Source organism: Mus musculus, chromosome X (assembly GCF_000001635.26).
Source record: "Mus musculus strain C57BL/6J chromosome X, GRCm38.p6 C57BL/6J".
NCBI lineage: Eukaryota > Metazoa > Chordata > Mammalia > Rodentia > Muridae > Mus > Mus musculus.
The window spans coordinates 82,657,616-82,729,704 of record NC_000086.7 but is presented as its reverse complement, the minus strand read 5'-3'; the positions used below and the strand labels follow the sequence as shown (position 1 = coordinate 82,729,704).

Genomic DNA, 72,089 nt, shown 5'->3' with positions numbered 1-72,089 from the left:
GAAAACTTATTACAACAAGAGAATGACTTCTCTGTTTTGTTGGAGCAGGTTTTTAAATTTATGGTCCAGTGGAACTAGAGATTTCTGATGTTAGAGGCACTACATACATTTCTGATTTCTTCTCATCTTGGACAACAAGATATAGATATAGATTCTAAATTCCATCAAAAATAGTTGAGATGGAAGACTTTGATTTTGTTACCAACACATAAAGTACCTTGTATGCTACTATGCCATCTATATTCCTGAAGCTCTTCTTTCCTGGTCCTTATGACTAGGTAATTTATAAAGGCAGGCATATTAGAATAATCTTGACTTCTCAATTGATACTCTGGTACAGATTGGCCTGGCCAAAAGTTCTACAAACTCTAAGAGTCCACAGATACCATCCCTGTCTTTGATTCCCAGTAAAACTCTTCAATCAATATGAAGAAATATATTACATGATAAAACCAAATGTTAAGCAATGTTATTTACAAATCTAGCCTACAGAAGGCACTAGAAGGAAAACCTCAAACCTAAAGAGGTTATTGACAGCCCAAAATTGCAAGGAATAGTTGATCCTAGACCAGCAAATCAGAAGAATTGAAACACACAGGCACACATGCGACCACCACAACCACCTCCACCACCACCATCACAACTACAACCATAAAAAAAGGAAAAAGAATTAAGAAATTTTGCTTATTGATATCTCTATTCATCAATGGCCTTAATTCCCCAATATGAAGATACAGGCTAAGAAATGAATCCAAAAACACTGTCCAAACTTCTGCTCCATCCAAGAATATCAAGGATGGAAAACACCTGGGATAAAAGGATCGCAAGTCATATTCCAAGCAAATGGACCGAAGAAAACAGGTGGTAGAGCCATATTAATATCTTACAAAATAGACTTCAACCAAAACGAATCAGAAGAAATAGGGAAGGAAACTAATACTCATCAAAGAAAAAATCTACCAAGAGTACATTTCAATTCTTAACAAAATACCCCAAAGACAAGGGTACCCAAGTTTGAAAAAGAAACACTAATACAGCTTAAATCACATATTGACCCTGACACAATGATAGTGGGAGAATCTAATAGCCCACTCTTGCCAACAGACAAAAAAATAAATAGGATAACAATTCAAGGAACTTCCTTCTTCTTGAGCTTCATGTATTGAGCTTTGCAATTTTATGAGGTTCATTTCTTGATTTTTGATATTAGAACCTGAACCATTGGTGTTCTGGCCATCCAAAGACTGCCCCACCTGAGGATCCATCCCTTATACAGTCACCAAACCCTGACACTATTGTGGATGCCAAGAAGTGCTTGCTAAGAGGAGCCTGATATAGCTGTCTCTTGAGAGTTTTTGCCGGAGCCTGACAAATACAGAGGCAGATGCTCACAGCCAATCATTGGACTAATCACAGGGTCACCAGTGGAGGAGTCAGAGAAAGGACTGAAGGAACTGAAAGGGTTGCAACCCCATAGGAAGAACAACAATATCAACCAGCCAGACCCACCTCATAGGTCCCAGGGTCTAAACCACCAACCAAAGAGTTCACATAGAGGGACCAATGGCTCTATTTGCATATGTAGCAGAGAATGGCCTTGCTAGACATTAGTGGGAGGAGAGGCCCTTCATCTTGTGAAGGCTTGATGCCTCAGTGTAGGGGAATGAAAGTGTGGGAAGGAGGGATGGGTTGGTGGGTGGGTGGGTGTACTGGCTAGTTTTGTGTCAACTTGACACAGTTGGAGTTATCACAGAGAAAGGAGCTTCAGTTGAGGAAATGCCTCCATGAGATCCAACTCTAAGGCATTTTCTCCATTAGTGATCAAGGGGTAAAGGCCCCTTGTGGGTGGGACCATCTCTGGGCTGGTAGTCTTGGTTCTATAAGAGAGCAGGCTGAGCAAGCCAGGGGAGGCAAGCCAGTAAACAACATCCCTCCATGGCTTCTGCATCAGCTCCTGCTGTTTGACCTCCTTGAGTTCCAGTCCTGACTCCCTTTGGTGATGAACAGCAGTACGGAAGTGTAAGCCAAATAAACCTTTTCCTCCCCAACTTGCTTCTTGGTCATGATGTTTGTGCAGGAATAGAAACTCTGACTAAGACAGTGGAGAAACACCCTCATAGAAGCAGGTGGGGGGGGGGGGGATGGGATAGGGACTTGGGGAAAAACCAGGAAAGGAAATAACATTGGAAATGTAAAGAAAATATCCAATAAAAAAAGAGATTAACTAGGAAGAAGAATTAGCAAAAATGAGAGAGGATCAATATGATCAATATGATCAAAATACAGTATGTACATGTATAAAATGTCTTAATGATACCAAACATTATAGACACACAGTATTTGTTAATACAAACAATATGAGAGAATTTTAGATTATTTTAAATAAAAGTAAAATTAAATGAACAACTAGATACACCACCAAAAAAAAAAAATTGAAAGAACTAACAATAGATTTCAAGGGTAGATTTCAAAGATAGAGTGGTGGCAGGAGGCATGGAAAAAAGAGGCATCATGTGGAGAAGGGAGGAATGGAGGGAGAGACTACTGGGAGAGTGAAGGGGAAATGGGGGCCATCCCGAGGGTGAGGTTAAAAACGCAGTGATATGGAAACTCTTTGAAATCGAGGGTGACTATGGTAGTATGAATATGCTTGACCCATGGGAAGTGGCACTATTAGGACTTGTGGCCTTGTTAGAGGAGGTGTGTCACTGTATAGGTGGGGTTTGAGGTCCTATGCTTAGGATCCACCCAGTGAGGAATGAAAGTCTCCTGGCTGCCCTGAGGACAGTCCAATGTCAAAATTAGATTTTTCCTTCTTGTAGTTCTCCTGAACATTCAGTATTATGGTGTGCATTCAATAAACTATTCTTGCTTAACTGTTGTTTGTATATGGTTTGTGTGGTAAACAAACTTCCAGACCCCAACAGACAGATCTCCCTAGAAAAGGGAAATACAATAGATTGTTATTGCTGGGTGTAGAGGTCTGGAACAGGATGATCAAGTAGAGAATGGATAGAAGAGGGAGGTGACAGAGGGAATATGGTGAAAGCTAAAATTAAGGGTTATGTTAAGAGCAATGGGAAACCTAATACAGGACAGGATTCTTAAAATACATACATACATATGCATAAATGAAATTGTCAAATAAAGAGGGTGTCAAAGCCACAATGAATATCTCTTGTCACAAAATAGAGCTTCTAGTAGTGGGATTGTGTTATATCTAATGGAGTTATTGACCAAAGTTTTTCCATGGGAATCCACAAACAACCAAAGCTGTTGTCAAAACTATAGATTGCTGCCTACAAACTGACATGACTCCACTGCTGAAGACAACATCTTCAAAACTCATTAAATCTGAAGTCAAATTGGTGTCGACATAGAGTTTTTACCCCATGTGCAGGCATTTTTTTGGTATAGGTTTCTACTTTGAATGCTACCAAAGGATAAAATTAAACACCAAATGAGCCACAAGTCTTTTGATCTACAATAGTGTCCTGCCTCCAAGATATGTTAGTGCCATGTTGACACAAACCTTTTGAGAGTAACCAGCCAATATCTAGTTTGACTTATAGCCCACTGCACTAGATGCAATCCATACCCAAAAGTGGCTGTGTGACCCACAACCTGAGATTATATAGCTCAGGAACCTAGAGAAAATCCATATACTACTTGTCTTAAAAAAAGAGAAAGAAAATAACTCCAAATGACATTCTGCTTTAGTCATAGATCATGCCAACATCAGAAAAGCTTCCTCCTGCAGCACATAAGAAAAAATATGAAAAATAAGAAAAAAACCCACTGTGAGACAGTAGGTTTCTACTATCTCAATAGAAAAGAATGAGAGACCTTGGAACCCTCACCCCTAAATGTGATTACTCCATCATTTCCCTCCTCTCAGGGATCAGGGCTCCCAGTGGAAGAGGAGACTGAAAGGCTGTAAGAGCCCAGGGGATGAAAGACACCAAGGAAAAGGCTCCCTAACTCAACAAGACTGATGCACATATGAACCAGAGATAATGAGGTAACAAGTCCAAGGTCTGTACCATTTGTGGGCCTAGACCTGAAAAGAGAAGTGAGACTCATACCCTAATCCCTAGCCCAGAAGCAATCTCTTATTGATAACTTGCAAATGAAAATTTTGTTTCCTTCAGGCAAATCTCTCTAAATATATGCTACATGCCTAACAGTAGACAGCTAAGAGACAACAAACTCATATCGCATTTTTGGAGGTTTCTTGTGTCATAATGTCATGTCAGGGCTTTAAATATTTTCATTGTATTATATTATTTTAATTTTATTTATTAATAAATAATTTTCTTCTCTATCTTTACCCTACATATTCTTTTCATATATATTATGTTTTTCAGTTTAGTGTTTTTATGGGAATCCTGTGTGTGTGTGAACTATTGGGTCTATTTCTTGTCCCTTCTCTTAGACTCTTAGACCATTTTTCTTCTGTTTTATCCTGTTCTGTCATGCTAGTTTTCATTTTATCTTATATTTTATTATGTTTTCTTATTATGCCTTACAAGCCTAATTGATTCTGTATGAAAGACAGAAAAGAGGTGGATCAGAAGGGAGGGGAGGTAGAAAGGAACTGGGAAGAGCAGAGGTAGAGAGTATTGTAATCAAGATGTTTTATGTAAGAAAAAAATAATCAATTTTCAATTAAAGTGGGGAAGAAAAAAGAAACACCATTGAACAAAAATAAGATGTTTGACAGTGTCTCTTAGAGATAGAATTGAATTTATCATGCTGGAAGAATTATCCTGTTTTTGGTTTTCCAATACAGTGGTCAGTCATCCTTGAAATCATATATACACAACAACAATAATGGAAAGAACAGAGTAATATATATTTGTGAACATATATATATACATATACATATATATATATATATATATTTATGTATTTATGTAACAATAATTGTCAAAGATGAAGAGTCTATCCACTTGCTTGTGTGGGGGTATCATGGGAAGGGTTTGAGGGAGTGTTAGGAGGGTCTGAAGGGAGGATATTGAGGTTGGAAAATAATTATATTCTATTTCAATTAAAAACAAAAGTAAAAATAAATTAGTCAAATTAGAAAGCTTTGATATGAGGTCATGTTTTTATTTTTCTGTAATATCGTTATATCTTTTTTCAATTCTTACATTTTTTGTATAAAACTTATTAGGCAAATGGATGACACTATGTATTTTATAAAATATAATTGTGATTGCTATTCCTGGTTCTCAACTTGACTGCATCTGGAAAGAACTATAAATCCAGAAGTGGGGGAAACATCTATGATCTAGATCTTGAAGCATAGTGGCCATGAAAAGTTTAGACCCAGGCAAGGTAGTATATGCTCTTAATCCCAGGAAACAAAAACAAGCAGAGATCCAAGTTTAAGGCCAGCCTCGAACACAGTTCCAAGTCTAGGCATGGTGGTAAATACCTTTAATCTGGGACATACCTTCTGATGGAGGCCTACAGAAGGACAATGAAAAAAGGAAGTGTTCATTCTTCTTCATCTGCTTACACTTACTTGCCAGCACATCTGTTGGAACCTACTTCTTCAGGATTCCAGCTTATAGAGAAAATCACCTGAAACACCCAGCCTTGAGGTAGTGAGCAACTACCAGATTGTTGGACTTCCCATTCACAGCTGCCCATTGTTGGGTGCATTGGACTGCAGACTGTATGTAAATTATTGACTGTGTATCAATAATTTCCTTTAATATATAGAGCCATTCCATACATTTTGTGACTCTTGAAAACTCTAATACAATAATGAACATTAAAAAAAAAATCACTATGGATATCTTGCTGACTCTTTAATATTTAGACCTGAAAATAGTTCCTAGAAACTCATGTGTCATTGAAAAATTATTGCCCCTTTCTTCTTTTTCTCACAGCAAAAGTCTTACAAAATAGCTAAGGATTCCTTCAGCTGCATTAGTTTTCTTTTCCTCCAAATTTGCTCTATTTTCTAAATGAGAAACACTTAGTTGCCATGACTACAAAAATTATATAAATAGGTCTGTTGAGCACCTGGTTTAATCTAGCATTTGTTAATAAGCATCAAATGAATAACAAAAGTAATAATAATCAGGAAGGTATACTGAAAAAATATTATATATATATGTGTGTGTGTGTGTGTATTGCAAAAGCTACACAAATTTATGATGTACTTCAAAAGCATATTTACATCATATTATCATTTGATCACTAAATCTATACCAGTGAAAGCTGTCTCATTTTTATCTGTTATATTTAGATTTTCATGAGGAAGAGTGATACGATTATCCTTGAAAGCAACTTAGGTTTCACATTTAAAGCCAAGAGTTTTGATTTTTTTTAGAGCAATAAGTCCATGAACTAATACAAAATAAACTATTATTATTATTTCATAAAACATGTACTGGATTTATCTTAAGACAAATTTTATTTTTAATTGAAAACTAAAACATAGTAAATTGCAAACTGTCATTGAAAAGAAATGAAATCCATTTCAGATCAGATCATTAATTAGCCTATAATTCAGCATCTCAAATTCTCTTAGTAACTTTAGTGTGATTAACATCAGGAACCATCAAAATCCCTATATAAGATATGGCATTTTGTCTTAGCTTTCATTTATCTATCTTAGGAAATTTCCAACCTATAAAGAGATAGATTGTTCAGTCCTATACACACTTTCCTAATACTTGTATCAACTGACAGATGGAGATATTGAAAATCTGCAGCCAATTAGATTCAGATCAAACTGATCCTATACTTCCAGAGGGCAGTTGAGGCCTAGTGTCTCTTCCTTTCTTTTTTGTATGGGAGGTCACTAGATCATCATGGAATTACAATCCTGTAATTAAAATCTGCTTTAGAATTGGGTTCTAATTAGAATTAGATAGATTTAACTGAACTAGAAAAATTATAACAACGAAGTTGCAGGAACAATTGCATCACTGTTAATGATAACTTATGAAGATAACAGAACATTTACAACTTTTTCACTTAGCATTGTGAAACATTAGATTATGACTATAGCTGAAAACCTCATCCTTGCAGACACATAAGACTCCAAGGCTTTTATGGATTTGAAAGCTTAAAAAAATGATTTTCTGCTTCTTCCTTTACCCTTACATGATGTGTTATAACCTTATATATCAAGAAAAACAACAACAAACCCCCCACTTCTTTTAGGATGCTTTTTCAAAAGAATTCAAGTGTTTAGTCACAGTGACAAGATGTAGCGATCACACGAAAATGGTACGGAAAAGTGAAGTCACTGATACTAAGACCAATTCATGTGGTTTATAGGCTTTGAAATTAGTTTATGGGAGAAATGTGGAATATATGGAATCATGGGCTTTGAAAACTTTAGAAAGCTGTAAGCAGAGCTTAACGTGCTTTTTTTTTGGGGGGGGGGGTACAGGTGCCATAGAGGGCCATTATTCTGAGAAATGTGTAAAGAGAGGAGAGCACATAAATTTTCAGACAGATTATGTGTCCTATTGGACTAAAGGCTGTTCATGTCATGTTCTGGCAAAGAATTCTACTCTGGCTCATGCTCTGAAAAACTGAGTAAGATTGAATTCAACAGTAATGGACCAATATATATTGTTGAGCATAATTCAAGATAGCATAATGACCAGGCTACAGCAAGCTTACTGTTTTCTGAGTGATTAGTTGTACAGTGACAAAAAAGCAGGCAGTAGAAAAAAAAAAAAGATATGAAGAACATACTGTTGTAGAGGAGGGGAGTGTGAATAGATAAAGTGGTAGACATGGCAGGCAAAGTACTGTCAAGGTTGCTGTAATTGTTACAGATTGATGCCATCATGGAGAAAATACATGGGATAGTGGTGACACACACTTATAGTCCCAGCATTTGAGAGGCTGAGGACTGAGAATTATCAGAATCCAAAAGCTGACTTGGTTTATCTAGTGAATACCAAGCCTGGTAGGACTACATATATAAAGATATATAACCCCCCGGAGCTCATGTCTCTAGCTGCATATGCATCAGAAGATGGCCTACTCGGCCATCAGTGGAAAGAGACCCATTGGTCTTGCAAACTTTATATGCCTCAGTACAGGGGAACGCCAGGGCCAAGAAGTGGGAGTGGGTGGGTAGGGGCGTCGAGGGGGGAGGGTATGGGGGACTTTTTGGATAGCATTGGAAATGTAAGTGAAGAAAATACCTAATAAAAAAGCCCTTCCCCCCAAAATAAGAACATACCTGATCGAAAGGAAAGGTCACATATCCTGCAGCCTGGAGAGTTTGAACAGGAAGACAGTGAATGTCTTTGGAAGTCCCAATATTTCCAATAAGCTGCAGATATGAGACCTGAAACTGCGGATTTGGGGTTTTGCCCTTTGGTTCAGTCTTGCATTGAGCCAATCTTTTCTTTCCATATCAATTTATTTATTTATTTTTTTTTTGTGGAATAGGAATTTTTATTCCCATTGAATGTGTGACTTTTTGTGGGGCAATGGGCTATGCACAGACGGCCTAGTCTCTAATCGAGTTGAAGTGTGGAACCCCAGGACCAGTGGTGATAATTCACCTACATGGGACAGTCGGCATTCTCTCATGTCCCCTGGAACCCTGGCTCCTGTCGAAGTTACTACTCCCACATCCCCCACAGGAGAAGCTGTGGCTAGTAGTCATGTACACAATATCCCAAGCTTCTGACCTTCAGGCTAAACTCCTCTCTCAGTTACCTAACAACACCAAGATAACAGCCCACCATAAGAGGGGCTGCTTGACCCCACCTCACTTCCTCCTCATCCTATCCTCTCACTCTTTCTCTTCCTCTTGCTCTCTCCCTCTTACTCTAGCCTTTCTTCTCTCTCTCCTTTTCCCCCTTCTCTCCTCTTGGCCATGACTGGTCTGTTTCTCTTTTTCTACCTTCTCTCTTTCACCCTGCCTTTCTACAATAAAGCTCTAAAACCATAGACTGTCTCTGTTCATCAAGGCATGCTGTGCATGGACGATGGGATATGCTTTCCTCTAATGAGCAGTTTCTAATCTCTGATGGACAGCCTTCCTATGCTCCAGCCATGGATCAGACTAAGGACTCTTGCCAGTGTGGGGCCCTCTCTCCCTCTACCCTCTCTCCCCTGTCCCTGGGACCAAGGGTGTCGCCCCGGGGCCCCTGGTATGGGGGCTACCCCTTGTCCACCCACTGTTGAGTGTGGTCAGTGGCTTAGATGCCCACCTGGGGCCGAGCCCTCCTGCATCTGCCTGCTCAGAGCACAGGAGCTGTGGCTGGATGCGGGCTCTCTCCCTCCCCCTCCTTCCCCTACACCACAGCCCCACAACTTTTAAATGTGCAAACCCAAGTTGGCAGGCTGCAATATTTTAAGATATGAGAGATTTTTGGGCTGCCTACACTGCTCATTCACCCTAAGCAGCCTAGAGTGGGATTCAAAGGTGTACTTCTTCTGATGTTAGTTGTATGTTTCTTTTCTTTTCATGTTTGTGGTGAGGGGAAACACCAAAGGGCTACTGAATGATTTTTATGATCAATCACGCCTTGAGCCACCTCCTGGGCAAAATATTCTATTAAAAGTTTTGATAATAATGTGACTTTTATTGTACCATTTAATTTCCTATTATTGAATAGCATGTGCTGTGATTAAATAAAAAAATTCTTCCAATGCCAGTGTAATGATTGCTTTCAGCAGGGGCTGGACATTGGCTCTCAAAATAATATATTGCTATAATGCATTATAGTAAGCAACTATTAAATTTTGTTTGTTACTTGTTACACAGAACGATTTTCGTCAACACATGATCACACTTACAAGACTAGAATTAAATTGACATCAGTGCAGATATGAAACTAATAAGAAATCTTACCACCTGCAATGCCACTACTTTGTCATTTTGTCCAAAAATCAAAACTCCAATTTCATGTAAATATAACATGAGTGGCACAAGTTAAACAATTTTTTTTACAATAACTATGAAAAATTATAGAATAACAATAATAAGAAAATTAAATATCACCTCAAATACCAAGATATCCTTATCTAGTAATACTAGAAGTTTGCCAGAAAAAAAACATTGCAACTTCTAGTAAGAAATGTATGTAGCTTCTAAAGACTTTTTTTTTCTTTTAGGAATTCAGTTAAAATGCAACCCATGGGACATCAGGACCTCTTCGTTTGAAGTTTACTCACTGATAGTCTTTCAAGTAACCATTGGAAATTCTTATACTTGTAATACTGAAGCACATATCTTTTCTTTCAACATCTTTAATGTTTGGATCAGTTCAGAGTTTTATGTTTAAAAACAGAGGTTAGATCTATGCAGGAATTCTAACAGGTTGAAATTGGGCTATGTTTATTGCCATTTGTGGCTTTTCTTACAGGAACCATCCTCATTGTCTTAATTGCTTATCTCTTTGGCAGAAACAGAAGTCAAGCCTGGCATCACACAATTTAGCATTCAAAATTACTTTATTACTCTCCACCACTGCAAATTAACAACAGTTTTAAGAAGTCTATAATCATTTTCTGCATGCTTAAAATGGTATGGAAGTAGAAATGCAATCATGTTTTATTTTAAGCCATTTTTGTCCAAGTTTAGTGAATAAAATATGGGGTGTATCTTGCAATAATTTCTGTTCATGGAATTGTGCATAGAATTAATGCATTAGTGATTATCTCAGAGTCACCAATAAGGTGCTGATTTCCTTTAAAGAAAGAAATCAAAACAATTCCCTTTGATGTCATTTAAGCAAGAGCAAGCCTAGATTTGAATTCTCTACTTTACTCACTATGTACCTGCATGAAGTCTGCTGTCTTGTGAATCTGTAGCTTTGTCTGTGCCTGTCCTTTTGTGTCTCTGTGAGTCTATGTCTGCCTATGTGAGACTCTATTTCTCTGCCTAACAAAAGGCTCTATCTTTTATTGAACAACACAGGAACAACCAAAAAGCAATGAGTGATTGTTATTTTATAGAAATATTTAACAGTTTTATGGCAGATTAAATCACTGACCCAGATAACTTAGCAGTAATATAAACATTTTTTTAAATTCAACCAATATCCATATGTTGCAGTAGACTGTTTTTAGCCTATTTGCTGTTTGCAGAAAATGATACACATACATTACCCTAAATCAGGGACATGGAAGAGTACATAATTTAAGATTACAGCTATATACCAGTTCACGTTGTAAAGAAATTATTACATAGAAATCCAAGACAAGTGAAGTTTGTTATTATACTGCTTTTTTAAAAAAAAGATTTATTTATTTATTTTATGCATGTGAGTATACTGTAGCTGTCTTCTGACCCACCAGGACAGAGCATCAGATTCCATTTCAGATGATTGTGACCCACCATGTGGTTGCTATAGTTGAACTCAGGACCTCTGGAAAAGAAGTCAGTGTGCTTAACCGCAGAGCCATCTCTCTAGCTCCTACATTTTTTCTTCAAAGACAGGGTAAACAAATAGAATGAATATGTAATTGGATATCAGCCTCATGTCTTAATTGATGGTAAGTTATATTATTGAGTCTGGCTGTGAGGCCCAGCAAAAGTTACAATTTCTCAGAACTAAAGATATTTTTATCATAATGCATTGGCACAGAACTATTACTACTGACATTGCACTATTATTTAACTCTCCAGATATCATTTACCAATCAGAACTCTAAGAGGGAGGATAGACTCCTTTTCTATATTGGGATTATCTTTCTAGTATTTAACATTTGGGGTTCTGCCATTTTCTTCATCCATCATTACGTTTTCAAAGAGCAAATAATGTCTCAACACTTAGAGTAAGGCTAGCTAATTAGCATAATGACCTGTTGGAGATCCAACATAATTACAAAAAGAAAAATGAAAACAATTAAAAAATAAACAATTTTAGATGGTTTTATTAAGTTTTAACAATTAGGGCAGATAAGATCCACACATGACACTCATGTATTGTGTTCTGCTATGTAGAAGCTTGTGTGCTTCAAATAGTAAAATCTACACCATTTTAATTTTTTTATAGTGTGCTTTCTCTTTGATGTTACAGCCATTCTAGTTCTGCCATTTTCTACAATATACTTTTTGGTCTTGACTTATTCACTTAAAACTTGTTAGAAGTATAAATGACCAATGCATGTTCAATGCAATTCCAATCAAATTTTGTCACACATACATAACAACACCAAACTGTAAGTATAATTTGTTAAAGGCATAGGCAGTACAGAGTGAAATTTGAATTCTATTAAAATTATTTTCCTAGATTTGTAATATATACCATATAACATTATAAAATAATAAAAGTAAGGGATACAGTTATATTAATACCAAATACATTAACCAGAGATTGAATTATGATCTTACTACATTTGGAATTTCAATGTATGATGTTTTGTGACTTTACACACTATTTATTCCCGTACCAGACTGAAAGTAATTAAGTAAATTTGTTTCAATTATTACACCTACTTATCCCTTGGGTAGGTGGATGGGGAAATTCCTATTGTCTTGACCTTCTGTAAAATTCAGAAAGTACACTATGCTCCCAATAACTTAAGTGCAGAAGAAATACCTCTTACCGCCTCACCTTTACTTACTTGACTCTTTCAATTGTGCAGTCCTTCTCTGTCATATATGCCTTGTCCCATCATAATTTATCGTCCATTTTTGTAGTATTTTCCTATGAAATCTAGACATTCTATATCTTATTGTCATGATTTACTGTATATTTCACCTTTCAGCTCTTGCCAATATATTTTATTTTCATTAATATAACTGGACTTCTGTAACAGAAATCACCCAAGGGTTATAATATTTTCAGTGTGAAAACTTGTAAAGTCTGCAAACACATGCAATGTTTTTTCTCGAGGGGTTTTTACAATAAAATGATCATGGCTTTATTTTAATTAGCTTATTTTATTTACTTATTGAAGTGTAATCATCTTAAAATAGTGCTGGCTGAACACATATAAAGTTTATGTTTCTATTCTAATGGAGAATTAGATATTAAATTTTATTTAAATTATATTAATAATACAGACACCACTTTTGTGATTTCAGCCTAAAAATATCTATCAGTCATCTACTTCCTTTGAATAGTTGGGTTAAGCACAATTGGGACAAATATATTGAAATGATCAAAGGGGTATTTCTAGTAATAATGGGTTATGCTACTGAAAGACAGATAACATGGTTTATTATGGCCCTATTACATTTATAATGGTCATAGTGGAAAATAATGTTGCTAATTAGCACAGTAGCTTATGACTACCTATAATTTCCATACCCAGGTGGCAGAGACTATAAGAGTTACAGATGGGTCTGGGCTACATACTGCGAACCAGTAAACAAACAAACAAACAAACAAACAAAACAGTAAACTGAAAAGGAAGTATAGAAAGAATGAAGGAAGGAAGAAATATTAATAATCATATGTTTGAGAGGATAAAATTTCTTTATTTGAAAGTGGTTTAAAAATAGGATTAGAACAATAGTCAAGTCTTATTAAAAGTAACATAAAAAATAAATACTCATTTTTATAAGAGCTGAGATTTAAGAGACAAAAATAAAATGGAACAAAATACTAAATATGAGATCTAAAACTCCAAAACTAATTAAAAGAAAATATAAGAAAAAATTTTGTTGTATCAGATTTTGTTGTAATTTCTTGGGTATTTCACCAGAAAGACATCTTAAAAAGAAATAAAAACATAAAGTGGACTTCATAAAAATAAAAAGTTCTCTGTATCAAGGAACATTATCAATAAAATGCAATTGAAATGAGTATTTACAATCATATATATTATTAATATCGCAAATGTATAAATTACTACAAAAACAAACAAACAAACAAACAAGTAGAAAAGAGCCCAACAGCTGAATTCCAAAATCTGGCCAGAATTTGAAAAATATTTTCTTCCAAGAAGATGCTCAAGTTATAAGCAAAGGGAAAATACAGGCCACCATTATAAAAACTTCCAGAATAGTTCTATCTCAAGACCTAGCTATACCACTCCTGGGCATACACCTAAAAGATGCCCCACTATACCACAAGGACACATGCTCTACTATATTCAAAGCAGCCTGTAACAGCCAGAAGCTGGAACCAACCCAGATGTTCCTTAACCTAAGAGTGGATACAAAATATGTGGTTCATTTACACAATGGAATATCATCCTGCTATTAAAAACAAGGACATCATGAATTTTTCAGGCAAATGGATAGAACTAGAAAATATCACCCTGAGAGAGGTAACCTAGACCCAAATGGTATGTACTCCCTGATAAGTGCACGTTAGCCAAAAAGTACCCATGGTACAACTCACAGAAGATATGAAGCTTAACAGGAAGGAAGAACCAAGTGTGGATACTTCAATCTCCCTTAAAAGGGGAAGCAAAATAATCATGGAAGGCAGTGGGAAGGAGGGGCCTGGGTAGGAGGAGGGAGGGGACAGGAAAAGGGGGCAGGATCAGTTATGGAGGTGGAGACAGGAGAGAAGCCAGAGAACCTGGAGAATGAATGGAAATAGGTAGCAGCAGGGGTTGGAGTGTGTGTCTGTGTGTGTGTCTGTGTGTGTGTATAAATCTAGAAAATGTCAGAGACCTGGGATGTGAGAGGCTCCCAGGACTCAATGGGGTTGACCTTAGCTGAAATGCCCAACAGTGGGGAGATGAAACCAGAACAGACAAACTCCAGTAGATATACTTGACCCCCAGTTGAGACATGGGGTCACCCATCTATTTTTGAAATGTTTAACTCAGAATTGTTCTTGTCTAAAAGAAATGCAGGGACAAAAATGGAGTAGAGACTGGAGGGAAGGCAATCCAGTGACTTACCCAACTTGGAATCCATGCCATGCACAGGCATCAAACCCTGACAGTATTACTGATGCCATGTTGTGCTTGCAAACAGGAACCTAGCATGACTGTCCTCTGATAGGCTCTACAAGCAGCTGACTGAAACAGATGCAGATACCCACAGCCAAACATTGGACTGAGCCTGGGGACCCTATGGAAGAGTTAGGGAAAAGATTGAAGAGATGAAGAGGATGACAATCCCAGGAAGAACAACACTATCAACTAACCCAGTCCCCTCAGAGCTCCCAGAGAATAAGCTGCCAACCAAGGAGCAAACATGGGCTAGTCCGTGTTCCCTGGCACATATGTAGGTAGTAGAGGACCGCCTTGTCTGGCCTCAGTGGGAAAAGATGTGCCTAGTCCTGTAGAAACCTGATGCCCCAGAAAAGGGGGATGCTGGCAGGGGTGAGGGTGAGGTATGTGTGGGGAGTACCTTTTCAGAAGCAAAGGGGAGGGAGGATGGTGTGAAGAACTTGGGAAGAGGGGGGGTATCAGGAAGAGGGACATTTGGAATGTAAATAAATTAAATAATTTAATAACAATAATAAAAATGTCCAGAATAAACAAACAAGCCAACAAGTACTCCAAATAACATGGAAAAATGGATGACCTGCTGCTATGAATGCATAAAGCCTTTTCTACTATGAAAAAGATTGTAATGGTGTTATAGATTAGCTCCAGTATCTTCATGTCTTACTTCCTTTTCTAAAAGAAAACATTTAGTTTGGGGCTTGCATACAGTTTCAGGCTGTTAGTTAGATTATGTAATCATCATGACAGGGATCATGGGGGCAGACTGCCAAACATGGTGCTGGAACAATAGCTGAGAGCTTTGCCTTATCCCAATGTTTGAAGCACAGAGAGTGAGAAATCGGGCCTGGCATGGGATTTGAAGCCTCAAAGTCCACTCCTAAGAGATGTACCTCCTCCAACAAGGCTATACCTTCTAATTCTTTCAAAGTATTACATCAAATAGGGACCTTGATTTCACATATGGAGGCCACACTCATTCAAACAATTATACTTCTCTTCTTTCATGTATCCAAAAGTGTTTAAGCAAAGATGCAAAGAGACATTAGAAAACATATGTTCATATCAATATTAGTCATAAAACGAAAGTAATATAAGTATTCATAATTGACCAATAGGATATACTAACAAAATGGATGTAACAAACATATGCAACCTACATACACACACAGTGGCACATTATTCAGTCTTACAAAATTGATACAGGCCATAACAGAGATGAACATGGAAAATACTGCATTAAGTGAAATAAGTCAGGAAGAAAAGTAATAAATTTTGTTTTTATTTCCAGTAAGTGACAAATACACTTGGTTAAAATCACAGAGACAAAAATGCAAAATAGAGGTTGCCATGGCAATGGGTAAGGGATAGTGTCTTAGTCAGGGTTTCTATTCCTGCACAAATATCATGACCAAGAAGCAAGTTGGGTCACACAACACAGAAGTGGATGCTCACAGTCAGCTATTGGATGGATCACAGGGTCCCCAATGGAGGAGCTAGAGAAAGTACCTAAGGAGCTAAAGGGATCTGCAATCCTATAGGTGGAACAACCATACATATGTACTAACCAGTACCCCCCCGAGCTTGTGTCTCTAGCTGCATATGTATCAGAAGATGGCCTAGTCGGCCATCACTGGAAAGAGAGGCCCATTGGACTTGCAAACTTTATATGTCCCAGTATAGGGGAATGCCAGGGCCAAAAAGTGGGAGTGGGTAGGTAGGGGAGTGGGTGGGAGGGTATGGGGGACTTTTGGGATAGCATTGGAAATGTAAATGAGGAAAATACCTAATAAAAAGTATATAAAAAAAGAAGCAAGTTGGGGAGGAAAGGGTTTATTCAGCTTACAGTTCCATACTGCTGTTTATCACCAAGGACGTCCGGACTGGAACTCAAACAGGTCAGGAAGCAGGAGCTGATGCAGAGGCCATGGAGGGATGTTCTTTACTGGCTTGCTTCCCCTGGCTTGCTCAGCCTGCTCTCTTATAGAACCTAAGACTACCAGCCCAGAGATGGTCCCACTCACAAGGGAAGTTTCCTCCTTGATCACTAATTGAGAAAATGCCTTACAGCTGGATCTCATGGCGGCATTTCCTCAACTGAAGCTCCTTTCTCTGTGATAACTCCAGCCTGTGTCAAGTTGACACCCAAAAGCAGCCAGTACAATTGACCCCTTGTCAACTTGACACACAAACATATCACTAGTAAGCCTCAACCCTTAGTTCTTATTTATCCCCAAGATCTTAAATAACTTTAAAAGTCCCACAGTCTTTACATATTAAAAGTTCAATCCTTTAAAAATATCCAATTATCTTTTAAATTTCAAAGTCTTTTTGCAATTAAAAGTCTCTTAAATGTGTGATCCACTAAAATATTTTCTTCCTTCAAGAGGGAAAAATATCAGGGTACAGTCACAATCAAAAGCAAAAATAAAACTCCAACTGTCCAGTGTCTGGGATCCAACTCACAATCTTTTGGGCTCCTCTAAGGGCTTGAGTCACTTCTCCAGCCATGCCATTTGTAGCACACATGTTGTCTGTCTTCTATGCTCCAGCTGCCTGTAGTCCACTGTTGCTTCTGTTCTTGGTGGTCATCTCATGGTCCTGGCATCTGCAAAACCCTGCTGTCTTTCACTGTAACTTGGCTTCAACAATAGCCTCTCATAGGCTCTCTTCATGGTGCCAAGCTTCAACTCCTTTGCATGACTCCTTCAGTCCTGGGCCATCAATTGCAACTGAGGCTGCACCTTCACCCATGGCCTTCCATGGCCTCTCACAATGCTGAGCCTCAGCTGCTCTGCATGACCCCTTCATGCTTTCAAAACAATACCACCTGGGTAACTCTTATATGTTACCAAGTCCAGCCACAGCAAAAGGTACAACCTTGACTATCTCTGGAACACAGCCTCTGTGCTCTCAGAAAACAGTTCCCAGAAGATGTCACCTCAATGATGCTGGTCTCTTCTCAATCACTGCTAATTTCTTAGCCCCAGCTAACCAGCATCAATAGTCCCAGGAATGCAAAGTAGTAGTACTTCTGGTATCTTGTTAATCACAGCTGATTCTTCAGCCCCAGCTAACCAGAACCACAGAATCTTCACAAACAAAATAGGAATGACCCTGAAAAGAGTCTTTCATCTTCCCTCTGAAATTTCACAATCCAGGCCTCCATATTCTGCACTGTTTTCAACATTATCTTCCAAGCTCCTACACAACATCTCACAGAGCTCTTAACACAGAATAGATCTTCTTGCTAAAAGTTCCAAAGTCCTTCCACATACCTCCCCAAAACATGGTCAGGTTGTCACAGGAATACCCCACTATACTGGTCCCAATTTGTCTTAGTCAGAGTTTCTATTCCTGCCCAAACATCATGACCAAGAAGCAAGTTGGGGAGGAAAGGGTTTATTCAGCTTACAATTCCATACTGCTGTTCATCACCAAGGAAGTCAGGACTGGAACTCAAGCAGGTCAGGAAGCAGGAGCTGATGCAGAGGCCATGGAGGGATGTTCTTTACTGGCTTGCTTCCCCTGGCTTGCTCAGCCTACTCTCTTATAGAACCCAAGACTACCAGCCCAGAGATGGTCCCACCCACAAGGGACCTTTCCCCCTTGATCACTAATTGAGAAAATGCCTTACAGCTAAATCTCATGGAGGCATTTCCTCAACTGAAGTTCCTTTCTCTGTGATAACTGCAGCCTGTGTCAAGTTGACACCCAAAACCAGCCAGTACCTATAGATAAAGTGTTTCATTTCCTGGAAAGCTCTTCTATAGTCAAGGCTTAAATAAATCTGTAGACAAATAAGAGTGATGGTTGTATAACAACATGAACATAAACTTCCTGTCATTGAACTGTATATGTTAAAATGGCATTTTTAGATTACATACATTTTCCTTCAATAAAACATATAATATTAGTACTTAAATGTAAGAAAATATTGTCTAACTTAATTTACAAACAAATGAAGACATATTGGGATACATAATACTTTAACTTCAAGTATCATATTAGCAATCAATAGTCTAACTAGAATATAAATAAACTATAATTTAAGTAATCCATACTTCAGAGTATAATTTGGCATATGTATACACACCCATACTCATAAATCATAGCTGATTGGAAATATTTTGGAGGTTCCCTTAACTTTACAGTAAAGAGTGATATAATCACCACACAGCAGCATCAATATTAGACTCTCTTGAAATTTTGCCTGCCAAAGATACTAGCCCATTACTTCTAAATCCTTGTTAAAAATATGATTCACAAAATTATTTTTCACAGAAAATTATATATCTTAAATAACATAGATGAGTTTTGAAATCTACAAAGCACAATGACAAAGATTATATATTGTTGTATCATAAACTTAGAGGTGAAAGTCTAAAGTAATTATTTGGTAATAACACAAAGTAGAATACTGTGGTTTGAAATAAAAATGACATCAATATGCTCATATGTTTGAATACTTGATCCCCAGTGGATAAAAATGTATGGGAAGTATTAGGAGTTGTGACCTTCTTGAAGAAGGCATGCCAAAGGGGCAAGCTTTGAAGTCTCAAAAGCCTTCTAGTATGCCCAGTGAATTCTCTGCTTCCTATCTGTGGATCAGAATGTGATCTCTCAGCTTTGATCCAGCACCTTGTTTGCCTGCCTCCTACTGAGCTCCTTGCCAAAATGGTGAAGGACATCTGTTTTTCTGGAACTATTATCTCCTAATACATCTTTTCATCTAAAAGTTTCATTGGCCATGGTGTTTAGTCACAGCAGTAGAAAAGTAAATAAGACAGTTGATACCAACAAATAAAGTATTGATGTAAAAGACTTCACTAATTCATTTTTTTTGAGGAATTTTGAAAAAAATGGTACTTTGAATTAAGAAAGCAATTGAATACTGTAATCAGAGCTTAATAAGTCATCCTAGTATGATATTGGAAGACAGTAGAGTTGAAAGCTATTTTTCTGCAGAAGCTTGAGTCAAGAGTTTTTAGAGAAGAGCAATATTAGCAACAGATCTAGACACTGTTCTTGTGATATTATGGGGAAAATATGGCTGCCATCTCTCCTTGTCCTAAGAATTTGCCTGAAGCTAAATTTAAAAATAGTATAATAATTTTCTGGCAAAGATTTTTGCAAAGCATCCTAATATTATGTCATGTTGTTACTAGCAATCACTATAATACAGGTCTACAAAGAAAGTAAGCAACTGAAGCAATAAATAAATAAATAAATAAATAAATAATAAAAGTAGACCATTTGAAGAGGAAAACAGCACCAGAAAATTTAAGTTTGGAGCCAAGACTTATGCTGAAGGTATAAGAAGATTAAGGAGTGGCCTGATCTAAAGAAAGAGAGGGGGGTATCCTCAGCGCAAGATCCCAGCCAGCTAAGCTTTCAATTTGTGAAAGAAGTGCCTAAGTAATTTTCTGATGGGGGTGGGGCAGGAGAGGAAGCTACAACAAATGAAAATTGATGCAAATGTGATTCAAAAGGTTGAGCCTCCATCCCCAGTGGGCAGCCCATTTGGCCTTGTTACCTACATGCGTCTGATTTGGATTCATTAAAGATACATGTATAAAGGCCATGTGGAATCATCCTCTGCAGTCAAGGACAGCTGCTTACCCTAGATGTGTGGTAAGGTATTACTGAATAGAGGCCTTGAAAGGCTACTGTGTAAAATGGTGAAAGTGAACTCTGGATTGTATTGGAGATCCCAAGAAGTTAGAGGTACCAGAACTATATCGAGCTATCTTCCATGGAGAGCTGAAGATAGGTATTGATATCAGCCCAAGTATTTTATAGTCAACAAAGTCAGAAGGGAAGATCCATCTGTGCTCTTTTACACTAGACATGGAGTTACAAAATATATCTATACCAGGCAAAGGAAACCTTCCCTCAAATTGTTGGTCAAGGGGGTTCAGGAAACACCAAAAACAATATAAATTATTGCAATTTTCCTTGGATACCTGTCAGAACTTGAAGCTAAGACCCCATTTCTGAAGACACTGATACTGGGGGAATTGATGTCTAGCTTTCATAGTGCTGGAAGAAACCATGCAAGCTGCTAAAAGAGAAATATAAACAGTAGTGCCACTCAGCTGTGAAGCCTTTGAACCACAATAATGAATGGCTCTGTAAGATATCCTCAGTGGAGCAAAAGTGACAGTTTTATCTTGGTTACTAGACACAGTCGCCTAATTGGACTTATGCTCTGCTCAGCAGGAAGGAACTTTTGGGAGGCACTGTAAATCTAACCAACTATCTATTTTTAGCAAGGTCATAGACCCTACAGGAGAAACTTCTAATTGCATTCTGAATACTCATCCTTATATACATGGATAAATGCAGCTCTCATCCCTCATCAAAGAAGTCCTTTTAACGACTTGATGGTAAAGGCTGCTTCAGAGATACACAACAGGTCTAAATTCAGGATAAAAATGACTGTGGAGTTGTCGTGCCTCTCTGCAATTAATACACAAACCCAAGACAGAAGGTTCCAGAAACATTGGAGAACAGGAAATGGGAAGGTTGAAAGAGCCAGATGACAAGGATCTCTGCAGTTAGTACCTTATAGGCATGGCAGGGATGGTGCATCCAAGAGATCTCAACCATATTGTGATCTATCTATGCAAGACCTATATAATAGCTACATCAGTAGAAGTGTTGATAGAGATGGGAGGGATTTCATATGGACACACACATATACACACATAGATAGAGAAAAATATAAGAACTGAGTCCATTTAGTGTTCCTAGTACAAACATGTTTTTATGGATTACCACCTGAGATTGGATTACCTAGAAAGAATATCATCTTTGTATACATGCATGCTGGGGATGGACTTCAGGGGATAATTTTCAGGAGTCAGTTTCAGGAGTTTTTCTGCCATGTAGACCCTGGATATCAAACTTAGCTCCTCAAGCTTGGCTACAAATTGTTTTACTAATCAAGCCATCTTATCAGTTCTTTTTGTAGGCCTTAATTGGTCATTTGCATTTCATTTGAAGTATGTCCAGTTCAGATACCCGTTTATTGATCAGATTATTTGGTTCTTTTGGTGATTGATTTTTTTTCAGAATATTTACATATTCTGGATAGTTCTCTTATGTTGAATGAATATATGGCAAAACATACTATAATTCTAAAAGATGCTTGCCTATTTTAATTTCACAAGATGATGCTCATTAATGGTGGCTATTCGTGGGAAGCCACATGTGCCATTGCAGGGTGGCGCTGGCTACCGCTGGCCACCATGCATACATAGGCAGTAAAGTTTTTTGGTTTTGAGAACTAACCAAAATTAACCAATCAGATGAGAGAGAAGTTAACCAATCAGATGAGAGAGAAGTTAACCAATCAGATGAGAGAGAAGTTAACCAATCAGATGTAGGCATGTAAATGAGGTGGTAAGCATAACCCAAGCACAACCAATCCAGGTGTGAGACACGCCTCTCCTAGGCCTATATAAGCAGCACCAGTTCTGGGCTTGGGGTCTCTTCACCTCTGCAATCAAGCTCTCCCAATAAAGGTGTGCAGAAGGATCCTGTTGCAGCGTCATTCTTGCTGGCGTGTCGGATGCGCACAAGAGCTATTATTTTCAGAGTCCTACTAAGAAATTCATTGAATATATTTTAAGTGATTCCTTATGTTCTCCTTTATTACTAAACACGTTGAAATGAAAAAAAAAAGTCATTTTGTTTGATTATTGAAATTAATATTGTAACATTTGCCATATTAACCAAAGCATTCTATGGATTCAGTGAAATCACCACAAAAATTATAATGATACACTTTCTGAGCATGGTGGCTCAGGCTATAATCGCAACATTTGGGAAGCACACACAGAAAGTTCACAGCAAGTTTGAAGTCAGCCTGGGCTACATAGAGAGTTCCAAACTAGCAAGGGTTTCATAATGAGATCCCATCCTAAATGTCCTCTCACTCAAAACTTCTAGTGATATTTCTCATAGAAAAATAAAGCCATCCTAAAATTCACATAAACATATAAGAGTTCAACTTACTCTTTAGAAAGTTTCTAAGCACTACTCCACCTAACATGATTTAAATATCCCACATAAAACTACAACGAAAGAATCCTCCTTAATTCTGATGTATAATTTTATTTTTAAGGGACACAGTTTTCAGTATTTAAGCATTCTGGATTTTAACCATTTGAGTTTGTCTTTGGGTTATTTTAGACTGTAGAGATTTCGTTCTTTTGAGACATCAAAATTTATTATAAGGTATTTAGTATCAAGTCTTTGGGGTTAGTATTGTAACAGTTGAAAATTTATGAGAATTTTATCTAAGCTGAGGTAGACTTTTCTTCTCAAAATCACTGGATTTTGAGTTGAAATATCCCAAGGCAAGATCACATTATTTTGTGAGGTGGCACAGTGCTGGCTCTGAGATATTTGGGTGGGTGTTATTACTACCACTAACCTTATTGCTGTGCTGTGCTCCTTGTAGTATAGTACAGTTTGATTTGGGAAGCAATCTTATTCTTTCTTTTAGAAACTGTTTGGACATGTGTGTCTAATAATAGTTCTCTCTCTCTCTCTCTCATTATATTTTAAATTTATATACTATAATTTGACAGGACCCTTAAATAGAAAAGGGTCAAATTGACAGAGCTTCATTCTGTGTATTCTGTGCTATGCTTTTCCTAGGCCACAAATTCTTTAGGAAAAGGAATTATATTTAATTCCAGGCTTCATTCCAACATAGAGGAGAAAGCTTACATAAAGTAGATACAGAATAAATATTTATCCCAGTCATGGAGAAAATCTTGAATTTTGCAACAGTAAGTATTCCAGTAGGAAATACACAGTACAGTCAAATGAAGATTCTTCAAGGATTTTTTTTTATAAAGGGATAAAAATTGCAGGATAGAGCAGATACCCTGAAATAGAAATTCCTGAGCTCTCAACAGCACTAAGCCCAGATAGGCAGAAGGGTGGAATGTTTTTCAAAATATATAAGCAGACAGAGGAGAACTGAAACCTCAGAGAGGAATAGTGTTCTTTTCTTAAGATGGACAGCTGAGATGATGTAGCCTGACAAGAAAGAAGGAGGTAACTTATAGCCTCCTCCTTCTCTGCCCAAACTTTGGCAGATACTATTTGAGCTAATGCACATCATTTAAACATATCAGCATTAGCAGGTAGGGTATAAGGTAGAAAGGAGGAAAGATTGTTGCTGGTAATCAAACAAAAGTTTTCAACAATAAAGCTATCATGTTGTATTTCTGATGTAAGAATTATTGTATTTCTTCTCATTTATCCTTTGAGTGACTTCATTTTTATTGTAGTTTTCTGAAAGCAAAGTTTCATTCAGACACATTAGTTTTCTCCATAGTTGCAAACATTTTCAACAGTATAAAAGGCATTAGCTTAACTATTCTCTTTCCTGTGTACTTTACACCAGTAATATGTTAATAGACTCAGTATAATGTGCTTGAGAAATAATTCTATTTTCTAATATTACATCATTTTAATTTTAGCACAGTGGTCTCTTTACCTCCAGTCTTGCCTTTCTGACTGCATCAAGATTTATCATGGTAGAGGATATTTAATACTTTTATAATTAATGTAAATGTCTCACTGGGCAGAATACATATGCCACTTTGAGTTATTGCCTTATGACCTGCTCTTTCCTCTTCCATTCTGTCTGAACCAAGAGATCAACAGTCATTATACAGTACTCGGGTCAAATGCTATCTATTGTGTGAGTCCACACTCCACTAGACATCAAGAAACCTTCTTATTTAAACATTTCTTTAGATCTTTTGCTTTTCTTAAAGTGTTTCAGCCCAGTGCAACATGATTGAAGAATCCTCACAGTGAGGGTCATCTTTCTTATAAACTTTAGGATAATTTAGTTAGAATCATGACAGATTCTAACAGTTCTTTTACATCAGTGTCAAGAGATGAAGCTTCTGAAAGTATTCAAACTTACTGTCTTGTCATGTATTTTGAGAAAATACATTTCTAGCTAGCACCTTAAAAATTGAAGATGTTCTTCCAAGAAAAATAGAATATAATAAAACAAGTATGTATAATATATATTAATTCCCACTGTTGAAAGAATTCCAAAGTGTGGAATTCATGTTGGCAATGAATCCATTTTGAGGGATAGAGCATGAAATATGGTCTAGAAGAATCATCAAATGAGATTAAGACCCACTACTCTAAAATACTTAGAGCATGCAGAGGAAAGAAAAAAATATAGTTTTGTTTTTCTGAAAATGTAATACAAACATAAGCTGTATGGATAGTTATAATCACAACTTGTATCATAATGACATCATTACCTTATTTCAAAAAAAAGGTGCATGTTCAACTTGAAGAAACACAGCAGTATATTATAATGGATCTATACTATGGATAGAATTAACACTTACAATTTAATATTGCTAAGTAAATTAAGTTAAATAATGTTTACTATTTTAAGTTACAGCAAATCACTTTTGAATGTCCCACACAAAATGTGGCTAGATAACCGGTATGTTGTGTTATGTTCCTTCACTCCTGGCATCAATGCAACCAAGTTACTGAAATCCATTTTAACTAAGACTAAACATTTTCTTAATGCTTCAAAGAAAACTTCATACAGCCAGACGTAAATGAAATTATGCCAGACTACTAAGATGTTGAACCTGAGTTCTCAATTGGGAACCAAGTACAAAAAAAAAAAAAAAAAAAAAAAAAAAAAGCAATATCTAACTATAATTCCTTTTCCATGTGGAGGAAACCTTGGCCAGTGATATGCTGTACCATCTGTATATGGTACTTTTTCACAACTTTTACACATTAATGATAGTGAACCTGTTCTTATAAGACATTATTTTAAAATGTATGTTGCCTAATAGATTTATTTGCTTGCAATACCACTTCCACCACTACCACACTCAATTACAGCAGACAAATTAACTTAGTAACTTTAATTTCTAGATGATCCATTATTCCTCATATAAAATAGTATTTAACATTGAATGATATATAAACAACACATTTATTCCACACAGTTCTACATGGATAATAATCAGGTGATAGTAGGGTGAAATTCAGATTTAAAGAGGCCCAATCTATTTAGGACCCTATCTTTGATTCCAATTTACTTCATTTTCACATGGCCTGAGGGGCAAAGGACAAAAATGTGGTTTTCTTACACTGGAAAACCACAGAAGTTCTTCTAGCCCTTTCTTTTTAATAATGAAATGTCATTCTTCTAGCCATCATTTTTTTTGTAAATAAGGAAATATCATTCTCCATGGCACAACTTTTTTATGATAACTTCCATATAAGTATCATCTTATAGTTTAAAATCCAAGATATAAATGTTGGAAGGACAAATCAAGCCAGTTTCTTTATGCCTAAAATGACAATAGTCAAAGCACATATACTATAAAGTATAGGTACAATTAATTACTATATATAAAATTAGCCTGGTCCAATCTATTTGGAATTCCACCTCACACCAGTCAGAATGGCTAAGATCAAAAACTCAGGTGACAGCTGATGCTGGCAAGATGTGGAGAAAGAGGAACACTCCTCCATTGTGATGGGATTACAAGCTGACACAACCACTCTGGAAATCAGTTTGGCAGTTCCTAGGAAAATTGTACATAGTACTACCTGAGGAACCAGCACTAACACTCCTGGGCATATACACAGAAGATGCTCAATCATGTAATAAGGCCACAAGCTCCACTATGTTCATAGCAGCCTTATTTATAATAGCCAGAAGCTGGAAAGAACCCAGATGTCCCTCAACAGAGGAATGGATACAGAAAATGTGGTACATTTACACAATGGAATACTATTCCACATAAAACTCCATATTAAAAACAATGACTTCATGAATTTTTTTAGGCAAATGGGTGGGACTAGAAAATATCATCCTGAGTGAGGTAACCCAGTCACAAAAGAACACACCTGGTATGCACTCAATGATAAGTGGATTTTAGCCCAGAAGCTCAGAAAACCCAAGATACAATTTATAGACCACACGAAACTCAAGGAGAAGCAAGACCAAAGTCTGACTACTTTGGTCCTTCTTAGAAGGGGGACAAAATGCCCATGGGAGGAGATACAGAGACAAAGTGTGGAGCAGAGACTGAAGGAAAGGCCATTTAGAGACTGCCCCACCTGAGGATCCATCCCTTATACAGAAACTATTGTGGATGCCAATAAATGCTGACAGGAGCCTGATATAGCTGTCTCCTGAGAGGCTCTGCCAGTGCCTGACAAATACAGAGGTGGATACTCTCAGCCAACTATTGGACTGAGCACGGGGTTCTCAATGGTGGAGCTAGAGAAAGGACCCAAGGAGCTGAAGGGGTTTGAAGCCCCATAGGAGGAGCAACAATATGGGGTTTTCAGAGGGGTGACCAGAAAAGAGGATGACATTCGAAATGTGAATAAAGAAAATATCCAATAAAAAGGATGTATTGCAGAGCCATGGTAGTAGGATCAATACGGTCCTAATGAATAAGAGATCAAATAAATAAAGCGAAAGATACAAATAAAAGAAAAGAAAATTAGTATGCATTAGCTTCTCTCTAATAGTTTCAATCTCCTTATTAACATTGTTACCGCCTGTTTGTTATTTTGTGGTTTAGTAATTTAATCACTAAATGTGTTCATCTGTGAGTTCTTAAGAAATATATATGAACACATATTGACTTTACCTTTCTTTCATGTAGTTAATAGAAAAGAGAAAATGATTTTCTCCTGTGAGAGTTTTATTTAACAAACACATATTTTAAAAACACTATTTAAGCATGCAATGGTTAAATAATCATTTTTAAGGGTTTGCATATTTTCATGATAATCTCTGTGAGAAATAGTAGTTATCACTATTATTATTTGTTAGGAATTTCATAAGTTTACAAACATGGCAATGATATTACATCATTGTAAATTATTTATTGTTTACATGAGATAAATAAAACTATCTTCTTCCCAAGGAAGACGACCTCATAATTTAATTATTGATAAGTCTGATATACCTTTAAGGAAAATAAATTCAATTACATGTTCAAAGGAATATGTGTGTTTTTCATTTTCACCTAAAATTTTAGATTAATATATTACAAACTATTTTGATTTGAATATTCCTTATTTCTATGTTAAATGATTAGATAAAAAAAAACTTGATTATTTAGAAGAAAATTTAAGGTAATGATACCTTCAAAAATCTTCCATTTCAAATTTATTTGGCATATATTTGTGATAGTAAACACATAATGTTAAGAATTTAAAACAATTTAAATTCACAAACTAAATCTCATTTGTGTTGCAATTTTTGAAACTCACAACCACCTCATTGTAAGAGACCTAAAATTTTCTTTTTCCTATGTGTGCTTATATGAGTCTATGTATTCAGGGTTGGTTGTTAACTGCAGTTGTTACTCCTCCTGAGGCATCTTAGGCTAGGCTGGCTGGTCTTTGAGATTCAGGGATCTGCCTGTTTCTTTCTACTTTGCTCTGAGATTGTAATGTAGATCACCATATCAGATTTGGAATATTCAAACTTTAAAATGTTAGCCTGTGCTCAGATGAACGAATATTAAACTTGACATAAGAGACTAGGAGTTTTTAATCTACTAGAATTCTGAAAAATGTATTGAAACATTTTATATATTTTATGTTTTTACCATCTCTATTTTTTTGTTTTGTTTTAGATTTTTTATTAGATATTTTCTTTACTTACATTTTAAATGTTATACCCTTTCCTAGTTTCCCCTCCAAAAATTCCCTATCCCCTTCCTCCTCGCACTGCTCCCCAACCCACCCATTCCCATTCTTGGCCCTGGCATTCCCCTGTACTGAGGCGTAGAATGTTAGTTTCTCAAGGATACTTCTTACCTCACTTACCATCCAATTTTATTCGTTTTAATTTTAAATTAATTCTTATGTCCCACAATACATATGGATTGCAATTTCCCCTCCCATATAAACAAAGAAATCACATAATCATCTCATTAGATGCTAAAAAGCATTTGACACATCCAACACCCCTTTATGATAAAAGTCTTACAGAGATTATGGATCCAGGGACAGGCCAAAACATAATAAAGGCGATTGATACCTATCCTATAGCCAACATCAAATTAAATGGAATTTTCTAAACCAAAGATAGTCATAAAAGTTTTCATTCTTAGCATATTTCAAATTTTGTGATTAAAAAATTCAAGTTAAAATCAGTCTTAATGCGATTGCCATTTAATACCTTGTTCATACCCTGAAGAGTTTTAGCTACATTTTTTTAAAAGTCAAAAAGAATATGAATATCCATAGGAGCTAACAGCATAAAACTGGATGTCTCCTTCCTTTGGTAGCAATTTTTTTAATCCATTCCCTTGCACAGACCTATTGAAAACAGTTGGGAATCATTCATAGTTGATGTACATGTGTAACATTGCTATTAATGGTAATCAAGACAAGCATAGTCTCTCTTGACAAATCCACAGAGGAAAGCCAAATCACTCTGACAGTGTAAGAGGAGAACAGCTGTATATTTTAAATCTTCCTAAATGGTAATAGAAAAAGCAAATAAAAAGGAAAAGACTCAGGTTTCCATTTTTGTGAAAGAAATCCACTAGAAAATTTTGACTTTTGGTGGCATTTTATAGATAATCTCTCCTCTTTACCAAGCTACTTAGTATTCCACAAATAACTTATTGATGCACACTCTGTGTAGTCCTGGCTGTCTTGGAACTCACGCTGTAGACCAGGCTAGCCCAGAACTCAGAAATCTGCCTGCCTCTACCTCCCAAGTGCTGGAATTAAAGGCATGTGCAAGCACCGCCCGGCTTTATTTACATTTCAAGTGTTATCCCCTTTCTGATCCCCTCCCTCCCAGAAACCCAATATCACATCCGTCCTCCTCCTACTTCTATGAGGGTGTACCCCCACCCACCCACCCACTCCCTGCCTTCCTGCCCTTGCATTTCCCTACAATGGGGCATCGAGCGACCAAGGGCCTTTTCTCACATTGATGCCCAACAACGCCACCAACACCCACCCCAAGATGGGAGTAACTGGGATCCCCAGGGATCCAGGGACACAGGAACCCCCACCCCACCAGTGGCATGGGTTCCTTCAGGTCTGAGCAGGTGTGTGAGCAGACCTTGGGCCCTAGCTCTGCAACAAGCCCAGTATCATAGGATCATAGGATCACAGGATCTCAGGAGTTTAGTCACACCAGGATTTCAGGATCCCAAAGGCAGCTTGACTCCCAGGAGCTCTTACACTCAGGATCTTTGGATCATGGGGATCACAGGATCACAGAGACAGCTAGACTTTGTAGAGTTCTGACACAACCAAGGTAACAGGAGGAACAGGTTCCAGTCAGAGAGAGTACCACTAGAGATAACCAGATGGTGAGAGGCAAGCACAAAAACATAAGCAACAGAAACCACGGTTACTACTTGGTGCATTTGGTTTTCAGTGCATTTTACTGCACATAGCCAAACTTTTTATGGGTGGTTAGTATTAAAAGATAAAACAGTAAGTCTCCGCCTTTTAGGATCATCATCCAGTTTGTATTGTTAATCCAAAAGTTGTGAGAAGAAAAACAACTGATCCCAACCATCATGGACAAATTAATTAAAGCAAGCATTTTTATTTGAGTACTTGGGCTGACTCCTCCAAAGTCAGGGTTTAAGGGATCAGCATTGGACATGAGGAAGATAAGGGCTTTTGTAACTCAGGGATAAGGTGTTTCCAAATAAGGGATTTGACTGGCAAATAGTCAGGGTTATACAAGGAAAGGATAAACGTAATAAGTTGGTCATAAAAACATTCTGAAACAAACACATGATTGCAATGTGCCATAAGGTAGTCATAACAAGGTGGTCATAATAGCAGGTAGGAATAGTAACATTTTGAAATAAGGCCATGCTTAGTATTTCCTGGAATAGGCAGTACAGAGAACCCTTTATAGATAGAGTTACATATGGGGTATAGTCTAACTCTTGAGGAACAGTGTTGTAATCATAAACAGAAATAAACCTAGTTTGTCTTTATTATAAGATGGCTTTCATCAAAAGATGCAACCGGAATGATTTATTTGTAAAATCCTTGGCCTAACTGTTATTCATACTATATGCACCCACAAAGTAAGGACAACATATTTTTTCTAGACATCTCTAACATCTCTTGACTCGCTATAACAGAGAGTGATGCAAAAATCTTTCTGTGTACATCCTTTTATTCTCCAAGATTACATGAGTTTATTCAGGCAGGCACATGAATGAATAAGCATCAGTTCAAAGTGTATTTTTAAAGAAAATACCTTGTAGTTATGAAAATCTCTTACCTAATCTCTTAAATTATGCACCTTGTCCACTACTTTTTTTAGTCATGATGCCTAACTGTTTCTTAATTGGCAAATTCTAAGAAAGAAGTCCCACTCTAATTAACACATTGTTTCAGTTGTAGTCACTTAGTATTTATTATTATTTCTGTTATTCTTTTCTGATGTTTAACATTTATCGTTTTGAATTTTCTGTCTCTAACATTAATCTGTACGCTGGTGAGAGTTGTGTTTGTATGTTTTCCTTTTGCATCCAGTATACTGTGTACTATTCAAACTGTAAGATATAAATACTTGCTGAATGAGCAATTTTTATCATTCAAATATATCTGATAAATAAATATGTGTCATAGTTTTAAAAATGCATTATCTAATATATTAAGCATAGGTGGAGCTATAATAATGAATAGATATTGATTTATATTTATAAGAAACTTACTCATGCATTTTCTTAAACCAATGTAGGGAAATTTACCATGTTGTTATAGGCATATGACATCATGTTTTAATTTTTAGTAAAATTACAAATGAAAGGTTATCTTCTTAAACAAGAATTTGATACATAATTTAAACTTAACTTGATTTTTAATATTTTATTACATCTCTGAAAATTACATAAAAATTATTTGCATCATATTCACCTCTCAGCTCATCTAAGATCTATCCTCACTTTTCTAACCACTAAACTGATTATTTTTCTCCCATCAAGTCCAATTTTTGTTGCCTAAGTAATCTTGGATGTGGAGCCTGGCCTGTATAGTGGTAAATCTACCAAAGGCCATATGCCTGAAGAAAACTTAGTCTCCCACCACTAAAAGCAAACAAGTGCTAAAAATGCCTCAGCTAAATATAGAAATAGGGACATGTCTGTTGTGGATAGCCCTGGGGCTAATTATATTTGATGTTAATTCCGTTCTCCTGTGAGTGGTTGCAAACAAGTAATGAGTCAGCACTCAGGTGATTTTCTGTAAAGTTGCTTCCCACCATAATTTGTAAAATAAAGAGAGCTGTTGATTGGACAGATCAAAGGGAAGGTGGAGCAGAAGGTGGAAGAGAGAGAGAATGCAGAGTAGGAGGAAAAGAAGAAGAAAATCGGAGAAGCAGCACATGGCCTGGAGAAACTTCAAGTTCTAAGGGGTCTCATAAGCTGTGGAAGGTGGTAGTGTAGTGGTAGAACTGCCCAATCTAGCTAGTCGCATAGCATGTAATCATATTAACTGTATTGTGTTTTCCTTGCTGGGGCATATCTGGGTTGGAGAGATTTACCACAACAAAATGGTGCCCAACGTATTGATTTGAATTCAGCTAACCTGAGATAAAAATTCACTGCCCCTCAACCCTTGAATGGGGCTTGGGTAGTGACTTAGGCAGTAGCAGTATGGATTTGAAGCTGGCTAGACTTAAGGGGTCTACAGAGAAGAGCAGAGAGACATCTATGCTCAAGAGAGCCTTTCTGTGTTTGCTTCCCTGTATCCTTCGCTCCCCACCCTGCCTCCCCCATCTCCAAACAGAAACACAGACAACTCAGATCTTTTTATACTCAGCTTCTCCTTGTGAATAAATAATTGGGAGACAAAGGAACAAAGGGAATTTTGGGTTTAAATCCTGGTTTGACAAGCTGTCTCTTATAAGCAAATTTAGTACCTAAAGATGGGAAATTTCACCAGAACCAGATAGGAAATATTAGTCACTGACTCTAAGTAGAGAGAGCAGTGATAATTACCTGCTATGGACAGGTAGTAATTAATAGAAGTCTGTGTCTCAAGGTAGAGAGCACCCTAATAAGTCTTACGGGATACTCATATTCTGTCTAATGTGGGCTCCACAGGGAATTTTGGGTTTAAATCTTGGTTTGAAAGGCTGGTTCTTATAAGCATGTATAGAAAGGAAAGGAAAGAGGAAAGGAAAGAGGAAAGGAAAGAGGAAAGGAAAGAGGAAAGGAAAGAGGAAAGGAAAGAGGAAAGGAAAGAGGAAAGGAAAATAGAAGTGTGAATCAATTGTTTTAAAGATGGTATAATAAAGTCTGCAGGAGATGCATATTCTGTCTAATGTGGGCTCCACGGAAGTTTTGGGTTTAATTCCTGACATGACAAATTAGGAAGGCCTAAATAGGCTAAAATGTGTGTGATTTTCAGTATTGTGGTTGTTTTTTGTTCCTCTGGGACATAGGGAAAGCTACAGATTTTCCTGGTTACCAGCTGAAGGATGTGATTTGGGCAAAAGGTTTTGTCTGTGTGTTTTTGGAAAAGGTGATTAAGGTTTTTACACCTTCCAGAGTTATATGGATCAGATTTGATACAGGGAGACCCCTTGAGAACTAGACTCCAGAGAATCAAACAAATAGTTATATTGCTGATACTAAAATCCAGTAAAGCTGCTTCCCACCTTAATTTGTAAAATAAAGGAGAGCTGATGATTGAGCAGATAAAAGGGAAGGTGGAGCAGAAGGTGGAAGAGAGAAGAAGGAGAAAATAGAAGAGAGAGAGGATGCAAAGGAGGAGGAAGAAAAGAAAATTGGAGAAGAAGCACATCGCCTAGAGAAACTTCAAGTTCTAAGGGGTCTCATAAGCTGTGAAAGATGGTAGTGTAGAGGTAGAACTGCCCAATCTAGGCTCACAGCATGTAATCATATTAACTGTGTTGTGTATTTATTGCAGTGGCATATCTGGGTTGGAGAGATTTACTGCAACACCTGTTTCCCATGTTTCATTGTTGGACTACCAGGGCCACAGCTGAAACTCATTCCTGGTATCATAGTATGTATTACTCAAAAGATCTCTAGAGCAGTATATCTCAACCTGTGGGTCATGAACCCTTTGGAGATTGCATATGAGATATTTACACTGAGATTCATAATAATAGCTAAATTATGGTTATGAAGTAGCAACAAAATAATTTTGTGATTGGGTGTCACCACAACATGAGGGAAGAGTCCCATTACATTAGCATGGTTGTGAACCATTGCTAACTGATAGGATAGATGGGTGAATAAATGAATATATGCGCGCACACACACACACACACACACACACACACACACACATATATATATATATATATATAATTTCTTAGATTGGCTTACAGACTCTGATTTGGCTAGTCCAACCAGAGCTTTCTCCTGATGGAAAGAATCTGGTAATTGTGCAGTGCACAAAGCTGTGTGTTTTAGCTGCCTTTTGGTCTGTATTGGAATGCCAAAGAGGTAGGTTCTATACCAATGAAGAAATGTCCCAGTAATACAATGGAGTAACTAGCTAAAAAGAGTGAGGGAAAGCAGGGAACACAAAAGCTTGTTTTCTCTATGTCTTTTATGTGGGCTACCACCAGAAGTTGTGAGCTCCTATTTATAGTGGGTCTTCTGACCTAAAATTATCCAGATTTATGTCAGTCTTCTCACCTCAAGTAATACCTAGAGATTAAAAGTATTAGTAGAAGCGAAATACACTGAATAACAAGCTAGCTTAAAAATACCAATATTTAGTAAATTGAACTTAAAACAATACCTAGTAGGAGGAATTACATATTGATTAAAGGAGAAAGCCATCTAGAGGAACATTATAGTTTAAAACACTTATATACTGAATACAGGTGCACAAATTTTTATAAAGGACACTATTATATCTAAAAGCCAGACTGAACCAACAGTGACACGGGGTTATTCCAATTTCCCACTATCATTAATAGAAAAGTCACTTAGACAAAAACTAAATGGAAAAACTTTTGAGTTGAATTGCACAATAAATTAGTCTTACAAATATTTCCAGAATATTTTACCCAATTATTAAAGAATATACTTCCTTCTCAACATCCCATAGACCTTTCTCCCAAATTGAGCACATATTAGAACACAAAGCCAGTCTCAACATATTTAGTATAACTGAAATGACATCCTGTGTTCTAACTGTCTACAAAGAAATATAGCTAGATATCAATGACAATAGAAAAGACAGTGAGTACATAACCTATACACTACTAGTCCATAAATAGAGAATATACTAATGGAAGAAAATTAGGTAAATGAAGAAATAAAAAGGAAATTAAAATATTCATCATTCATACAGTTTAATAAAAAGAAAACAAAACATACCATAATTCATGGGATGCAATAAATGCTGATGCAAAGGGGAGCTATGTAGCCCAATAAAAAAGCTAATATTACTATGGAAGGCCTTGGAAAGATAAAAATAAAAAATAAAAAAAAAAGCATCATTTATGTCATGGTTGAAATTAATGAAATCAAAATAAAAAAAAAAAAGATCAATGAAAAAAAAAAAAGATGGCTCCTTAGAAAAGTTTGCAGGATTGACAAAACTTAAGTCGCATTAACTGAGAAATGGGAGAGACAGACAGAGAGAGACAGAGAGAAAAACCCAAATTAGTAAAAGATAAAATGGAAAATGTTACAACAGACACTGAAAAGTTTAAGTCTATAATCCACAAATCTTGAAAAATTTAAAGGAATGAAAAATATTTTTAGACATATGTTTCTAACAAAAATTACATGCAATGAAGCAAATAATTTAAGTGATTATAATTCAGATTAAACTTGCAACAGACTCTTAGAGCACATTTTAAAAGCCAATTTTCTTTGTCATTCCACAAAATATTGAACTAACATTTCTTTCATTCAACATCTTTATAATAGTAGCAACACCTATTTTTTCCTCAAACATTTGGCTTCATAACTAATTAGTACTTAATAAATAATTAAATGTCTCTTACAACTAATGTACACTGCCAACCAGTCATTGACAAGCTTTGATATCTTAGTTTATGGTTGAAATCCCTGTCAAATGCCCAAAACAGTGATTACCCATGTAGTTGACTGAAAAGATAATCAACTCTTTCAGGTGTTAGGCACTTTGTACCCCTAAGAGAATTGGCATTATGTCTAAATGAGTATTTGAAAATTATTCTTGCTCAGTTGAAGAACTTTGGAGATACTTCCTCTGGGAGGAGAAATATAGCAGGAAAAATAATTACTAGTTGATCCATAACCCGAGAGTCTTAGTTATTTAATTTGCAGGCACCATTGAACATTGTCTTGCTCTATTCAAGGTAAAATATTCTGAAGATGCTCTATACAATTTCTTTAATTTGGGGTTTTATTGGGAGATTTGATTTTTTTATTGAAATCTGTTCTTTATGTATTCATACTTTTTGTAACATTCTGTAATATGGCCTTTGTATGGGGTTATTGTGTGAATTACTTTTCTCAATGCTGTGAAAATTATCTCAAAGAAACAATTTAAGGGAAGAAAGATTTATTTTTGCTCATTGTTTTAGCAATTATGGCATTGCCTGGGGTTGAAGAAGGGATATAAGAAAACAACTCTCAGTAATTATAAAATTTCAGTTGTAGTCAATGACATTCTCGAATTGTATTTGTATGGCATTATTAAGATATAGCTAACAATGAAGTACTGAGTAATTTAAGCATGTTAAGAAGATACTGTTCTTACCAACAAACACAAGCAAACAGGTAAATATATAAGAATAGAGAACAGATAAACCAGAAACACAGCACAATGGTAAATAATACATGTATTGTCTTGTATTTAGAAACTAAATAATAATAATAATAATAATAATAATGAAACATGAAAGCTTAAAAAAAGCTATTTGAGAAGAGGAAGAGAACTAGAAAGAGATGAAGAATACATCAGAGAGTAATTTGGGGTTAACACAAAGTATACAATATATGTATGTGAAAATGGAATTGTGAAACTCATTATTTTGCTCAAGAAACATACACTAACATGTTTATAAAGAATACCAGTAAATGTTTGCAAATGGTGTGTATATTTGGCACCCTGATTGTGATTATTTTTATTATAGTTTTTTGTACATACCCCCAAACTCAACAAACACTATGCATTAAACAGGGGAACGTTTTATATATATTGATAATATATCAAAAAGTTTTTTTAAAAAATGAGGAGTGGAATAAGGAGTGTTAAGAAGGAATTAGGGATGGAGGCGATAGAAAGTGAATAAGGAAGGGAAGAGTATCCACATTCTTACTGAAGTGCGTAGAAATATGTTGTCCTGATATCTCTATCCCTATCACTTTCCTACTTCAAAAAAAGATATTCTAGAACTATGTTCTTTAGGGTTTTCCCAGTTCTAGGGGAACTAAGTACATTTTCTGCTTGTCCCTAGAAGCATTGCAGATGTGGCTGCTGTGTCACATGTATGCCACGAGGTGGCAGAGGGAAGAGAGGCTGTGTCAACATTCAGTATACTAACGTAAGAACATCTGAATGATTAGTAACCTAATATTTCTTGAGAAAAGTGAGCCTGCGACAGCTACAAGTCTGATTCCAGGGAGCTTGCCTGAGATAGGAGCCAATGGATTTCAGGACCAAAAGCAAGCCAGCCACTAAAAGAACCCTGCTTGGGACTAAGGATACCTGACAGGAGCAAGATTGAGACACATGACCCTCACATGGGACCACTCAGGCAGACTGACTGAGGATCAAGACTGAGATGACTACCAGACCTGCACTATGGTGTCTAGACAGGGAAGTAGCCTTACATGACCACCAGTTGGGTGCTTCACAGGCCTGGGTCTAGGGGCAGATCACACCCGAGATGACCAGAGATGACACCTTCCCTTGCTGGACATAATGCAAGAGCAGGACATAGAACAACTGAAATGACCCCACCCCACCCCAGATATGCAGAGACACCAGGCACCTCTAAGAAAAGCAACAACATGATGGAGAAATGGAAGAGAAAGAGATACAGAAGAATGTGGGCACAATGAATAGAGAAAGAACTGGAGACTCAATGGTAATGAGGAACAGTCTGATATGTGTAGCCAATGATGCCACCTGGGAACATGGGAGGGTCCTGGCTTGTGCTGCTACCAGGGACTATGTATGGGTCCATGGCCCTTAAGCAGCAGGGGTCTCTTATCACCAAATGCCTGGTGGATGTCCCTGGTCTGGGCTGCCACCCAGGGAAATGTTGATGTCTGAGGGCTGTGAAAAACTGTTCTCACACCTCATTTGGACTTCTTGGAGGAGCTAGTCCTGGAGGCATGAGAGCAGGAGAGCTGAACTTGCCCTAAGCCAGGTGCAGTACTCTGTAGAACAGCCCCATACATTGCAGAAGTCTCAAGTGAGCCAGCCCCTGAGGATTCTAGTCTGAGAGAGCTGGCCTTACCATTTATCTCCTATTCTCCCTTATGGTGGCATGGAGTGATGAGAGATACCCTTCTTACCCTTCACTCCTCATCACCTGTAACAGGGAGGAGACATGGATCTAGGGTCATGAGAGCAGGAGAGCTGTTCCTGTCTCTCACCAGCTTCAGGACTCAAGAGACCAGGCCCTGCACCTTGCCTGTTCAGCACAGTGGAGCTGACCCTGATGGCAGGGGCACAAGCAAGTATAGGAAAGCTGGCCCTGCAACTTGTCTGCAGTGCAGTGACTTGGTGGAGGGAGAGATGACTCTTCCACATACATTTTGGCAGCTATGGCAGGCAGAAGAGCAGGCCCCAAAGTCAGAGCAGGAGAGCTGTCCATGCCCCTCACCAGCTTTAGCACTCAGGAAAGTAGGTCCTGTACCTAGCCTGGGAAACACATTAGAACTGGCCATGGAGGTGGGGTGTTGTGGTTGAGTTTGCTCCAAGGAAGAGAGGAAGAGAGTATGGGAAACCTGGCCCTGCTTCTTGTCTGCTGGGTGATGGAGAGGAATGCCCTTCTCCCCATCTTCTGCCTCCCCATCTATGGCAAACAGGAGAGCTAGGCTTGTGGTCATGATAGTGGGAAAACTGCAGCTGTCAGGAGAGAGAGCCCTGCACCTCACATGGGCAGCAGGGAAGAGCTGGCCCTGGTGTGTGTGTGTGTGTGTGTGTGTGTGTGTGTGTGTGTGTGTGTAGAGGGGGTGTTGCTGATGAGCCAGGCTCAAGGGCATGAGAGCAGGAGAGCCTATCACCAGCTCATATACCTGAGGCCCAGATCCAAGGCTTAGAATTGGTCCACTCCAAAATCTAACCAATTGATGAACTGCTGGAGTGCATGAATGGGCCAGCCCTACATATCAAAAACTACAGGATTTCCATGACACAGGACAACAACAAGATAGACAAGGGGATTCCCTGCGAGGTTCCAGTATTGAAAAAGTAGCAGAAGCCAGAAGCCTTGTACCAGACCAAATCAAGCAAAAAAAAAAAAAAAGAATGTTGATAAAAGGGTATATTGAGGGAAAAACTGTGACACACTGCAGCTTTCACAGTGAAATTTTATTTTCACTGTTGAGGGGGAGGTTGAAAGGGCCAAAGGAAGGTATGAAGTGGGGAGAGAAGAAGGGTGTATGATGTGAAATTTGTGAAGAACCAGTAAGTTAAAAGTAAGTTTTCTGTTTATTTTTGTTTAATTTTGGTACATTATATCCTTAAATATTTGATTACTTATAGTTTTTTTTTTCTTTTTCCAATTTTTATTAGGTATTTTCTTTATTTACATTTCAAATGCTATCCCGAAAGTCCCCTATACCCTCCACCCCAGCTCCCCTACCCACCCACTCCCACTTCTTGGCCCTGGCATTCCCCTGTACTGGGGCATATAAAGTTTCCAAGACCAAGGGGTCTCTCTTCCCAATGATGGTCAACTAGGCCATCTGCTACATATGCAGCTAGAGACATGAGCTCTGGGGGTACTGGTTAGTTCATATTGTTCCACCTATAGTGTTGCATTATTGACTATATTTTATTCATTTATATAAGATCTAGACAGATGTATCCTCTATTTCTTTTTTAAAATTAGATATTTTCTTTATTTACATTTCAAATGTTATTCCCTTTCCTAGTTTCCTCTCCAAAAATCCCCTATCCCCACCCCACCCCCTGCTCCCCAACTCACCCACTCCCACTTCCTGATCCTGGCATTCCCCCACACTGGGACATAGAGCCTTCACAGGACAAAGAGCCTCTTGCCCCATTGATGACTGACTAGGCCATCCTCTGCTACATATGCAGCTAGAACCACTAGTCCCACCATGTGTTTTCTTTGATTGGTGGTTTAGTCCTATGGAGCTCTGGGGGTATTGGTTAGTTCATATAGTTGGTCATCCTATAGGTCTGCAGACCCCTTCAGCTACTTGGGTACTTTCTCTAGCTCCTTCATTGGGGACTCTGTGCTTCATTCAAAGGATGACTGTGAGCATCCACTTCTGTATTTGTCAGTCACTGGCAGAGCCTCTCAGGAGACAACTATATCAAGGCTCCTGTCAGAAAGCTCTTGTTGGCATCTGCAATAATGTCTGTGTTCGGTAGTGGCTTATGGGACGGATCCATGGGTGGGGCAGTCTCTGGATGGTCATTCCTTCAGTCTCTGCTCTGAACTTTGTCTCTGTAACTCCTTCCATAGGTATTTTGTTCCTCCTCCTAAGAAGGATCGAAACATCCACACTTTGGTCTTCCTTCTTCTTGAGCTTCATGTGTTTTGCACATCTTATCTTGGGTATTCTGAGTTCTTAAAACTGTTCTCTTTCAAGTTATTATCAATGAATGGAGGCTTATTTTAGCCTTTTCATGGAACTAAATTTTAACTGTCTTTATCTTAGTCAGTTTATCAGATATTGGGTCTTAGATTTAAAAATCTTCCACTTGCATATTTTGAATGAAAAATGCTATTCTTTGTCCCATTTGTTAATGTTGTAATTCTTGTAACACATGGACCTTTAAAGGTATTATTTCTCTATAAACAGTTGTTAATATACATGTTCAAAATCTAACATATATTGTATTACAATTTTTTTCAGTATACGTTTATGGCACATTTTGACTTGTTCTTTTAACCCATCAATTATTTGAAAATTTCTAAATATTTTTCAGTTTTATAATATATATAAATTTTGAAATTAATTGTGCCATGTTCATAAAACATAGTAAATAGGACATTTTCTTTTTAAAAGAAGTTATTAAAATTTATTGTATGAGTCTGTATGCTTGTCTATTATGTAAGACATGCACATGCAATGACTAAATATTTTGATGTTACAGTGCTTGATCTCTCTATATATTAGCCAAGTTACCTGTCAAATAGGTTTTCTTTGAATGTATATGTATTCTAAATTTTCACTTAATAATATCAACTGCTGAGAGTGATATATTAAAAGACTAAGTCATGATTTTGAAGTTACATGTTTATTCCTTTAAGTATGACAATTTGTTTCATGTGTAAAAATTGCATTGTTAGACACATTCATATTTTTCTAATTTCCTATACTTAATGCCTCTATAATAATGGAAGAATTTTTCTTTACCTGGTGTATTTATTGTATTCATATCAATTTATCTTTTATATGTATAGCCATATTAATTAAACCACCTTATATTTACTGCCTTATGTCTTGTAATTTTATGTCTCACTAATTGGTGACTGTGTGTGTGTGTGTTTGACTGTTTTAAAGTATATTTCTTTGTCAGTAGAAAAATATTAGAGGGGTATCAGTCTGTGTCAACCAGAGACCACAGGCCTCTCAAAGACTCTCTGTCATGGGTCCACACTCAACACGGGTTCCCCATGAATGAAGATAATGCTGCACTTGTGGTTGACAATGGCTCTGGCATGTGAAAAGCTAGCTGTACAGGCTGCAGTAGTCCCTGGGAAGTACAACCTTGCATTATGGGCATCCCAAGGTACCAAATTATGATGGTGGGGATGGAATAGAAGGACTCTTACTTGGGCTAAGAGAGGCATCTTGACCCTGAAGTACCCCATTAAACATGGCTTTGTTAACAACTGGGATAGCATAAAGAAAATCTGTTACCATGCTCTCTACAATGAGATGCATTTTGTCACTGTGTTCACTCACCAAGTCACTGATGAACTCAAAGTGAACTTTGAAAAGATGGCCTAGATCATATCTGATACCTTCAACACCCCAGATTTATATGTAGTAGTTGTCCAGGTCATGATGCTTTTGTATACCTCTATTCATAACACCTGAATTGTGAGGTACTCTAGATATGGTGTCACCCAAACTGTGACAATCTCCATGAGTTGCAGTCGCTCACCCATGCCATCAGGTGCCTGGAACTAGATGGCTGTAACCTGACAAACTACCTCATGGAAATCTTATCGGAATGTAGCAGCAGCTTCATCACCACAGCTGAGTGGTTAATCGGGGGTGAATAGAAATTGTGCTATATTGTTCTGCATGTTAACATGCATGTCTCCACTGCTATACCCCCATTCTTCCTGGAGAAGAGCTAGGAGCTGCCAAATGGCCACGTCATCATTACTGGCAACCGCTGATTCCTCTGCCTGGAGGCTCTCATTCAGCCTTCCTCGTGTGGAATTCCTGCTGTATACTAGAAATCACATTAAATTCCATTACAAAGTATGATGTCAACATTCATATACATTCCTATGCCAACACATTGCTTTCTGGTTATACTACCATGATTTCAGGCATCAGTGACAGGATGCAGAAGGAAATCACTGCTCTAGTTCACATAAGAATGAAGATCAAGATCATTGCTCCTCTTGAGCACAAGTATGCTATTGGATATGTGTTTCCATCTTAGGCTCATTGTCCAAGACTTTATGACATACCCTTCCATACAATATCTGTCTACTAGCAACAAATAACTTATTAATAAGTACATACTTAATGTTGTTAACTTTAATGTAATTTTATGTGTCAAAGTATATTTTATGAAATAATTTCTATATAAGCATCTTGGATGAAAGTTTTATTTGTTTATCATAGTACTTTGATAGTAGTGGTCTCATTTATTTTCTGAGAACACTAGTGTTCAATGAAAATCAGTTGTCAATTCAATGGAACTTTACTAAGAGTATTGTGTTTATTACATTTTAAAATTATGTTTAAAACTCGTATATTTTTATGAAGTTCTTTCCTGAACTAGTAACTCCTACCAAATTGTCCTGACCTTCCTTATCACCAACTTCATGCTCCTTCTCTCAAATAAAAAACAAAACCAACTCACCAACAAACGAAACTCCTAAGAAAACAAAACCCCATAAAGACAATGAACACAAACCAAAAGCAACAAAACCACACAAACATGATGCACACACACACAAACACACGTTATGGATTATGTTTAGTGTTTGTAAAGTACTCTTGAGCATGACTGTTGCTATGGAGTGTGATTAAAAACTTATTTTCAGAAAATTGGACATAGTACTACCGGAGGATCCCGCAATACCTCTCCTGGGCATATATCCAGAAGATGTCCCAACCAGTAAGAAGGACACATGCTCCACTATGTTCATAGCAGCCTTATTTATAATAGCCAGAAGCTGGAAAGAACCCAGATGGCCCTCAACAGAGGGATGGATACAAAATATGTGGTACATTTACACAATGGAGTACTACTCAGCTATTAAAAAGAATGAATTTATGAAATTCCTAGGCAAATGGATGGACTGGGAGGGCATCATCCTGAGTGAGGTAACACAATCACAAAAGAACTCAAATGATATGTGCTCACTGATAAGTGGATATTAGCCCAGAAACTTAGGATACCCGAGATATAAGATACAATTTGCAAAACACATGAAACTGAAGAAGAACAAAGACCAAAGTGTGGACACTTTGCCCCTTCTTAGAATTGGAAACAATCACCCATGAAAGGAGTTACAGAGACAAAGTTTGGAGCTGTGAGAAAAGGATGGACCATCTAGAGACTGCCATATCCAGAGATCCATCCCATAATTAGCCTCCAAATGATGACACCATTACATACACTAGCAAGATTTTGCTGTAAGGACCCTGATATAGCTGTCTCTTGTGAGACTAGGCCGGGGCCTAGCAAACACATAAGTAGATGCTCACAGTCAGCTATTGGATGGAGCACAGGGCCCCCAATGGAGGAGCTAGAGAAAATATCCAAGGAGCTAAAGAGATCTACAACCCTGTAGGTGCAACAACATTATGAACTAACCAGTACCCCGGAGCTCTTGACTCTAGCTGCATATGTATCAAAAGATGGCCTAGTCGGCCATCACTAGAAAGAGAGGCCCATTGGACGTGCAAACTTTATATGCCCCAGTACAGGGGAATGCCAGGGCCAAAAAATGGGAATGGGTGGGTAGGGAAGTGGGGGTGGGGGAGGGTATGGGGGACTTTTTGGATAGCATTCTAAATGTAATTGAGGAAAATATGTAATAATAAAAAAATTTAAAAAAAAATCTTATTTTCTATACAAGTTACCACTCTTAACAGCAATGCAGGAGTGTTTAACTTATTCCACATCTACACCAGCATTTGCTGTCCTTTGAGTTTTTGATTGAAGTTATTCTGACTGCTGTATGATGAAATCTCAGGACTGTTTTGATTTGCATTTCCCTGGAGGCTAAGGATGTTGAACATTTCTTCAAATGCTTCTGGGACATTGGAGATTCCCTTGTCCAGAATTCTTTGTTTAGATCTGTGCATTTTTTTTTTTTTACAGTCACTTTGTAAACCAACTTGGCAGTTTCTCGGAAAACTAGAAATAGATCTACCTCAAGACCCAACTGTACTACTGTTAGGCATAGACCCAAAGGATGCTTGATCATACCACAGGACACTTGCTGGACTTTTTTCATAACAAGTTTATTCCTAATAGGCAGAAACTGGAAACAACCTAGATATACCTTAACTGAAAATGTGGTAAATTTGTATAATAGAGTTTTATCCAGCTATTAAAAAAATGGCATTATGAAATCTGGGACAAATAGATAGAACTAGAAAAGATTATCCCGAGTGAGGTAACCTGGACCCAGAAAGAAAAACATGCTACGTACTCAATTATAAGTGAATATTGGCCATTAACCATAAGGTAAAGGATAACCATGCTACAATCCACAAACCCAAAGGAGCTGAGTAAGGCTCAAGGGGAGGAGGATACATAATCTCACTGAGAAAGGGAAATAGAATAGATATCATGGTGGACAGAGGGAGTGGATTCTATGGAGGAGGTGGTGAGAACAGTAACAGGAGGGATCAAGTGGGGGAGGATGAAGGGAGAGAGTACTGGAAGAAAAAAATGGAATGGGGATATCTCTAGGCAAAGCTAGAAGCCTAAGGCAATGGAATCTCCCAAGAATCTATGAGGGTGACCCTAGCTAAGACTTCTAGAAATGGGGGATATGTAGCTTGAACCAGCTATCTTCTATAACCTTGCAAGATTTCCAATGGAAGGATTTGGACACTGAACCAGCCACAAAATTTTGACCTATAGTTTCTCCTGCCTACAAGATGTGCAGGGATAAAGATAGAATAGAAATTTAGAAAATGCAGGGACAAAAATGGAGCTGAGGCTGAAGGAAAGGCTATCCAGAGACTGCCCCACTGTGGGATCCATTCCACCCTCAGACACCAAACCCCAACACCATTGTTGATGCCATGCCTGGTAAGTCTGTCCTCTGAAAGGCTCTGCCAGCAGTAAGACAGCTGCAGATACTCACAGCCAACCACTGGACTGAGACTGGGGACCCCAATGGAAGAGTTAGGGGAATGGCTAAAGGAGCTCTAGGAGATTGCAAACCCACAGGAAGAACAACAGTATCAATTAACTCGACCCCTCAGAGCTCCCAGGGACTAAACTATCAATCAAAGTGTATATATGGGCTAGTCCATAGCTTCTGCTGCATATGTAGCAGAGGACTGCCTTATCTGGCCTCAATGGGAGGGGAGGTACTTGGTCATATAGAGACTTGATGTCCTGGACAAGGGGGCATGCTAGAGAGGTGAGGCGGGAGTAGGTGAGGCGGGTGTAGGTAGATTGGTTGGAGACCACCCTCTTAGAGGCAAAAGGAAGAAGGATGGTGTAGGGGATTCATGGAGGGGAGACCAGGAAGGGTGATAACATTTGAAATGTAAACAGATAAAATAATAAATAAAAATTAAAATACATATAAAACCTATGATTAAAACACAAAGTCAATGATTTAAAAATGGAAAGAAAGAAAGAATTGAGAGAATTGCCAACCACTGGCTGGCCCATGTTGAGACACACACCATGAGAAGGAACCCACTCCTGACATTGTTAATATCATAACAGATACTCTGTTATGCTTGTAGACAAGAGTCTAGCATAATTGTCATCATAGAGGTTTCACCCCAAAACTGATGGAAACAGATGCAGAAACCCACAGCCAAACATTAGCTTCCGGAATTCTGTGGAAGAAGTCGGGTAAGGATTGTAGCATCCAGACAGGTAAAGGACACCAGAAGAAAACCTACAGAATTGACTAACCTGAGCCCTTAGTGATTCATAGAGACTGAACTGCCAATCCAGGAACATGCATATGTCATCTCCAGGTATGTTTCAGTTGTGTAGCTTGATCTTCTTGTGGGATTCCTAACAGCAAAAGCAGGGAATGTCTGTGACTTTGCTGCCAACTTTGGGACTCTTTCCACTACTGGAAATGCTGCTTCTATCCTTACTGCAATTTGATATGCCAAAGCAGCTTGATATCAATAGGGTCTTCTCTTTTTCTTCAGACAAATGAAAGATGGGGGTGGGAGGAGAGATGATAATAGAAACTGTGGTCTGCAGACAGGATGTTAATTAATTAATTAATTAATTTAAAAAGCTTAGGGGTTTTCAAAGACTTGAATTTTTTTTTTTTGGTCATACAAGTCTTTCACATGCTTGGTTAGAATTACCCTAAGATATTTTATATTATTTGTGTCTATGATGAATGATGTTGTTTCTCAAATTTCTTTCTCAGGCTGTATTTTATTTGAATCTATCAGGGTTACAGACTATTATTATTATTATTAAATTTTGTATCCATACATTTCACTAAAGGTATTTATCAGCTGTAGGAGATCCCTGGTAGAATTTTGGGGGTCATTTATGTGTGCTATCATATCATCTGCAAAAATAATATTTTGACTTTTCCTTTCCAGTTTATATACCCTTGATATCCTTCAGTTGTCTTTTTCCTCTAACTAGAATTTTATTTACTATATTGAAAGATATAGAAACAATGGGCAACTTCGTCTTGATCCTGATTTTAGTGGAATTGCTTTGCGTTCCTCTCCATTTAATTTAATGTTGACTACCAGCTTGCTGTAAATGTTTGTATTATGTTTATACATGTGCCTTGTGTCCCTAAACTTTCCAAGACCTGTATGATGAAGTAGTGGTGGATTTTTCCAAAGACTTTTCAGCATATAATGGGATGATCCTGTATTTTTTCTTTCATATTGTTTATATGGTGGATTACATTGACAGATATCTGTATGTTGAAACATACCTACCTGCCTCTCAGATTTGAAGCAGAATTGATCTTGGTGAAGGGTTTTCTAAATTTGTTCTTGCATTTGGTTTGCAAGTATTTTCTTGAGTATTTTTGCATCAATGTGAATGGATAAAAAAATGCTGCACATTTGTATACAATGGAAAGTTGTTCAGCTGTCAATTACATCATGAAATTTGCAGGTAAATGGATGGAATTAGAAAAGATTACCCTGAATGAGGTAACCCAGACCCAGAAAGACAAACACAGTATGTACTCACTTATAAGTGGATACTAACTGTTGAAGAATAAGCATGCTTTAATTCACAGCTCCAGACAGGCTAAGTAACAAGGAAGGCTCAATGGGGGAATGCATGGATCTCCCTGGCAAGGGGAAATAAAATACATTTTGTGGATGGACTGGGCCCAGTTGAGATTAGAACAGGACAAGTTAGGTGAGAGTGGGAGAGAAGCAGGAAAAGAGTACAGAGAGAAATGACTGGAATTGGGGGACATTTTGGGGAGGAATGTTGATACCCAGTTCAGTGGAAAATCCCTAGAATCTATGAGTGAACCTGGTGGTGAAGAATTTGTGAGAGTGGCCAACCAATGACTGTTTCAACTTGACATTCTCTTCACTGGAGCAAGCTACTGCCTGGAGGGCTAGGAACCAGTGGTAGAACAACCCAGAGACCCAGAATAGAACTAAACATGACTGGCAAAATCAAAGAAATTATACCTAATGATATTTTGTTGTATTCATAGATCTGAGACTAGCCTAGTTGTCATCAGAGATGTTTCATATAGCTACTAATGGGAGCAGATTCAGAGACCCACAGCCAAACATTAGGTGGAACTCAGGGAATCCTACAGAAGAAGAGGAAGTAGGATTGTAAGAGCCAGAGGGGCCCACGGAATCAACTAAGCTGGGTTTACAGTGGCTCACAGAGACTGAAGCACAAAACATGGACCATGTACCAGTGTGAGCTTGGCCCTCTGTATATACCTTATGGTCGTATAGCTTGGTGTTCTTGTGGGACTCCAAACAATGAAAGTTGTGACTGTGTGTCTCTGAATCTTTTGTCTGTGCTTGTAATTATTTTCCTCTTACGAGATTGCCTCATCCAGTCTTGATCTGTGGCCAACCTCATTGTGTCTTCTTAGGCCATGTTGATGAATATCCCTGGTATTGCTGTTGTTCTGAATTTTTTATTTTACTTTTTGAAGAGAAAAGGAGGAGGACTTGATCTGAAGGAGAGCAGAGGTTGGGGGATGGACTGGATGAGTGAAGGGAGTAGAATTAGGATGTAATATATGAGAGATGAATAAATGTTTTAAAAGACAAAAGCAGAAATCCAGTGTCACTCTGGTGCAAAAATAACATAAAATATAAAAAATAAATAAAAGCAAAAAAAAAAAAAACACAAAAAGACAACGAAAAAAAATGACTTTTTTTCCTCTCAAAGGAAATAGCTTCTTTCTAAGGAATGAGAGCTTTGCACACTTCCTCTTCAATACTGGAATTTTGTCTAGATTGAATTTATGTAGGCCTCATGCTTGCTGTGATAGTATCTGTGAATTTATGCGTGTATCAGCCCTGCTGTGTCTGGAAAACAAGTTCCTTGGGATCAGTTACTCTGGTCAATGCAATTTTTTTCTGCCTATTCTTTCACATGGATCCCTGAACTCTGAGAACAGTGGTTTTATAAATACCTTTCATTTCTGGCTGAATGTTCTAAAGTCTCTCACAACCTGAATATTGTCATATTGTGGGTCTTTGTGTTAGTTACCATTTGATGGAAGGTTCACTTATGATGGTTAAGTGAAGCACTGGTATATGCATTTAGCAATATGTAACTACAAGTAATTATATTCCATGTTCATTTTGCAGAAAAATAGTAGTAGGTTTCCTCTAGGCCTATAGCCTATCTAGTCTCAGGTTGTTGTCTACTTTAGTAGTGTCATATATGGAGCAGACCTTAAATCAAACTTGAAAAGGGAGGTGGTTACTCTCATAACATTTGTGCCACTATTTCACAAGTGTTTCCTGCAGGCAAACTCCTGATGAAGGTTGTAGGGTTTGTATCTGGCTGATATTCATGATTATTTTTTCTTTCATTATAATATATAGTAAACTTCTAGCACTATAACTATTATGTGTTAGGTGTGAAGTTTTTAGGTGTGCACCAGCTTGATTTCTTCATGTCTGATAACATAAGCAAGTCATCTCTTCAGCAATAGTGTCTTAGTATAATGTCATAGAGAGTAATCAATAGCATTGGGAATAGTCCGAGTGTTTGAGGTGTTCTATTGTATGCCTTTCACTAATAAGTAAAGATGTAATACATTCCTTGGATGCTTCCCTTGATAATACTTGATAACATTGTCTTTTCTATTATAAGGTAACTCCATTTAAATAAATTTTGTATACTTAAGGAAGCTTCTAGAATAGTAAATGTCAATATGCCTTTCAAAAGTACTTTAGTGTAAATTATTCTTCCCAATTTTTTCTTTTACCCTGCCTTCCATGTATTCTAGTTTTCCACACTATACCTTTATAACACTATATTTTCCCCATTCCTTAGAATTCTCTCTTTTATCCTTTTCCCTTATGAGATATCCAATATCTGTAGATATTCTAAATGTTATATACATATTGAAGACTTAAAAACAAATATCCATATGTAAGAGATAACACAAAAGATTTGTCTTTCTGGATCTGAGTTACATTACTCTCAATATCAATTTACACACAAATTTCACAATTTCATTTTAATAGCTGAATAATATTCCATGGTATAATTGTACAACATTTTATGAACCACTTATCAGATGATGGCATGTAGGCTATTTTGAGCTTCTGGATATTATGAAGAAAACAGTAATAAACATGGATGGGTAAGTATATTTGTAGTGCTTTGATTATATGCCCAAGAATGATATAGCTGGATCTTGTGGTAGTTTTATTTTCATCATTTTGTGGAATAGCCACACTGATTTACATAGTGATTTTACCAGTTTACACTCCCACCAGCAATTAATATAGATTCTCTTTTCTCACATTGCCAGCATCTGCTGTCTTTTATTTCATTAACCTTGGTCATTTTGAGTGGAGTAAAATGGAATCTCAAAGTAGCTTTAATTTGGATTTCACTGATGGCAAGGGATGAACACTTCTAAAGTGTTTCTTAGCCATTTGCATTCCATGTTTTGAGAACTCACTGTTTAGTTCTATACCACATTTTGAATTGAGCTAGTGTTTTTTTCAATGTTTAGTTGTTTTAGTTTCTGTATTCTAAGTACCAACACTCTATCTCATATATAATTGATATGTATCTTTTATACTGGTGATGACATTTTGCGTGAATGATGGTGTCCTTGGGTGTACAGAAACTTTTTGCTTCATGGTGTCACATTTATCAATTGTTTTTCTTAATGTCTTAATGCATACTGCTCAGAAAGTCATTTCCTGTGCCAATGAGTTTCAGCTTATTCTACATTTTCTCTTCTATCAGATAAAGGTTATATAGTCTTGTATTGAGGTCCTTGATCCATATGGAGCTGAGATTTCTGATGGAGGATAAATATAGATATACTTTCAGTCTTCTTGCAGCTAACCAGTTTGGCTAGCACCATTTGTCGACCATCCTGTCTCTTCTCCAGTGCGTATTTTTAGCTTCTTTGTAAAATGTCAGATGTTTGTAGGTGTGTGAAATGATGTCTAATTCTTCAGTTTTATTCCTTTGGTCAACATGTCAGTTTTTAGTCAATACTATAATGTTTTTATTATAATACCACTTGAAATCTGGAATGGTGATATGTCCTGCTGTTTGCTGATTATTCAGAGTTATTTTAGCTATGCTGGTGTGTGTGTGTGTGCATGTGCGTGTCCACGTGTTTGTGTGTATGTGTGTGTTTATATGAAGTTTAATATTCTATTTTTAATTTCTACAAATAATTTTATTAAAAATTTGATGAGGATTTCATTGAATCTGTACATTGTTTTTGGTAGGATGGTCATTTTGCAACTTTAAACCTACCTATTAATGAGTGTGAGGAATCCTTCCATTTCCTTCAATATTTCTTTTCAATGTCTTAGTGGTTTAATACAAGCCTTTCACTTGCTTGGTTAGAGTTATCCCAGTATATATCATTTTATTTATTTTAAGGGCTTTTGAGAAAGGTACTATTTCCTTAGTTTCTTTCTCAGTTTGTTGTCATTTGTATATAAGAAGGCTACAGATCTTTGTGTGTTAATTTTGCAATATTCTACTTTGTTGAAAATGTATATCCGCTGTAGAAGTTTCTTGTTGAAGTTTTAGGATAATCTATATATATAATCAGATTACCAGAAAATAAGGATATTGTGATATTTTCCTTTCCCTTTTGTGGAATCAGATATCCTTCATTTGTATTAGTCCTCTAGCTAGGACTTGAAGTACTACACTGAATAGATATGGAAAGAGTGGACATCTTTGTATTATTGTTCCTGACATTAGTAAAAATAGTTTCAGTTTCTCTGTTTAGGTTTATTTTGGTTGTGAGCTTTTTCTAAATGGTCATTGTTATATTGAGTTTTGCCCCTTTTATCTCTAGTCTCTCCAGGACCTTAATTATAAAGATATGTTAGATTATTTTCAAAGGCTTTTTCTGAAACTTATTAGATGATCATGTAGTTTTCCTCTTTTCTTTCGTTTACATGGTGGGTAATATCTGTTGATTTACATGCACTGAACAATCCCTGCATCTCTGGGATGAAGCACACTCTTTCAAGTTGGATAATAGTGAGAATTTGTACCTATGTTCACAATTCACAAAAGACATTGATTTATAATTTTCATTATTTCTTTTGCTAAGTCTCTCTCTCTTTCTCTCTCTCTCTCTCTCTCTCTCTCTCTCTCTCTCTCTCTCTCTCTCTCTCTCTCCCTGTCTGTATGTGTGTATGGTGTGTGTGTGTGTGTGTGTGTGTGTGTGTGTGTGTGTATGTGTGTATAGGGTGTGTGTGTGTGTTTTAAATCAGGGTAGGATAATAGTGACTTTGAAAAAGAACTTGGAAATACTCCTCAGTTTCTATTTAGCAGAATAATTTGAGAAATATTGGTGTTAATTCTTCATTAAAGGTCTGACCTTAAAAGGCACTGAGAGCATCTGGTCCTAGGCTTTTGTATTTGGAAGATTTTATTACTGCTTTATTCCACTAGGGGTTATGGATCTGTTTATATTATTTCATCTTGATTTAGCTTTAGTAGCTTGTATACAGAAAGAAAACATACACACTTTTTATGTTTTCCACTTTGGTGGAGTAAAGATTTTTAAATCATGTACTTCTGATTCGGAATTTCATTGGTGTCTATTATAATGTTTCATTTTACATCTCTGATTTTATTACCTTGAAATCTCTCTCCAATTCTTTTGATTAATTTAGCTAGGTTTAGCAATCATGTTATTTTTTCAAATAATCAATTCTTTTTTCATTGAGTCTTTATAACTTTTGTTGTTGTTGATGTTGTTTCCATTTCATCAATTTTAACCTCAAGTCTGGTTATTTCTTTTCATGAACTCTTTTTGAGTGTTATTTCTTTTTGTTATTCTAAATATTTTATGTGTACCATTATCTTATCAGTATGTGATCCCTCTAAGCACTTAGTTCTCTTAAAACTACTTTCATTCTGCTCCGCAGGTTGGTTTGCTGTGTTTTTATTTTCATTCATCAATTAAAAAGAATCTTGATTTCTGCTTTTATTTGACCCATTTTTTATTTACTAGAGAGTTGCTCAACTTCTGTGAGTTTGAATACCCACTGTAATTTCTCATGTTATAGATATTCTGTTTCAATTTATGAAGGTCAGTTAGGGTGCAAGATGTCATTTTAATTTTTTGTTGTTTCTGTTGAAGTTTGCTTTGTGTCCTAAAATGTGGTCAGTTTTGCAGAAAGTTTCATGGTATTCTGAAAAGTATTTTTAAAAAGCGTTTGTTGAGAATATTCTAAAGATGTCTTCTAATTCCACTTTATCTATGATGATTAGCTTCATACCTTTCACTGTTTAGTTTTTGTTTGTGTGGCCTGTGTATTGGCGAGAGCGGGGTACTGAAGTCACCCACAATCACTGTGTTAGGGTCAACATATGCTTTTAGTTGTAGTAGTGTTTCTTTTTTTAAACAGTTGAAATGCTTTTTATTGGTTTGACTAGTAGATATTATACATATATTGAAATATCACACTATTCTTAATAAATAAGTAATTATTTGTTAATATTTAAACTAAAACAATTAAAAATTAAAAATGTTTCTAAAAAGAGAATGACATGTCAGTGGTAAAAGCATTTGTCTGACAACATAGGAACCAACCCTCTATGGAGAGACAGAACTGATTCCCCAAGGTTGTCTTCTGACCTTTACACATTCATCATATTCATGCACACCACACACACACACACACACACACACACATGAAAATTATACACACACACACACCATGCACACATGAAAAATCATACAATTTATAAAATTGTACAAATGAAACAAAGCATTAAGCATACCAGCCATCATTAAGATGTTATTTTATGGAAGTTAAAACCAGGTGCCTTGAAAGAATAAAGCTATATAAAGCATTCATTCAAGGATGACCCCAAGGTACACAAAACTTATAATTCATGATCTTTAGGAGGCTGAGGCAGGAGGATCACAAAACCAAATCCAGCCTCTGAAACATGGATTCTGTCTCAAAATGTAGTGTCAATAAATGTCAAAAAAAGGGCTGGGGGCATGGCTCTTGGAGATGGCTCAGAGGTAAAGGGTCTTGCTGTACAAGCCTGTTGACTTGCATGTGATGCCCAGAACCTGCATGGAGATGGAAGGAAAGGAATGACTCCGTAAAGTTGTCCTCTGGTGTCCTGCCTGCACCCCTAATTCATCCACCCATAGTACAATAATAATAAAATATGTTTAAAGAAAAACAACAGCTTGGAGCTGGAGAGACAGCTCAGTGGTTAAAAGCAAGTACCTATCTTGCAGAGGACCTTTCACATGCATTTGTAAAGACAAGGGCTTTTTTGTGGGCTAAAAGAGAAGAAACACAGCATCATATGGCTCCCCAAGGAGAGACATACAGCTTAGAAACAAGGTCTCCTGTCTTAGCTCTCCATGCAGAGCTAGAGAAGGTATGGGGTTGATGTCACAAACTATTTTCTATCTTCTTTAACAGGGACATGAAAAGGCAGGAGGTGACCCTACTGGTCATCTTGCTGGAGAACTCTTAAGAAGCAAGGCCCCTTGGATCTTTTAAATGTCAAATAGCTAGATATTTAATAATTTTTGTCACTGTTATTAAAGGTTAAAGCAAGAGAAATGTAATATTCCTGGTCCTACAGGATCTAGGCTTATTAACTCTGAACTTGCTGTATAGCCCCAGTTGGCCTTAAAATCATGATGATCTTCAATGCTTCATGTACCCATGTGCTTGGATTATAAGCATATATGACTACACCCAGCTTCCAGGTGTCCATTCTTTTAACTGAGATTCATTATTGCAAATAGGTCTCACATATGCATATATGCATGTATGCATATGCACATGGGACCCAAGTACAATGGAATGAGGTAAATACCTTGGGGAGTAAAGAAGACACTGTGAATATGTGCACAAGCTGTGCATAGAGGTCAGAGAACAACTTTTGGGAGTCAGTTCCCATTTTCTTTACTAAGTCAGTGTCTCTTGGTTCTGGCCGAGTGTTCTCTAGGCTAGCTGGTTCATTAGCTTCTCCTATCTCTATGTCCCATTTCACCACAGTAAGAACGTTTGGATTTCAGATGCACACCACTACATCTGACTTTTTTTTTCTTGGATTTTGATGAACATGGATTATCAGGCTTGTGCAAGCAAGTGCTTTTACCTGCTGAGTCATCTCCCTGACCCATATTCCCTTGTAAATTTTTATAATATCCAAATCAAAAGCACAGTAAAGTAAAATAGTAAAGTGCAGCAAGCAAAAAGGAAAATGTACCCACATTTCAAACACCCATAAATTAATAATAGTTGTTAGCATTTGGATATATTTCCCTCTAATTTTTTTACAAAAATAAATCACCTTGTGCATGTTACATTATAAGCTCTTTGAAATTTATTGGTATATTTACTTTGCAACCCAGTATCATCCCTTCCTCTCTTTCCAGTATCCCCTCATGTATGTCCTTCCTCCATTCTACCCCCTCTGGGTGTCACTTTCTCCTTTCTAACACAGTACCCCTCTTCCCTGAACATCAAGTGATGCAGGCCTGGGCATATCCTCTCCCATTAAGGCCAAAAAAGGCAGTCCATTAAGGGGGGCAGGATCAACAGGCAGCCAGGCAGCCAGGCAATATGCTCAGGGACAGCCCCTATTTAACTTGCTGGGGAACCTGTATGATGACCAAGCTGCTCATTTCTTACATATGTGCAGCAGGCCTAGGTCCAGTGGTTTAGTCTCTGGCTGCCCCCAAGGGTCCAGGTTAGTTAACTCTATTGGTCTTCCTGCGTAGACCCAGTCCTGTTCAGGTCTCTCAACTCTTCTCCCAACTCTTTTATAAGACCCCCAGAGCTCAATCTAATGTTTGGCTGTGGTTCTCTGCATCTCTTTCCACTGGCTGTTGACTGGAGCCTCTCAGAAGAGAGTTATGCTAGGTTCCTATCTGCAAGCATAACAGAGTATCACTAATATTGTCTGCAATTTGTTCTTGCCTGTGGGATTAGTCTCAATTTTTAGTCTCTGCTATCTTTGTCCCTAATTGTCTCATAGTAGTATTTTTTTTTTAATGAGGTTAAGATGGCTTTGTGTTTGGTAAGTAAATGTTTAGTGGACTTTTATTTTAATGAGTTATGTCAAATCATTTCTTGTTTTTTAATGATTATTTTTATTTTAAAATCTAATCTGTCAGATATTACAATAGTTACATTTGATTAATAATTGCATCTGTTCATTTAGAATATCTTTTTTTGTTATTTTTATTAGGCATTTTTTTCATTTACATTTCCAATACTATCCCAAAAGTAGCCCACACCCTCCCCACCACTCCTGTACCCACCCACTCCCACTTCTTGGCCCTGGCATTCCCCTGTACTGAGGCATATAAAGTTTGCAAGACCAATGGGCCTCTCTTTCCACGGATGGCCGACTAGGCCATCTTCTGATACATATGCAGCTAGAGACATGAGTTCTGGGGGGTACTGGTAAGTTCGTATTGTTATTCCACCTATAGGGTAGAAAACCCCTTTAGTTCTTTGGGTACTTTCCAAGCTCCTCAATTGGGGGCCCCGTGATCCATCCAATAGCTGACTGTGAGCATCCACTTCTGTGTTTGTTAGGCCCTGACATAGCCTCACAAGAGACAGCTATATCTGGGTTCTTTCAGCAAAATCTTGCTAGTGTATGCAATGGTGTCAGCGTTTGGAGGCTAATTATGGGATGGATCCCCAGGTATGGGAGTCTCTAGATATTCCTCTCTTTGGTCTCAGCTCCAAACTTTGTCTCTGTAACTCCTTCCATAGGTGTTTTGTTCCCAAATCTAATAAGGGGAAAAGTGTCAACACTTTGTTCTTCATTCTTCTTGAGTTTCATGTGTTTTACAAATTGTATCTTATATCTTGGGTATTCTAAGTTTCTGGGCTAATATCCACTTATCAGTGAATATATATCATGTGAGTTCTTTTGTGATTGGGTTACCTCACTCAGGATGATGCCATCCAGTCCATCTATTTGCCAAAGAATTTCATAAACTCATTCTTTTTAATAGCTGAGTAGTACTCCATTGTGTAAATGTACCACATTTTCCATATCCATTTCCCTGTTGAGGGGCATCTGCGTTCCTTCCAGCTTCTGGCTATTATAAATAAGGCTGCTATGAACATAGTGGAGCATGTGTCCTTCTTACCATTGGGAAAAGTTTCTGGATATATGCCCAGGAGAGCTATTGGAGGATCCTCCCATAGTACTGTGTCCAATTTTCTGAGGAACTGCCAGACTGATTTCCAGAGTGGTTGTACAAGCATGCAATCCCACCAGCAATGGAGGATTGTTCATCTTTCTCCGCATCCTCACCAGCATATGCTGTCACCTGAATTTTTGATCTTAGCCATTCTGACTGGTGTGAGGTAGAATCTTAGGGTCGTTTTGATTTGCATTTCCCTGATGATTAAAGATGCTGAACATTTTTCAGGTGCTTCTCAGCCATTTTATATTTATTCCTCAGGTGAGAATGCCTTGTTTAGCTCTGAGCCCCATTTTTTAATGGGGTTATTTGATTTTCTGGAGTCCACTTTCTTGAGTTTTTATATATATTGGATATTAGTCCCCTATCTGATTTAAGATAGGTAAAGATCCTTTCCCAATCTGTTGGTGGACTTTTTGTCTTATTGACAGTATCTTTTGCCTTACAGAAGCTTTGCAATTTTATGAGGTCCGATTTGTCAATTCTCGATCTTACAGCACAAGCCACTGCTGTTCTATTCAGGAATTTTTCCCCTGTACACGTATCTTTGAGGCTTTTCCCCACTTTCTCCTATATAAGTCTCACTGTCTCTGGTTTTATGTGGAATTCCTTGATCCACTTATATTTAACCTTAGTACAAAGAGATAGGAATGGATCAATTTGCATTCTTCTACATGATAAGTGCCAGTTGTGCCATCACCATTTGTTGAAAATGCTCTTTTTTCCACTGGATGGTTTTAGCTTGGCTTTTATAGTCTCCGGTGAAAAGTCTGGTGTAATTCTGATAGGCCTGCCTTTTTATGTTACTTGACCTTTTTCCCTTACTGCTTTTAATATTCTATCTTTATTTAGTGCATTTGTTGTTCTGATTATTATGTGTCGGGAGGAATTTCTTTTCTGGTCCAGTCTATTTGGAGTTCTGTAGGCTTCTTGTATGTTCATGGGCATCTCTTTCTTTAGGTTTGGGAAGTTTTCTTCTATAATTTCATTAAAGATATTTGCTGGCCCTTTAAGTTGAAAATCTTCATTCTCATATACTCCTATTATCCATAGGTTTGGTGTTCTCATTGTGTCCTGGATTTCCTGGATGTTTTGAGTTAGGATCTTTTTGCATTTTGCATTTTCTTTGATTGTTGTATCGATGTTCTCTATGGAATCTTTTGTTCTTGAGATTCTCTCTTCCATCTATTGTATTCTGTTGCTGATGCTCGCATCCATCATTCCAGATTTCTTTCCTGGGGTTTCTGTCTCTACCGTTGCCTCACTTTGGGTTTTCTTTATTGTGTCTACTTCCCTTTTTAGGTCTAGTATGGTTTTGTTCATTTCCATCACCTGTTTGGATGTGTTTTCCTGTTTTTCTTTAAGGATTTGTAACTCTTTAGCAGTGTTCTCCTGTATTTCTTTTAGTGAGTATTAAAGTCCTTCTTGACGTCCTCTACCATCATCATGAAATATGATTTTACATCCAGGTCTAGCTTTTTGGGTGTGTTGGGGTGCCCATGACTGGGTGAGGTGGGAGTGTTGTGTTCTGATGATGGTGAGTGGTCTTGGTTTCTTTTAGTAAGATTCTTACCTTTGCCTTTTGCCTTCTGGTATCCTCTGTAGTTAGTTGTTATAGTTGTCTCTGGTTAGAGCTTGTTCTGTTAGCCTCTATCAGCAGACCTGGGAGACTGGCACTCTCCTGAGTTTCAGTGATCAGAGCACTCTCTTCAGGCAAGCTCTCCTCTTGGAGGGAAGGTGCCCAGATATCTGGCGTTCAAACCTGCCTCCTGGCAGAAGTTGTGTTCCACTCACCAGAGGTCTTAAGATCACATGGATAGTCCTCTAGGGACCTTGGTGGTGTCTGCCAACTTCTTGCCCAAGGTGATCTGGTACTTGCGCTGACCAGAAGGGACTTGTGACCCTGGTTAGGTTGGGTTTTCTGCTTCCCTAATTAATGCTGTCAGGTCCGGTGTGATTGGATTGGAACAGAAGTTGTGTTCCACTCACCAGAGGTCCTAAGATCTCATGGAGAGTCCTCTGGGGACCTTGGGGGTGTCTGCCTACTCTGAGCCCAATGTGACTGGGTCGGTAAAGTGCTTTTCTTAAGGCATGCTACTAAAAAGTTGCTGAGTTCTTTAGGAGGCACATTTTTTGTATTTGTTTGTTTGTATCTTTGGGAAATGATCTAGGCATCTGGAGTTGTAATATGTATGGAGCAGCTTGTGAATTTCTGGTGTCACATTTCCTATTTAGCTGTTCAGGTCATTGTTTGTTATTATTCTAATATGACAGGTTTTGGACCAAGAGACTGATGTTTGTATTTAATTTTGAGATTGATGTTTGTATTTTAGTTTTGAGGCCTAGCTGGGTTTTAAAGTATAGACTCTGAGAAGTCTTATATTTGAGCTTTGATGCTAAACAGTCACAGATCAGTTCAGTAGTTTGAATTGATGAATGGTAAGACGGCTTGGGAAGTCTTCAGTAGGAAGTAGTATCCAGATCTATCAAGGGAAGAAGAGACAGAGGTATGGGTATCCTGTGTTCAGCTATGAATGGCAACGTGTGAGTGTGAAGGGAATGCAGATGAACTGGGAGGAGGACCTGAGATGGGCAGCCACATCAGAGTAGAGGTAACGTACAGACAAGAGAATGAAGGAGGCAAATGAAGTTCTCAAAAGTCTACCTTTGTTCTAGGCAAGTGTGGAGGCTACCAAGTCCCTGGTAAATAGCAGTTCTTATGGGCAGTGGATAGCCACAAAGGAGTAGAAGTGTGCTAGGAGGATGGGTTGAAATGAGGAAGCAGGGTTGAAGTAAGATGTCCCTGGGTCATCATCACAAGGCTGAATCTCAAGGATATCAGTAGCTTGTCTTTTTATTTCTGATTTGAAGATTTGCTGTTTTCACTACATCATATAAAATCAGTTTTATGTTCTTTATACATTCCATGTTTACAAATCTTTGTTTTTAATCAAATGTGGAAAAATTTAGGAAATTGTTCCTCCAGACTATTTTACCTTACTCATTCTTCTTCTTCTAGAATTCCAATTATTTTACTTCAGGTTAAACTACATGTCTTTATGTGTCTATTTTTAACTTTTTATATTATACTGAAATAACTGTAATTGGTATTGATTATCAAATTTACCTGCTCTTTTTCTGACATCTGTCTGATAAATCAAAAATATTTCCATGTAAAATTCCAGTATTAATTTGGATCTTTGCATTGTTTTTATTTTTCCTGTATGTTCAGTAATTTGAGTATTTTGCTTTGAATTACAATTATGGCAACAACATTTATTGGTCCATACTTCAAAAATATTGACTTATTTTGGGTACAATGTACTGTTCCTTGTTTTTGCTATTACTTAAGCCAGATTCTAAACTGCTAAAATTTTACTTTTTAAAAAAAGTCATAGCTTTGTTAAGGATAATGCTTACAGTGTAGATTTTCTACTCTCTTTGTAGTCTCAATTGACCTTTTTTTTTCTGTTGGTGGTAGTGTGTGTCTGTCTGCATGTGTAAGAAAGAGTGTGTATGAATATGTATACACAGATGCCTAAGTTTGATATTGAGAATCTTCCTCAATTGCTCTTCCACTTTATTTGTTTAAGGCAAGATCTCTCAATCAAACCCAGAGTTCCACATTCAGTAGTTCCTCATTCATTTCACGGAAATATAGTGAATTAGAGTAACCCCCAAGTGAGTTTAAAATGTTACTTTTCAGAAACAGAAAAAAAAAACACTAGTGCAGCAGAGATTTAATTTTAACACTTTGACTTCAAAGTAGGAATTAATTTTTCTTTTGTAGGTAATGGTAATAAGAAAGGTGATGGATGGGAATTAAGTCCCTAGGCTTTTATCTTATTACAATGTATGAAATATGATTGTTTTCTGAGAGTAGAATGTACTGTGGAGAAATGTATTTGATTTCAATCTAGAGGAAATGGATGTAGTGTAGACTACTATATATAGAGTGTAACTTAATAATTACTCTTTCCCTTTCTGTGTTTTCATAGTTAATACTCAAAGGGTTCTTAAATATTTCAAATGCCATATTCATCAACTGACTTTTTAATACCTGCAATATAATCCTCTAAGTTTTGGTAGCCTGAGAAAAACAATTAGTAATTTTCTCCCACAACTGTTAAAACATTGGACTTTCACTGTAATTTTATAACTACCATTTAAAGTAGGAAATTTGGCTGGGCATCATGGTGTATACCTTTATGTTCAGCATGCTAGAGGCAGAGGCAAGAGAATTTCTGTGAGTTTGATGCCAGCATAGTCTACACAGTTATTTCTAGGCCATACAGGATTTCATAGTGAGAGCTGGGTGGGTGAGGGGAGAAAGCTCATTAGTTAAGAGCACTTGCTGATCTTTCAGAGTATTGGAGTCCAATTTCCAGCATAGAAATGGAAGGTTTTGTATTACTTGCAACTTTAACAGAAGTATTTTCCATTTCTGGAGCCTACATATGTTCATACATAAACACACACACACACACACACACACACACACAAATCATAAAATAAAAATAAACAGAAAATTTTGGAAATGCAAATAATAAAATATTTCCACGTAAGTCAAAACTTATATGAGAGGAGAAAAACACTGTGCTATGATTATATCAGAAGGGATACATATTAGGCTGGTCCTAGTGATCTATGCCTTAAAGTCCAACATGCTAGAGGCAGAGGACTCTAGTCATTGACCTAAAGGATTTGTCAGCTCTATCAATATTACATTCTGAATATACTGAAATATCCGAAAATTCACCTTTTAGTAAGGGTATCATCACTTCTCATTTATGGGCAATTATTGGTATAGCCATGCATGGAAGTTTAGTTCTAGTTGTAGATTAAGCACAAAAGGGAAGATTTATTAGAACCTTTATATTCACTTTAGAAAACTGTCTATGTTACTGGCAGATGAGCTGAAAAGAGACATATATTCCCTAAACTTATCTTGTTTGTTTTAATACAGTGACAACTACTCTGATATTTAATGATATTGGTGGTCAGGTGCTGTCCAAATTTACCATGATGTCATTTTTGTCTATTCCCATATTTTACTATTTTTTATTTTTTGTTTTGATTTTCCTATTCTTTTTTTTAAAATATATTTTATTAGATATTTTCTTTAGTTACATTTCAAATGTTATCCCTTTTTCTAGTCTCCCCTCTGAAACCCCCCTATCCCTCCCCTCCCCCTGATTACCAACCCACCAACTTGTGCTTCCTGGTCTTGGCATTTCCCGATACTGGGGCATAGAACCTTCACGGGACCAAGGGCCTCTCCTCCCATTGATGGCTGACTAGGCCATCCTCTGCTACATATGCAGCAAGAGCCACGAGTCCAACCATGTGTTTTCCTTGATTGGTGGTTTAATCACAGGGAGCTCTGGGGGTACTGGTTAGTTCATATTTTTGTCTTATGGGACTGCAAAACCCTTCAGCTCCTTGGGTACTTTATCTAGCTCCTTCATTAGGTACCCTGTGCTCTGTCCAATGGATGGCTGTGAGCATCCACTTCTGTGTTTGCCAGACACTGGCAGAGCCTCTCAGGATATACCTATATCAGGCTCCTGTTAGCAAGCTCTTATTGGCATCTGCAATAGTGTATGGTTTGGTGGTTGTTTATGGGAAGTATCACAGGGTGGGGCAGTTGGTGAATGATCTTGCCTTTAGTCTCTACTCTGAAATTTGTCTCTGCAACTCCTTCCATAGGTATTTTGTTCCCCATTTTAAGAAGGATCAAAGTATCTACACTTTGGTGTTCCTTCTTCTTGAGTTTCATGTGTTTTGCAAATTGTATCTTGGGTATTCTGAGCTTCTGTGTTAATATCCACTTATCAGTGTGTGCATATCATGTGTGTTCTTTTGTGATTAGGATAGCTCACTTAGGACGATATTATCCAGATCCATCCATTTGTCTAATAATTTCATAAATCCATTGTTTTTAATAGCTGAGTAGTACTCCATTGTGTAAATATACCACATTTCTCTGTATCCATTTGTTTGTCAGGGGACATCTGGGTTCTTTCCAGCTTCTGGCTATAATAAATAAGGCTGCTATGAACATAGTGGAACATGTGTCCTTGTTACAAGTTGAAACATCTTCTGGGTACATGCCCAGGAGTTGTACTACTGGTTCTTCCAGGAGTACTATGTCCAATTTTCTGAGGAACTACCAGACTGATTTCCAGAGTGGTTGTACAAGCTTGCAATCCCACCAACAATGGAGGAGTGTTCCTTTTCTTCACATCCTCACCAGTATCTGCTGCCAGCTGAGATTTTCATCTTAGCCATTCTGACTGGTATGAGGTGGAATCTCAGGGTTGTTTTAATTTGCATTTCCCTGATGATTAAGGATGTTGAACATTTTTTTAGATGCTTTTCAGCCATTCAGTATTCCTCAGTTGAGAATTCTTTATTTAGCCCAGTACCACATTTTTAAAGGGTTATTTGGTTTTCTGGAATCCAATTTCTTAAGTTCTTCATATATATATATATATATAGTATACATACATACACACACACACACACACACACACACACACACACACATATATATATTGGATATTAGCTCCCTATTTGATTTATGATTGGTATAGATATTTTTCCAATCTGTTGGTGGCCTTTTTGTCTTTTTGTCTTTTTTTGGATTAATTATTTTATTATCATCTTTAAAAGTACTCTTATAAGAATGTTTTATTAGATATTTTCTTCATTTACATGTCAAATGCTATCCTGAAAGTCCCCTATACCCTACCCCACCCTGCTCCCCAACCTACTCACTCCTGCTTCCTGGACCTGGCATTCCCCTGTACTGGGGCATATAATCTTCGAATGACCAAGGGCCTTTCCTCCCCTTGATGGCCGACTAGGCCATCTTCTGCTACATATGCAGCTACAGACACAAGCTCTGGGGGTACTGGCTAGTTCATAATGTTGTTCCTCCTATAGGGTTGCAGACCCCTTCAACTTCTTGGGTACATTCTCTAGCACCTCTATTTGGGCACCCTGTGTTCCATCAAATAGATAACTGTGAGCATCTACTTCACTATTTGCCAGGCACTTGCATAGCCTCACAGGAGACAGCTATATCAGGGTCTTGTTAGCAAAATATTGTAAGTATATGAAATAATGTCTGGGTTTGGTGGTTGTTTATGGGATGGATCCTTGGTAGGGCAGTCTCTGGATGGTCCTTCTTTCAGTCTCAGCTCTGAACTTTGTTTCTGTAACTTCTTCATTGTTTTTTTTTTTTCCCTTTAAGAAGGAACGAAGTATTCACACTTTGGTCTTTCTTCTTCTTGAGTTTCATGTGTTTTGCAAATTGTATCTTAGGTATTCTAAGTTTCTGGGTTAATATCCATTTATCAGTGAGTGCATACCATGTGTATGTGTTTTGTTTTGTTTTTTGTTTTTTTTTTTTTTGATTGGAATATCTCACTCAGGATGATATACTACAGATCCATCCATTTGCCTAAGAATTTCATAAATTCATTGTTTTTATTAGCTGAGTAGTACTCCATTGTGTAAATGTACCACATTCTCTGTATCCATTTCTCTGTTCAGAGATATCTGGGTTCTTTCCAGCTTCTGGCTATTATAAATGAGGCTGCTATGAATATAGTGGAACATGTGTCCTTATTACAAGTTGGAACATCATTCAGTATTCCTCAGTTGAGAATTCTTTGCTTAGATCTGTACCCCATTTTAATGGGGCTATTTGAGTTTCTGGAGTCCACCTTCTTGAGTTCTTGTATATATTGTATATTAGTCCCCTATCAGATGTAGGATTGGAAAAGATCCTTTCCCAATCTGTTGGTGCCCTTTTTATCTTAATGACAGTGTCTTCTGCCTTACAGAAGCTTTGCAATTTTATGAAGGCAAATGGATGGATGCCTTCCACGTGAATGTCAGCTTTCTATTATTTATGTTGTTATTGAAGATCATTCTTAGCTTGTGGTGAGCTGACAGGATGGATGGGTTTATTTCAATATCTTATATCTGTTGAGGCCTGTTTTGTGACCAATTATATGGTCAATTTTGGGGAAGGCACCATGAGTTGGTGAGGAAGAAGGTATATCTTTTTGTTTTAGGATAAACTTTTGTATAGATATCCAATAAATTCGCTTGTTTCATTTCTTCTCTTAGATTCTTTGTCTCTGTTTAATTTCTGTTTCAAGGATCTGTCTATTGTTGGGAGTGGAGTTGAAGTCTCCCACTATTATTGTGTGTGGCGCATTGTGTGCTTTGAGCTTTACTAAAGTTTCTTTAATGAATGTGGCTGCCCTTGTATTTGGAGCATAGATGTTCAGAATTGCAAGTTCATCTTGGTAGATTTTATCCCTTGATGAGTATGAAGTGCCTGTCCTTATCTTTTTTGATAACTTTAGATTGAATGACACTTTTATTCGATAATACTATGGTGACTCCAGCTTGTTTCTTGGGACCATTTGCTTGGAAAATTGTTTTTCAGCCTTTTTTTCTGAGGTAGTGTCTGTCTTTGTCCCTGAGGTGGGTTTCCTCTATGCAGTAAAATGTTGGGTCCTGTTTACAGAACCAGTCTGTTAGTCTATGTCTTTTTACTGGGGAATTGTGTCCATTGATATTGAGAGATATTAAGGAAATGTTATTGTTGCTTCCTGTTATTTTTGTTGTTAGAGTTGGCATTCTGTTCTTGTGGCTCTGTTCTTTTAGGTTTGTTGAAGGATAACTTTCTTGCTTTTTCTGTGGCATAATTTCCATCCATGTGTTGGAGTTTCCCTTTATTATCCTTTGAAGGGGTAGATTCATGGAAAGATATTGTGTGAATTTGGTTTTGTCATGGAATACTTTGGTTTCTCCATCTACGGTAATTGACAGTTTTTCTGGGTATAGTAGCCTGGGCTGGCATTTGTGTTCTCTTAGGGTCTGTATGACATCTGCCCAGGATCTTCTGGCTTTCATAATCTCTGGAGAGAAGTCAGGTGTAATTTTGATAGGTCTGCCTTTATATGTTACTTGACCTTTTTCCCATACTGCTTTTAATATTCTTTCTTTGTTTTGTGCATTTGGTGTTCTGATAACTATGTGTGGGGAGGAATTTCTTTTCTGGACCAAACTACTTGGAATTCTGTAGGCTTCTTCTATGTTCATGGGTGTCTCTTTATGTTGGGGAAGTTTTCTTCTATAATTTTGTTGAAAATATTTACTGGCTCTTAATTTTGAAATCTTCCTTCTTGTCTAACCTATTATCCTTAGGTTTGGCCTTCTCATCGTGTCTTGGATTTCCTGGATGTTTTTTTTTTCTCCATTTTTTATTAGGTATTTAGCTCATTTACATTTCCAATGCTATACCAAAAGTCCCCCATATCCACCCACCCCCACTCCCCTGCCCACCCACTCCCCCTTTTTGGCCCTGGTGTTCCCCTGTACTGGGGCATATAAAGTTTGCAAGTCCAATGGGCCTCTCTTTCCAGTGATGGCCGACTAGGCCATCTTTTGATATATATGCAGCTAGAGTCAAGAGCTCCGGGGTACTGGTTAGTTCATAATGTTGTTCCACCTATAGGGTTGCAGATCCCATTAGCTCCTTGGCTACTTTCTCTAGCTCCTCCATTGGGAGCCCTATGATCCATCCATTAGCTGACTGTGAGCATCCACTTCTGTGTTTGTTAGGCCCCGGCATAGTCTCACAAGAGACAGCTACATCTGGATCCTTTCAATAAAATCTTGCTAGTGTATGCAATGGTGTGAGCGTTTGGATGCTGATTATGGGGTGGATCCCTGGATATGGCAGTCTCTACATGGTCCATCCTTTCATCTCAGCTCCAAACTTTGTCTCTGTAACTCCTTCCATGGGTGTTTTGTTCCCAAATCTAAGGAGGGGCATAGTGTCCACACTTCAGTCTTCATTCTTCTTGAGTTTCATGTGTTTAGCAAATTATATCTTATATCTTGGGTATCCTAGGTTTGGGGCTAATATCAATTTATCAGTGAGTACATATTGTGTGAGTTTCTTTGTGAATGTGTTACCTCACTCAGGATGATGCCCTCCAGGTCCATCCATTTGGCTAGGAATTTCATAAATTCATTCTTTTTAATAGCTGAGTAGTACTCCATTGTGTAGATGTACCACATTTTCTGTATCCATTCCTCTGTTGAGGGGCATCTAGGTTCTTTCCAGCTTCTGGCTATTATAAATAAGGCTGCTATGAACATAGTGGAGCATGTGTCCTTCTTACCAGTTAGGGCATCTTCTGGATATATGCCCAGGAGAGGTATTGCTGGATCCTCTGGTAGTACTATGTCCAGTTTTCTGAGGAACCCCCAGACTGATTTCCAGAGTGGTTGTACAAGTTTTTATCATACAGATCTTTCACTTCCTTAGTTAGAGTCACGCCAAGATATTTTATATTATTTGTGACTATTGAGAAGGGTGTTGTTTCCCTAATTTCTTTCTCAGCCTGTTTATTCTTTGTATAGAGAAAGGCCATTGACTTGTTTGAGTTTATTTTATATCCAGCTACTTCACTGAAGCTGTTTATCAGGTTTAGGAGTTCTCTGGTAGAATTTTTAGGGTCACTTATATATACTATCATATCATCTGCAAAAAGTGATATTTTGACTTCCTCTTTTCCAATTTGTATCCCCTTGATCTCCTTTTGTTGTCGAATTGCTCTGGCTAATACTTCAAGTACTATGTTGAAAAGGTAGGGAGAAAGTGGGCAGCCTTGTCTAGTCCCTGATTTTAGTGGGATTGATTCCAGCTTCTCTCCATTTACTTTGATGTTGGCTACTGGTTTGCTGTAGATTGCTTTTATCATGTTTAGGTATGGGCCTTGAATTCCTGATCTTTCCAACACTTTTATCATGAATGGGTGTTGGATCTTGTCAAATGCTTTTTCTGCATCTAACGAGATGATCATGTGGTTTTTGTCTTTGAGTTTGTTTATATAATGGATTACGTTGATGGATTTTCGTATATTAAACCATCCATGCATCCCTGGAATAAAACCTACTTGGTCAGGATGGACGATTGCTTTTTTTTTTTTTTTTTTTTTTTTTTTTTTTTTTTTTTTTTTTGTTGTTGTTTTTTTTTTTTTTTCATTTTTTTTTTATTAGGTATTTAGCTCATTTACATTTCCAATGCTATACCAAAAGTCCCCCTTACCCACCCACCCCCACTCCCCTACCCACCCACTCCCCCCCTTTGGCCCTGGCGTTCCCCTGTACCGGGGCACACAAAGTCTGCGTGTCCAATGGGCCTCTCTTTCCAGTGATGGCCGACTAGGCCATCTTTTGATACATATGCAGCTAGAGTCAAGAGCTCAGGGGTACTGGTTAGTTCATAATGTTGTTCCACCTATAGGGTTGAAGATCCCTTTAGCTCCGTGGGTACTTTCTCTAGCTCCTCCATTGGGAGCCCTGTGATCCATCCATTAGCTGACTGTGAGCATCCACTTCTGTGTTTGCTAGGCCCCGGCATAGTCTCACAAGAGACAGCTACATCTGGGTCCTTTCAGTAAAATCTTGCTAGTGTATGCAATGGTGTCAGCATTTGGAAGCTGATTATGGGGTGGATCCCTGGATATGGCAGTCTCTACATGGTCCATCCTTTCATCTCAGCTCCATACTTTGTTTCTGTAACTCCTTCCATGGGTGTTTTGTTCCCACTTCTAAGGAGGGGCATAGTGTCCACACTTCAGTCTTCATTTTTCTTGAGTTTCATGTGTTTAGGAAATTGTATCTTATATCGTGGGTATCCTAGGTTTTGGGCTAGTATCCACTTATCAGTGAGTACATATTGTGTGAGTTCCTTTGTGATTGTGTTACCTCACTCAGGATGATGCTCTCCAGGTCCATCCATTTGGCTAGGAATTTCATAAATTCATTCTTTTTAATAGCTGAGTAGTACTCCATTGTGTAGATGTACCACATTTTCTGTATCCATTCCTCTGTTGAGGGGCATCTGGGTTCTTTCCAGTTTCTGGCTATTATAAATAAGGCTGCTATGAACATAGTGGAGCATGTGTCCTTCTTACCAGTTGGGGCTTCTTCTGGATATATGCCCAGGAGAGGTATTGCTGGATCCTCCGGTAGTACTATGTCCAATTTTCTGAGGAACCGCCAGACTGATTTCCAGAGTGGTTGTACAAGCCTGCAATCCCACCAACAATGGAGGAGTGTTCCTCTTTCTCCACATCCTCGCCAGCATCTGCTGTCACCTGAATTTTTGATCTTAGCCATTCTCACTGGTGTGAGGTGGAATCTCAGGGTTGTTTTGATTTGCATTTCCCTGATGATTAAGGATGTTGAACATTTTTTCAGGTGCTTCTCTGCCATTCGGTATTCCTCAGGTGAGAATTCTTTGTTCAGTTCTGAGCCCCATTTTTTAAGGGGGTTATTTGATTTTCTGAGGTCCACCTTCTTGAGTTCTTTATATATGTTGGATATTAGTCCCCTATCTGATTTAGGATAGGTAAAGATCCTTTCCCAGTCTGTTGGTGGTCTTTTTGTCTTATAGACAGTGTCTTTTGCCTTGCAGAAACTTTGGAGTTTCATTAGGTCCCATTTGTCAATTCTCGATCTTACAGCACAAGCCATTGCTGTTCTGTTCAGGAATTTTTCCCCTGTGCCCATATCTTCAAGGCTTTTCCCCACTTTCTCCTCTATAAGTTTCAGTGTCTCTGGTTTTATGTGAAGTTCCTTGATCCACTTAGATTTGACCTTAGTACAAGGAGATAAGTATGGATCGATTCACATTCTTCTACATGATAACAACCAGTTGTGCCAGCACCAATTGTTGAAAATGCTGTCTTTTTTCCACTGGATGGTTTTGGCTCCCTTGTCGAAGATCAAGTGACCATAGGTGTGTGGGTTCATTTCTGGGTCTTCAATTCTATTCCATTGGTCCACTTGTCTGTCTCTATACCAGTACCATGCAGTTTTTATCACAATTGCTCTGTAGTAAAGCTTTAGGTCAGGCATGGTGATTCCACCAGAGGTTCTTTTATCCTTGAGAAGAGTTTTTGCTATCCTCGGTTTTTTGTTATTCCAGATGAATTTGCAAATTGCTCCTTCTAATTCGTTGAAGAATTGAGTTGGAATTTTAATGGGGATTGCATTGAATCTGTAGATTGCTTTTGGCAAGATAGCCATTTTTACAATGTTGGTCCTGCCAATCCATGAGCATGGGAGATCTTTCCATCTTCTGAGATCTTCTTTAATTTCTTTCTTCAGGGACTTGAAGTTTTTATCATACAGATCTTTCACTTCCTTCGTTAGAGTCACGCCGAGATATTTTATATTATTTGTGGCTATTGAGAAGGGTGTTGTTTCCCTAATTTCTTTCTCAGCCTGTTTATTCTTTGTGTAGAGAAAGGCCATTGACTTGTTTGAGTTAATTTTATATCCAGCTACTTCACCGAAGCTGTTTATCAGGTTTAGGAGTTCTCTGTTGGAATTTTTAGGGTCACTTATATATACTATCATATCATCTGCAAAACGTGATATTTTGACTTCCTCTTTTCCAATTTGTATCCCCTTGATCTCCTTTTGTTGTCGAATTGCTCTGGCTAATACTTCAAGTACTATGTTGAAAAGGTAGGGAGAAAGTGGGCAGCCTTGTCTAGTCCCTGATTTTAGTGGGATTGCTTCCAGCTTCTCTCCATTTACTTTGATGTTGGCTACTGGTTTGCTGTAGATTGCTTTTATCATGTTTAGGTATTGGCCTTGAATTCCTGATCTTTCCAGAACTTTTATCATGAATGGGTGTTGGATCTTGTCAAATGCTTTTTCTGCATCTAACGAGATGATCATGTGGTTTTTGTCTTTGAGTTTGTTTATATAATGGATTACATTGATGGATTTTCGTATATTAAACCATCCCTGCATCCCTGGAATAAAACCTACTTGGTCAGGATGGATGATTGCTTTAATGTGTTCTTGGATTCGGTTAGCGAGAATTTTATTAAGAATTTTTGCATCGATGTTCATAAGAGAAATTGGTCTGAAGTTCTCTATCTTTGTTGGATCTTTCTGTGGTTTAGGTATCAGAGTAATAGTGGCTTCATAAAATGAGTTGGGTAGAGTACCTTCTACTTCTATCTTGTGAAAAAGTTTGTGCAGAACTGGAGTTAGATCTTCTTTGAAGGTCTGATAGAACTCTGCACTAAACCCATCTGGTCCTGGGCTTTTTTTGGCTGGGAGACTATTAATAACTGCTTCTATTTCTTTAGGGGATATGGGACTGTTTAGAAGGTCAACTTGATCCTGATTCAACTTTGGTACCTGGTATCTGTCCAGAAATTTGTCCATTTCGTCCAGGTTTTCCAGTTTTGTTGAGTATAGCCTTTTGTAGAAGGATCTGATTGTGTTTTGGATTTCTTCAGGATCTGTTGTTATGTCTCCCTTTTCATTTCTGATTTTGTTAATTAGGATTTTGTCCCTGTGCCCTTTAGTGAGTCTAGCTAAGGGTTTATCTATCTTGTTGATTTTCTCAAAGAACCAACTCCTCGTTTGGTTAATTCTTTGAATAGTTCTTCTTGTTTCCACTTGGTTGATTTCACCCCTGAGTTTGATTATTTCCTGCCGTCTACTCCTCTTGGGTGAATTTGCTTCCTTTTTTTCTAGAGCTTTTAGATGTGTTTTCAAGCTGCTACTATGTGCTCTCTCCCGTTTTTTCTTGAAGGCACTCATAGCTATGAGTTTCCCTCTTAGAAATGCTTTCATTGTGTCCCAAAGGTTTGGGTACGTT

General features: G+C 37.6%; 1 non-coding gene and 1 pseudogene across 1 annotated transcript; both read left to right on the top strand.

The window, feature by feature from the left end:
* Positions 1-37,334: 37,334 nt before the first annotated feature.
* On the top strand, positions 37,335-37,466 carry Gm24470. Its single transcript, XR_003953200.1, has one exon. It is a non-coding gene; the product is annotated as a small nucleolar RNA SNORA17 (small nucleolar RNA).
* On the top strand, positions 41,723-42,734 carry Gm14739 (predicted gene 14739; annotated as a pseudogene).